Source organism: Muscardinus avellanarius, assembly GCF_963383645.1.
Source record: "Muscardinus avellanarius genome assembly, chromosome: 4".
Lineage (NCBI taxonomy): Eukaryota > Metazoa > Chordata > Mammalia > Rodentia > Gliridae > Muscardinus > Muscardinus avellanarius.
Window position 1 is genome coordinate 25,111,295 of NC_137789.1, and position 72,089 is coordinate 25,183,383.

The following is a 72,089-nucleotide window of genomic DNA, read 5'->3' on the forward strand; positions in this document are numbered from 1 at the left end:
TGGTACAACTAAGAGGTTGTGGAAGCATTAGAGTGTGAGGCTATATTTGAGAAATTAGGTCACTGAGGATAAATTGGAGGCTCCTCTGTGACTGTCCTGCTTCCTGGCCACCATGAGGTAAGCAGCTTCACTTCACTATATATTCCCAGCCATGAAGTTTGGCCTCACAACAGGCCCAGAAAAAATAGAGCCAATTGACCATGACCTGAAACTTCTAAAACTGTGAGCCAAAATAAATCTTTCTTCCTCCAAGTTGATTTTCTTGGGTACTTTGTCACAGCAACAGAAAGCTAGCAAATAAACTTTAAAGATGATGTTTTATAAATTAGACTGCATAGAACACATCTTCCATCGCTTGTTAGAGCAACTTACTCCACCATCCCCCCCACTCTCATTCCTGTTCCAAAGTGACTTTGGGGCTGCTCCAGTGGAAACTAGTAGAGAAAGAAAATCATGGCTACAGCCAGCCTTTGCTGATTGATTATTTCATACTTGTGAAACAATTTTCTGTACCAATTATGTCTTTGCAGATGACAGAAACCATTTAGTCTAATGACCATAATAATTAATTTTCATTATGAAGCAGATTGGTTAATGATGCTGAAGCCTAGATTTCATTATGAAACTAAAACACAAAACTTGCCCACACTCCCAGAACATAACTTTCAAGTTTGTTAAATAAGAGAGTAACTGAAATCATTACTTCTCTCATAGAGTCATCTGAGGCAAAGTCAGAGCAGAAGTATAAAGGACTATAGTAAAAATTTTTAAAAAATATTCTTATTGTGAAATCAGAGAAGATTCTCAAAATAAGACCCATTAACAGCAGCATCAGAATCATTTATAACTTGTTAGAAATGCAACTTTTGGGGCCTCATCGTAGGCCTACTACATTGGAAGAGGTGTGTGTGTGGGGCAACCGTCTTCATTTTCATGAGCCTGCCAGATGTTTCTGATACAGATTAAAATTTGAGAATCACTGATACAGGCAATAAAGGAGAGCTGATAGACAGCTTTCTTTTATTTTTATGTATTCTATACTTAAGGCTTTCAGGAGTTCTAGGTTTTTTGTATAAAAAAAAACTAAGAAAAATCAGGAGCAATATTCAATATGCTAATTAATTATCTAACATTTGGAATATTGAACACATTTGAATTTAGGCAGAGTTTTATAACTTGGGGTCAAGAGATTTCTCTACTAACACACTGTAGGGCAGAATTCAATAGATCTATGTTCCTAGAAAAGTGTAGGCAATTTAAAATGTATTATTCGCTTTTAAAATAAATATTTACAAAGCATCAGTTTGATTCTTTTGTTTGTTTGTTTTTGTGGTCTTGCAGATTTAACTCATTCATGCTGGCAAGCGCTCGACCACTGAGCTACATCCCTAGCCTCATAGAGCAGCGCTTTGGGTCAACACATAGTCTAGATGGTAAAATTTCTGCAGCAGAAGAAGAGAAAATCTTTGCTAAAATTCCAGAGTTCAGAGGCAAGCATTAAGAAATGGAAAACTCTGTGATGCCATGTGGAATTGAATGCTGTAAAGAAGAAGGGAAGGTGGTGAGTGAATACAGCACACTGCAATGTGAGGGTCTACAATTTAGTCTTGTTTTATTTTATTTTGTTTCATATTTTGGTACTGAGGATGGAACCCAGGAGCATTCTACCTCTGAGCTGCACAACCAATCATTTTTATTTTTTATTTTGAAGCAAAGTCTTGCTATGTTGCTGAGGCTGGACTTCAACCTGTGATCCTCTCGTCTCAGCCTCTCAAATACTGGGATTACAAGCATGTACCACCATACCCAGCTACACTACTATTTAATATGGTTGATAAGAAAGTTCTCTTAGGTAAGTAAATGTTTAGACAATATGAAAGAAAGACAAACAGATATCAGGGTGGGGGACATTTTATGTTGACAGAACAAAATGGAATGAAATTGAGACTGGTGGGTTCACAGATTCGAAAGTAAAAAACTTGGGTAAGGTCACAAAACTGATCATGAAGTCTACATATAATTGGTGGATTCCATGTGCTATACTCCCCCTTTTTCTACCTCTCCATACTATACCTGTCTGAAAATGCCTATATCTATATATGCTTAATAGCAAGACCTGCAGTTCTGTGCACTTAATGGCAAAGGGACTTAACCTTGTCAGGACTTTTGTTGGAACTGACCAGCTCTGGTTGTTATTTTGTGACTATAAATGAATAACTATAGGTATAAAACTTTTGATACATGCACACAATAAACTTCCACTTAACAACAAAAGGACAAAAGTTATGTCACTTGCAGGAAAATGGATGGACCTAGTGAACATTGTGTTAAGTGAAATTAGCCAGTAACAGAAAGTTAGTTATTTTTCAAACTACCATTCAAAAATTCAGAAATATTTTATTTCAAAATTTTTTATTTCAAAAATTATCATTTCAAAATTCAGAAATTACTGAATGAACACTTGCTCCTATCCAAGAAACATATTAGATAAATTATCCACATTTCATTCTTTTATTTTTATATTTGATGTATTTTTATTGGTTCATTGTAGTCTAACGTAGTTCACAGTGATAGAGACAGACAAGCACACGACACTTGATGAGTCTCTCCCTAGCTCCTTCCACAGTTCCTTCCATTCCCCATACAGGATATTGAGATTGGCATTGATAACTTCATATATGTATATAACATCAATGGAAATGTTTACTTCATTAATCTCCCAACCTCCACCAACTTCTCCTATACTCCCTTCATCACTCCACTGGGGTTTCTCTTTCTTTATCTAAGGTCCCTCTTGTATCACTATTACTCCCTAGTTTTCACATATGGGAGAAAATGTGACCCCTCACTTTCTGTTACTGGCTAGGCTCAGTTAACATAATGTTCTCTAGGTCCATTCATCTTCCTGCAAATGACATAACTTTTGTCCTTTATTGTTGAGTAGAAGTTCATTGTGTGTATATATACCATAAATTTGTAATCCATTCATCTGTTGATGGATACCTAGGTTGGTTCTATAATTTGGCTATTGTGAATTGTGCTGCTATAAATATGGATATGCACGTGTTACTATAATATTCAGATTTCGACACCTTTGGAAAGATAACCAGGAGTAGTATAGCTGGATCATATGGTAGATCCATTCCCAGTTTTCTGAGAAATCTCTGTATTGATCTCCATAGCAGCTGCTTTAATTTGCAATCCTACTAGCAGTGTAGAAGAGTTCCTATTTCCCCACATCCTTGCTGGCGTTTATTGATGTTTGTATTCTTGATGATTGCCATTCTAATTGGACCTAGATGGAATCTCAGTGTAATTTTGATTTGCATCTCCCTGATTGCCGATGATGTTGAACATTTTTTCATATATTTATTGGCCTTTTGTATTTCTGTTTTTGTGAAGTGTCTCTTTAGTTCAACTGTCCATTTCTTGATTGAGTCATTATTAGTATTCATTTTGTTTTTTTATGATAATCTGGAGCCTATGAGTATGTGATCTCCACAAGGGCAGCAATTTTATCATCAGTGCACTTTTGAATCCTCCTGGGGTAAATACTTGGATTGCAATAGATACAAGGGATAGATTTGTTCAATGGAGAATGCAGAAATGAAGGAATGGAGTAATTTCTGCAAGTCACACAGCTGTAGGTGACAAAACTAGGGTTTGAATTCAGTTTATGTAATTCCAGAATTTTAACTGCTGCATTGCACCGTGAGCTAAACCTGGTATGAAACCAGAGGAAAAGATGGAAATATTAAGGTTGAAGTTAAGCAAGTGTGTTGAGGAAGAAACCCATTGAATGCTATTAATTAAACAAAAACATAAAAAAAGGTTTTCTTCATCATAGCTGATCTGGTCTTAGACGTTATGGGGCTACCCAAAGACTACAACTATGTCAGTTCTCTGTTCCCTAAAAGAACACAGTAGGTTTGTCAACTTTACCTCAATAAAGCTAAAAACCTATAAACTAAAAAGAAGCAGGCTCACAACACTCTCATAGGATAATTAAGAAGGCAGTAACTTAAGTGGAATGGCCATTGAATTTTATACTGTCTAAGCCCACCATCTTTAGAGCAGCAAACAAAGGGATAGTTCCCTGTTAGAAACTGAATGTTCTATCAACATGAGAATGACCCTCATGCTAGTTTTAATTAATTTTACCTATCTCAAATTGCCAACATTTCCAGTTCGTTGAAATGTACTATCCAACCACAATGTAAAGCTTTGCATGTGTGAAGATACATTTTATTTCTTTCTCTCTTTTCTCCATTGACATCTCTCCCTCTCCCTTTCTCTATTATTCTTTGTCTTATGTTTTGTTCTTCCTTTTACCTTTCCAAGTACGTAATTATAACCATGTACATTCTCTGTGTCTTTTGTAAATGTAACCATACCCATTTTACATATGAGAAAACTAAGTCATCAGAGACATTATGCGATGTGAATTTGTGACGAAGATGAAAAGATGCTTACAGTTCCTAATTTCAAGTACTTTGTGCTTTATGAGATATCCACAGGTCTTAAAGCAAAATTTCAGGTTTACCCATGGGTACCAATTTGTAGTATACAGCGAACAATACTACACTCATTAAAGAAAATGTGAAAGAAAATAAAGGCTTGCTTAGAAGTTACTTAATATTCTAAATTAGGTAGTTCACTTTTTATCTTTATTATGGGACTAACCATGGATCCCCACATAGCAGAGCTTTAAATGCCTTTCATAAAGATAGAGTTGCATTTAGGAAATGTATGTTCATGAGATTGGCTGGGCTTGGATCCCACTGTTGCTATTCAAGATACCAAATATCAGAAGTATCTGTCTGTAGAAAGCATTTCCTGCCTGCCTAAGAGCAGGACCCATTAGGTTGGTGCTGTGTTTTTGCCAGTAGGTGGTACTAGCAATTTGTATAGTGTTTGTGAACCTATTCAGATAGGAGAAAAAAAAAGGCATGCTTGGGATATTTTGGGGGTGAAATAAGTTGTTCAGATTTTGTGGTCAACCGAGAGTTTTTAGCTGGAAGCATGTCTTTGGGTTCTCTGGTCTGCCTACCACAACACAACCTCTAGATGGTTAAATGTAATAATTTGAAGGATTTTGGTCTTAGAAAAGATGAAAAAGGAGGAGCTCATGTCATGTCCTATTTTTTTCCTCAGAGTAATTAAGCTACCAATGCCTTCTGATCATATGATAGCCGGCACTGACTCATTTTCTAAAGAATATGCTATTAGGTCATTCGATAAATTTTTCTTTCTTTCTTTTTTTTTTTTGGTGGTACTGGGGGTGGAACCCAGAGGCTTTCTACCTCTGGGCTATACTCCCAGAACCATTTATATTTTATTTTGGAAACAGGGTCTCACTAAGTTGCTGAGAGCCTCACTAAGTAGCTGAGGCTGGCTTTGAACCTGTGCAATCCTCCTGTCTCAGCCTCCCAAGTGCGGGGATTACAAGCGTGCGCCACCACGCCCAGCTGATAAATTTTTCTGAGAGATGTTCTAAGAGTGAGGCTGTTTTGGGAGAAGAACAGCAAATGAAGCCCCCTGCTTCTCATGTCACATGTGTTGCCCTGTCTGGTTTCTAACAAAGCTAAACTTTTACACAGCTAGTTCTTGTTGGAGACAATGTCCATGTGTATTTTAGGAAGAAAAAGAAACAACAAAAATGATTACATAGCTAGAAACCAAAAGGGAAGCACTTTTGGCACAGAAGAGTTGCTTTCCAAACATGAAGCCTCTGAGTTGTCAAAGAACCTCATTAATTTATAAGAAGTTGATCACAACCCTAACAGCAACGAAAATAAATGGTCCCATCAATGCAAAGAGGAGTCAGTGTCATCTCTAGTGCCGCTTTTATTGAACTGCCACCTTCCACAATACTGAACGGGAAGTGCGACAGGACCATAGGCAGCCTCACTGTTGCCAATCCTGGTTTGGAGGTAGGGTTAGCCAAAGCTGGGAATTCTGAGCTGAGGATCCTGCTGGCAGTCCCCAGATCTTGCACTTCAGGGGGTTGCGCTGGTAGCAAGCCTTTGGCCATGACGACTATCACTCAAAGTCTCCTCCAGTGATGGGGCATAAACCTCCAGGTGAGATAGAAATGCGGAGAGCTGCTGCAGTTTTCTTCAGGTACTCTTTATTTAAACTGTGGCATTAGTTCAGCTATATTATGTCTTTTTCTTCTTCATGCACTAAGAGAGTTAAAAAAGATTTTTTGCTCAGTGCTTGTAAAATTTTCAATTTTGGTCGGGATTAGGATAATACTTCTCTTCTGGTTTTCTCTTGTGGGTGGGTGAGAAAGCAGGGGCATCCTTATTTGCCTATCTGGCAGCACTATTGTGAGTTATATTTATTGACTGGAAACTTGGCAACCCTAATATTTTTTCTTGGTAACAGGACACTACCCTCAATTTTTACTTACAAGGCTTCACAGCAACCAGGTGGAACATACATCATTAACTTACTGAATAATGAATATATTTTAAACCAGGACTTAAAGCTGTTCATTTATAGCATATTAAATCAGAGAAAGGTTTAATGAAAACCCCGATTTTTGCAGTAGAAGTTAACGAAATAAGAATGAGGCTTGTTTTGGGTCAACTTTATTGAAACTCATTCAACTTTCCAAGAACTAAAAATTACCTTCCTGTCTTGACTGTTTGGAATTACTTACTGTCATCTGTTTCAAACGTTAAAAGATGTGATTTAATATCAGCAATAAGGCCCCTCTTCCCCATTTGGCAGGTGTTAATTATTTAAACACTACTCATTTTAATTTGTTTCCAATCACTCTTTTGAGTGATTTGCTTTACAGGTTGCTTTATGTGCATTTCTTCCAAAGGGGGGAAAAAAAAAATCAAGAGGGAGTTAGTCTGAAACCCTGGATCTGTACCAAGGAATCTATTGACAGGAGGGGCAAGTTAAGGCTGTATTTCATATACTATGATCTTCCTGATCTCTGCTGATGGGATATAATATACAATACATCATTTTTATCTTTTTTGTAATAAAAAGTTGCTCTAGGCACAAAGCCTCAGGTTCTTGCATGCTAATGATCCCGGGTAGCTGGAGAAAGCCTTTGCATTTTCTGATCTGTCAATTATGAATGAGCCACAGACATTCAGAGCAGTTGAAAAGAGAGAAGGGACATTCTTCCCAAGGAAACGACTTCTCCCTTATATTCTGGGCATCATCCTCTTTGTGGATTCTTGCTGCTTATTTCCCTCCAGCTAAACTGGCTCCTGCTCTATGATGACTCTTGCTATAAACAGCCCTGGGCTTTCATTTCCCCTCACTCAGATGGCTGTCAGAGTTTCTCTGTTGAGATGCTATGGCCCTGCATGTGCTCAGATGGAAAATCAGCTTCGCAAGCTGGACACTAGTCTAAGTGTCTGGTAGAAAACTTTTTTTTTTCCATAAGTATAACATCTAAATTTGAAAAGCAGAGAGGTAAGGAGAAGGAGAAAGAGCTTTTACAACCCCCCTGGGAAAAAAGGAACTGACAATAGCAGGGTTTTTTTTTTTTTTCAGTCGTACACAGCAAAGTAATTTCATCTCAGTGTGAAATGGAAAAGGAAGGTGTTTGTTTAGATTGAGGCCATTCGGTAATGATTTTAACACTCACTGGAATCTCTTAGCCAAAGTATTCCAGGGACAAAGTCTGTAATGAACACTTATCCTCCCAATTAAAGTTTTAGTCCCAATGAAAATGTTACCCGATATCCTCCTCCTGTTTGCAGTGTTTTGGTCTTCGCTCTGTTTTTACCTTCATGATTGGTGGCCTAGTTCATCATATTCCCAGTAAAATTATTTCTCCGTTGGCAGCCAACAACAAAGACAAGTGGCCTGGTCCTCTGGGTTAAGAATCTGGTTACTCAAACAGATTTGCACTTCATATTTGAAGTCCAGAAGAAATGATGTCTGAATTTCTCAATAGAATAACTTCATTTCCTTGACTGGAATAGTAAGGGAGTCATTCAGACTCGTTGTAAATAGCATGCTAATAAATAAAAGGCCCTAAATGCTTTAAACATGACTCAGTTAAGCTAACTGTTTCTTGGTTCTCTATTTGCCAACTCTCTGAGATCACTTTCATTTTAGTGGTTGAGTGATGCCTGGTGGTTGAGGTGGTGGCAAAGGTATGTAATGCGAAATATACTTTGTAATGAGAATCACAATAGCCTTGGGTTTCATTCTTCCCCTCATGTCTATGAGCCTGTGGATAGTACATGGATGGTTTCATGAGAAATTATCATAAGATTTGGCAGTGGTGGAGGACTTGTATAGATGAGGACAAAGATGAGAAATATTTAAAATTTGGAAATATTTCAAATTTTCTTCTTTTGCATATTCATTTATCCAGCAAGTATTGGCTGGAGGCACACTCTATATTACAGGGGGACAATACTTGTTGAAATAAGATAGCTCACTAGATGGTGGGTCTGAAAAACCTGCAAATAAAGAATTAGTTATGAATGTGCAATATAAGTCATAAATTCAGTTTTCCAGAAACTTCTTTTTCATGGGAAAAAGAACAAGTTACTTCTCTGCAGAGTGTAGGAACAAGTTAATTTTCTGAGGAGTCCCCAAGGTGGTACTATTTGAGTTAGGTATTGAAATAGTATGTTAACAGTATAGAAATGGTGATGGGTTAGGGTGAATGATGCTAAAGGGTACTGTAGGTATCAAGGCAGAAAGGAGCTTGGGACAGTTTTGGTAAACATGGTGAAATGGTAAGGAGTGGTCAGTATTTGGAGCAGCATCAAAATGTGCCCAGATGGTGGAAGGCCATGCAAAGTTCATTCTTTTTCTCAAAAGTATGTGATCTTTTAGAAGCCCTGATGCAGAGGAGAGTTAGCATTAGAGTTGAGTATTAGAAGGTGCCTTTGATAACAGAAGGGTGAATGTATTCATGAAGGTGGGAGAACATTGAAAAGACTTAAAAGAAACCAGGTGAAGAGATACTTGGACCTAATCTAAGGAACTGGCAGTGACTGTTAGGTCTAAAACTGTGCAGGGTCCAAGATTTTATCCTACTTGCAAACTAACAAGTCAGTCTGCCCCAGTTTTATATACACATACTGACAGAAGACATAAGAGCCCTGGGTTAGAGACACAGATGGTTTGTTACGCATAGCAAACATAGCAGCCAGACACATGACTTGCACCAGTTTCTGTGCCCAGTTCCCACAGATGGCTTGATGAAGATTGGGTGTGACCTACACAGGCAGTGAGGTGTACCACAGAAGAGAATCCCAAACAGGGGTGTCTCCTCCTCCAGAGAGAGAGAGAGAGAGAGAGAGAGAGAGAGAGAGAGCGAGAGAGAGAGAGAGAGAGAGAGAGAGAGAGAGAGAGAGAGAGAGAGAGAGAGAGAGAGAGAGAGAGAGAGAGAGAGAGAGAGAGAGAGAGAAGACATTACTCATTACCTGAGGATGTAAGCCAGCCTCCTCTAGGAGAGGGAAGTCATCTCTAGGTTTATTCTTGAGGAATAATAAAGCCAGCATCTCTGGGGAGATGCATCTCTGAATCTTTCTGGAGGAATATGCCATCTCTCTCTGCTTGCTACTTAAAAATGTCCTTTTCAGAAATGAAGTCAGAATATTATAATGATACTTGCATATCCATGTTCATAGTAGCACAATTTACAATAGCCAAATTATGGAGCCAGCCTAGGTCTTCGTCAGCAGATGAATAGAAGACAGAACGTTGGTATGTGCACAAAATAGAATTCTACTCAGCCATAAAGAACACCATTTGGAGGAAAATGGATGGAATTCGAAAATAATATACTAAGCAAGGATAGCTAGTCTAAAAAATGAGTGAATGTATGGAGAGATATTTGGAAATACGGGCAACATCAGACAGATGAGCAGAAGAGTAACTGAGGAAGAGTAGGGAAGGAGGAGGGAGGATGGAGTCATACAAAAGTAATAGTTGAAAAAATTCTATGAATGTATACAAAACTACCAATAACAATCTCAAAGGCATGCAGGGAAAACAAGGGAGGAGGGAGTGGCCCTGGGGAGAGGGCACCAAGTATTATGTGTATTTATTTTTGTGGCACTCTGTATCTCAATATGATGTAAAATTACAATGTGCCCAATAAAATAAAAAATAAAATAAATAAAAATGCCCTTTGCTCAGAAGGCCCACTGTGTAGGAATATAAAAAATTCACATAACATTGTTTTATTATATAAGAATACAGGAGAGGCTAAATAACAAAAATTAATAAAGGATATCTGTCAGACTGTGGGGAGAACCTGTGAGCTGATTAAATGGGGAAAAGGGTAGAGAAGAGAAATGCAGGAGTGAGTGAGGTTTCTAATCTAATAAACCTGGTGGTAGCAGGTGGTAAGTAGAGTCTTTATTATTGTTAATTATTATTTTATTATCTTGACACAGTGTTGATGGGAGGTGAGTATAGACCAATAAGCAGTTTAGAGATTGATTTATAGAAAACTGACCGTTCCTGAAGATACTGTGAGTTTCTTTAAGTGAACATTTTTTTTGGGGGGAGGGTCATCTGCTACTACACAAATGGTAGGAAAGTAGAGACAAAAGAAGTCAAAATTCCACATATTATGTGGATCTGGACTTTGGGATCCTAGTATTCACTTGACTCTTTTGTGGGAAGTAAAGTTGTAAGTTATGTTTAGAAATATAAGTTATATTTAGAAACATAAGTTATATTTAGAAAAAGAGGCTAAGAAATTCCTAGAGCACTCAATGAACCTCGCTAACTTGCTGAGGCTGGCTTCGAATATGGAATCCTCTTATCTTAGCCTCCCAAGTACTGGTATGACAAGCTTGTTCCACCATGCCTGGCTCAATACAGGTTTTAAAGAATAGCAGGCCCTGCCATTGACCCTTAAAGAAGAAAAGATGTCATTTTTGAGGGTTATAAATCCTGGAGTCATCTGTCTCTTCATTCTTTCATACCCTCACCTAAGTTCTGTGAGCTCCATCTTCAAAATATGTATAGCATCTGATATTTTCCCCACCTCCATCTTTGTCCAAATCTCTGTCATCTCCCACATCGCCCACCTAGATAACTGTAATTAATAGCAAATGTAATTAATAGCAGATGGTAAAGTGAAGTGCAATTTGTAAATGGTGAAGATCTTGAACTTGCCTACAGTAGAGTTCTGAAGACATCATCCATCTTCCAAATTACCCTCAGCTCTTACTCCTGCAGAGCAGACCCTTGATAGCTTCTGGATATGTGAGAAATACAATAGAGTAGAAATGGGCCAATTCTATAAGGGCTTCTTATGAGCTGCTATACTCTGTATAGTTGCAGGGGCTGGGAATCTCTGCTATACTCTCTGTAGTTGCAGAAGCTGGGAATCTGGAGATGTATTTTTTATTTCTACGGAGTGGATACAGCAAGGTGTGGTAAAGGGAGCCCTGCGCCAGAAGTCAGAAGGGTGGGGGGACAGTCTTCTGCATCATTTTCTAGTCATGGAGGCCTGAGACATTGAGAGGCCTCTAGAGCCTTGGTTTCTCTTTAGTGTAAGAAGATTAGTGGTTCTGAAGTGTCCGGATGGTCAAGTGAAGAGCGGTTTGTAAATGGTGAAGATCTTGAACTTGTAAATTATTGTAATGATGACTATCCTTGCTGTTGCACTTGAATCCAGATTCTACAAAAATTCAGTGAATGTGTTTAATATTCTTGGGGTGTTTGAAGTAAAAGGTGTCGATGCTAATATTTTTCCTCTTCTCTCCAGTTAAAGAAAACTATTGTCCTTCCCTTCTCTATGGCTTAAAAATGGGCAAATCCTGACTCCTTTGCATGAAGAAAATAGCTAACTGTGGTACTCTCCTCTGTCATGTAGAAATTTCTGAAATGCTTGCATTTATACAAATATAAGACAGATAGAAAACAATACTGTAAATAAATAAGAAAGTTTATCATTCCCCAATGGGGGTAAAATGAGAGTTTTTGCTGGAAAATTATTTCTCTTCTTTTTTGATTCTAATTTACTTTTAAGCGAAAGTTTTCTAGAAGAAATCTTTGGCATCTATGGTATTTAAAATAGAATTTTATTACCCATGATATCAAGTGACTGTATATTATCCAATATACAAAAGGTACTCAGTCTAGATTGCTATTAAAATGTCAATTATGATTGTGTTGCTTTAAGAGCTAGATATTTTATGTGAGAAAATAAACTAAGTGTGTAGCCTCCTCCTGTGTTACATGGGTTTGAGTTCTAACTTCCTTTCTGGTATATAACTACTAGCTGCTGGAAATATAAGACTCTACTTGATTTTAGTGTAATAAATCACATCCCTGTTAAAACTTGTCTTCAAAGTTCACGTGCTTTTCCTCTTTAGTCATTTTTAAGCATTACAAGCTATCCTTTATCTTTAATTATTGCTCTTTTATAGACTAATTGCATAGGCCAGCACTGGCTGAATTGCTAATTTTGGTATTGTTTGACCTCCTGAGTCTACACATTTTATTTCAGGCCTGAGACAAGTGGAGGTGGAAGAGTTGAAGAAAATACAGTTTGGCTTCCTAGGCACAAGAGATGACAGCCAAGACAGCTCCATTCTGCTATCCCAAGGGCCCGAGAAGAAAGAGGAAATGTGGCTAGGAGGAGAAAGCAAGCTTCTCAGAGAGGGATGGAAACACTTCATGATAGTTTTGCAAGGGACCCAAAGGGTCCTGTGTCCTAGAGTCATGAAGAAAGCCATCAACAGGATGCATGCAGTCAGATTGTATAGCAGGGTGAAATTGGACAAAAACCCTGTTCTGAGTTGAAGTTTGATTATCTTTCTTTCATAGGTTCTACTTGTACTACCCGAGGCTGAGAGAAGAACTCTAAAGAGTGAAGACCCAAGTGGCAGGAGAAATGTGGGCTTAGAGAGAAGGTGTTAATGGAATTTAGCTCAGATTTCATTTCATGGAAAAGAGATCAGTCAGTGTTATGAACTACTAAATGTGACTAGATTTCTTAAGAACTAGTGAAGATTTACAAACTCCTTGGGTTATTTCCTCTGAATTGCAGTAGATTTTTAAAATACAGTTCTTGCATTTCAAGGCGTGCTGGATTGAATAATAGACCCAATACGCAATGTTGAACTTTTCTGTTTCACACCTGTTAAAAGTTCATAAATTGCAGCTCTTTGAAAAACAAAGTATTTTCCAAATAATTTAGATATTATTGCCCTGCTTTGGATATTACAAACAAATTCTTTGTGCTTGGGACTTAAAATAGCAACTTGACTGGTTGCTGGAGTTGTGAGAATAATCACATGAGTTCAAAACATCTGGAATCCTCGTCAATTTTTTTTTGGAAACACTGCCACCATTGTCCACTGGTGGTGTGACCTAATTGGAGAGTTACTGTGTAATAACCTTTTATTTGGGTCCTAATGAAATCATAACTCCACTGGAAAGTATGGTGCCTACCCATTGGATTCTTGCATATGCTCAGTAATTTTTGCATTAAAAGGAAGAGAAATAGAAACTCTTTCCTATTGCTAACAGAAGAAAATGGATTCATTTATATTTAGGTGCTTGGGCTAGAATATTTCTTAAGTAAGATTACTCACTGTGTGTGTGTGTGTGTGTGTGTGTGTGTGTGTGTGTGTGTGTGTATACCTGTATGTATGTTGCTGGAGGTATTTGGACAGATAGTTCTTGAGAAAATAAAGCTTGGAGGGCCTAGAACCAATTGTGTGGTGTGAGTATGTACACAGGGAATATATTTGATTATTGTGTGAACAATCCATTGTCGCCATCTCAATTAAACATAATAGGTAGGAGACAGTATGGCTGAGTTTATCCAAATTTCTAATGACACAGTCTATCTTTTTCTTTTCTTTCCTTTCCTTACATGTGCATGTGTGTGTGTGTGTGTGTGTGTGTGTGCATGTGTGTGTGCGTGTGTGTGTGTGTGTGATACTAAGAAATTAACCTAGGGCCATTTTGCCTCTGAGCTATACTCACAGCCCTATTTTATTTTATTTTTTATTTTGAAATGGGATCTCACTAAGTTGTGGAAGGTCTAGCTAAGTTGTTGAGTCTGGCCACAAATCTGTGATCCTTCTGTCTCAGCCTCCCCAGTTCTGTGATTATAGATATGTGCCACCATGTCCAACTGTAGCCTATCTTCTTAATTTTTAAAAATTCTTATTGGTTTGCTGGGCTTGGTGGCGCAAGCTTGTAATCCCTACACTTGGGAGGCGGAGACAGGAGGATCACACAGGTTTGAAACCGGCCCTGCTGGCTTAAGAAACCAAAAAAAAAAAAAAAAAAAAAAAAAAAAAAATATATATATATATATATATATATATATATATATATATATATATATATATATAATAGGTCTGGGAGTGTATCCCGGATGGAGAAGGGTTTCCAGGAACCCCAGTATCACACACAAAAAATTCTTATTGGTGCATTGAAGTCATACCTCTTAATGGGGTACAAGATGTTGGAGGCATACATGCACACATCATCCAATGAGCCCTTACCTAATTCCAACCTCATTCCTTCCCCTTCCCTCCTTCTCATGTTTAGCCTATCTTTTTCATTGTCATGGATTGATTAGTATTTATATTATCTTCTTACATTTTTAAAAAGAGGTGGTCTACTCACAAGCAGAATTGGTACTTTAGAAAATCTTTACAGGGAAAGAAGACAGAGACTAAAATTGTTTACACTATATATATAAAATATATATAGTGTATATGTTTACACACACACACACACACACACACACACACACACACATTTCCACTTACTACTAGTCTTTTTTTTTGTGTGTATGGTACTGGGGGTGGAACCCAGGAGCATTCTACCTCCAAACTACACCCACAACCCTATTTTTTTTATTCCTTAGTTTGAATCAGGTTCTCACTGACTTGCAAAGGGCCTAAGTGGCTGACTCGAATGGCGGTCCTCCTGTCTCAGCCTCCCAAATGCTGGGATTACAAGTGAGTGCCACCACACTCGGCCTAATCTTTTAATTCTAGTAAGTGGCAATGATTTCAAAGATGGACAAATCCCACTTACATGACAAAGCGTCCCAGAGCCCTTGATGGGAGCCTTTCCACCCTGATGTTGGATGTGATGGGCTTTGATGGTGGCATCTGTTGTCTGTTACTTGACGATGAATCTCGGGTTGTTTCTCTCTGATTTTTGCTCATTATTTAAATCTTTTTGCTGCAATTTGTCTTTGTTGGTAAGAAGCTTACAGTCTCCTTGAGGGTAAGTTTCACTCTTCTTACTGTATGTGTCTTGTTTTTTCTTAGCATAGTAACTTACACATGTCTCAAAAATATGTCTGTTGATTTGATTTACTATAGGATAACTACGGTAGAGTTAAAGTAATTTTGCTCCTTTTTGCAGCAGTAAACAGCCATTAGTTTGTTATTGTAAGGTTGCCTAAGGCTAAGTTTTCAGACTAAAAGTGAGTGTGGGCCATCTATCAAGGAAACAGAATTATTTAGCACAATAAACATTTTAGTGTACATTTGGCCTGGAGGAAATTTTTTGCCTATCTGTATTGCCCAGATTCTTCAAATAACGACTTACTCCTTGTGTTTATAGTCCTGGTTATCAGAGGAATCTAAGTCTGATTTAAAAAGGCAGAAAATGCACTCTAAATGTGGCTGAATGGTAGATAAACTACAAGGATACTTTTGAAAGTGTCTCTTAGAAAAATATCAATAAACATTCCAACATGAGCCCCAGGCTCTGAGACTTAGATCTTGGGGGTGGAGTCTTGCATTCTGCTCTGCAAATGATTAAGATTACAGGTTGCTGGAAGCTTCCACCTCCTGTGCGCAGAAATGTTCCTGCTCAGAACAACTGTTGCTGGTGAAGGGAGGAGGTGCTGACATACAGCTTGCCTCCTGACCCTGGGAAGCTTCAAGAGTTCTTAATCAGTTGATTTCATGTTTTTAGGTTAATTCCATTTCCTATGCTGAAGACTGAAATAAAAACATCAGTGCTTAAAAAAACAGCTTAGGATTCTTACTTTTATCTTAGAGAATGTGATTATTAATGGCTGTTTTAGAAGCACTTTTAAATTCGAAGGCTTTTTTCTCCTCCTTTTTTTATTCATAAATCCTGAAGCTACAACCAGGCTGCCTTCTCCTCTTTCCCCCAGATTCTTCCCTCTTGTTGCTTCAGACCCTTAGGGAAGTCTTTCAGCATCCTTCTGCATGCCACAAAACAGAGAAACCAGTTTGAGCCCTGTAGGTTTTTGCCAGTGTGTCAGAGGAAGGGGTTCAGACTTCTTTTATGCAGCAGCACCCTTGGCCAATCCATCTCACTCATTTTTGTAACCATCTGCCATCCCTCCACCCTACAAAATCCCTTGGCACCCCTTTCCTTGAAACCAAGGCCCAAGGAGGTCCGGCAGCCTCTCTTGCTGTGCCAAACATCACTCAGGCTCAGCTGAAGTAATGTTTACATATATGATCTTTCCATGCCATTTAAAATATGTAATGGAGACTGTGAAAACAATAGGCATATTCAAGCTCCGACGCTGTGCACAAATGAGAGAAATATTCCAATAGTCATATCAGAGCCTAATAGGTATAATTTTGCTCATGATCAAGTAATGCACAGCAGCTTTCTCCAGACTGCTGGGTAAAACAAAGAAGCGGTTGTCAACCTTTGCAGAATCAGATGTTAATGATATTTCATGTCTTTGTTGAGTCTGTGGAAAGCAGCTACTGTACCTAGAAGGGAAATGACTTCCATACCAATTGCCCTCAGCCAGAGTTGCTGGGACTGGGAAGTCTGGATTGGGTCCATATTTACATTTCAGAAAGAGGTGTGAAGGAAGATTTCAAGACAGAATCCACTGAGCTTCCTCCCATTTGCCTTACCCCCTGCCCAAGCTTATCAATGCTGGGCAGGGTCTTATTATTTTCAACACATAGAAGGGGCAAATGTAATGCAAACAAAGGGATGATGTGTTTTGGCAAAAAAGGGTAGTGTGTTTCTGTGTATTTTTGGAACCCTCTGAAATCCCAAAGTCACACATCTTCCAAAGTTCTGAGGAAGACGGTTTATTCAAGCCCAGCTGCACTCCCAGCTCTGAGAGCCATTAACTTTGCCTCATCTTTTGCAGCAGGGAACTGGGCTGTATTTTTCTCTGAGCTATTTGTAAAGATTGGCTGCAGTCCTTAAACAGTTGGCTTTTGCTTCTTCTTAAACTTTCCTTTTGTATCACTACTGTTATGTTTTCATTTCAACAAAATTATTTTTCATTTGTTCTAAGGATAGGTCTTAATTCCAAATTTGAGTCCAACCAAAAAGTAGGGCCCCTCAGGACTGTATTCCAGCTGCTGGGATTTAAGCCACTCTTTTGGACTGGATATTATACAATATTAGCCTTAAATCTTCAGATTTTGTATAATTAACTGTTGTACAATAGAAATAGCCCTAAGGGTTGAAGCCATACCTTTCCTAAAAGAACACAGTCTCACCAAAAAATTTAAAACACAGAAAACACACCACAAATCACTTTTTAATACCATGCCTATATAGAATTTTACTTTTAACAATGATATTGAAGAATCTTTAGACACAGATCTTTCTACTGTTGTCCAATTCAAATCAAGGGACATTTCCCCCATCGTATAAACTATATCAGTTCATCTTTGTCACCATAAAGTTTTATAACATAAAGTAAGTCCCAAGCAATGGGACTACTGATGTGGATAAGGTATATATGATACATAAAAAATTTTGTGTTTGGTCTTGGGAACTATCCTCATAATATCTCATTATACATATGCAAATATTTAAAAATTTTAGTAATCCATAATACAAAACATTTTGGGTTCCAAGCATTGCAGATAATAGCATTTTCTGCTGTTTTCTGCATGCTATTCATGAAGAATTTAATTTATTCCATCAGGTACTTTGAATAAATGTTAGATGAACCAACTGGTCAAGGTTACAGAGAATAATTAAAATAGATAATTCAGATGGCAAAATAGAGGGAGGGAGCATGTTTCATTTGCTCTAAGACTCAGAACTCAACCGGTGGGAAGACTGCTTTTTGGCAAGAGAAGAAAAGCAGCCAGGACTCAACAAAGAAAGACAATAGAAACATGGTGAAACTGGATGTAGCACAAAGATCAGGGACCAAAAAAGGCTCCATGTATCTCCTCTGATGACCAGAGAGTGGAGGGAATGCTATCTTAGAAAGCTTGTGCCAGTGCTGGTGGCTGCGGGGACCCTGCAGCTCTCAGAGACCAATTCCAGCCAACACTCTTCTTTGTCTTCCAGCAAAGGCATTTCAACAAAAAATCATATTCTTTTCTCCATGCTTGAATACCTCAAGACTGTGACTCCCCAGGCTGCCCAGCCAAACCACTCAGCAAATTCTTGCAGCTGTAGCTAAACTCAGACCAAAAAACAACAGGACCTTTATGCAGAGACCCCAGCGGCTATATCTTACCTCTTTAAGGCCACTGTGAATCTACAAACGAGCAGAACCACCTAGAGAACTCCTGTGTGGCTGCAGCTGAATTTTCCCTTTCCTGTAGGAACCCAAGCAGCACACCTTAAGACCATGAGTTTACAAATTGTCCCAGTAGGAGGCTGCACAGCTACATGTCTTTGCTTGGCAGCAAATAGACCCAAAGGGTCTGTGAGTTGGCACATCATCCCTGAGGAGGTGGAGGCAGGGCTTACAGTCAGTCAAGGAAGAATGGTGAATTAGTAGACAATCCCTAGGAACACTCAGGCAGGAGGGACCTATTTTTAGCAGTTTGTTGCATCCCTGTAGGCTCTCCAGTAATCACCACAGGGCCACCAGCAGTAGTGTCTGTGGGGTGAAATAATTCAGCCAAACCTGCTGCAGGCTTAGAGGGCTATGAACTTGCCTTGGTCAGCATTTGAGCATCACAAGCACCAAGGCCAGAGGCCAACAAGGTCTTTCATAATCACAGTTGCCCAGAGTAGCAGCAGTGTCACAGGGGCTAAATACTAAGCCAACCAATTTCCAGGCTCAGAATGGTACAATCTTTCCATGTAAGAGTATGAGCCCTGAAAACAGAGGTCAGGGGTGAGCAAGGGTTCATTTGATCGCAGCTACAGTCTGAAAATGCAACACTCTCTGCAATCGGATCTGTGTCTGGTGTTTACATAGGCAAGTGCCTGACAATGCTCTATGTGATTATAACCAGCAGATGAGTATCCTTGAGCCATGAAAACTTAGCCAGTAAGGCCACAAGCTCAGAACATAGTAATCTCTGGCCTTGCTCAACTTATGTCTAGTGAACACAGAGACCAGAAGTGAGTTCCATGTGGGGTTTTAAAAGTTTGTAACCAATAGAGCATCATTAAATCCCAACCAGCAAGCCACAGGCTCTGAACAGAACATCATAGTCTCTGGCTATACTGAGTTTGGGTTTGGAGAGCATGGTGATCTGCATCCAATCAGAGACTTCTGTTTGCCTCTACTGACTAAGAACTATATATTTAAAAGAGATTCTGTGGGATAAAATCAACAATCTGATAAGAGACAAGTGCATTTAGGCAAATATATACCCCTACTTAGGCCTTATTATAAAGGGAAAACAAATAGACATAGGAACTTTCACACAAAGAGAAAGAAGACTCCAAAACAACAATAAATACAAACCTGAGAATTCTGAAAACATGAGAATGAAGACTAATAAAACAATAAACTACTGAAACTCAACTACAAGAAATATCACAAATACTGAGCTGCAAAAAATACCAGGAACATTCAGAATTTTGATTTTTTAATATGATCAAAGATATCAGAAATAAAGTCAGAGGAAGTGTACAAAAAATAAAAGAACACATGAATAGGGTAATTGAGGAGCTAAGTAAGAGCCTAAAGAGACTTTGAATGAAACAAAACAGACAATAAATGAATTAAATAGCATAATAAAAACACTTCTACAGGCTAGACTACATGGAAAATAGAGTACCACTCTTGAAAGACAGTTCATTCAAAACTGATCATAAAGCCAACAATATAGAGAAGACAATACAACAAAGTGACTAGAACTTTCAAGATATAAGGGAGAAATAACTATGTCAAAATGACAGGAAAGAGAAATAATCTCTTAATAACACTAAGTGTCAAAGGTCAAAGACTATATTATATTATACTTACATCATATATAAATAATTTTATATTAGAAGAGATAGACTGGCAATGTGGATTAAAGAGCATAATCCAACTATAAGATGCTTGTTAGAAACTCACTTTATAGGCAAAAATATCTATAGACTAAAGGTCAAATGATGAAAAAAGATATACCTTGCAAATGGAGACTGAAAGTAAGCAGGGGTAGAAATGTTCATATCTGACAAAGCATTCTTTAAGCTAAAACTTATCAGGAGAGACAAAGTGGGTCACTTCTTAATAATAGAAGAAAAAAATTCAACAAGAAGATATGATAGAAAACTTCAAATGTGGGTGTACCCACTTTCATAAAATGAACTCTTTAGGACATTAGGTCTCAAATAGACCCAAACAGAATAATATTGGGAGACTTCAACACACACCACTCACATCACTAGACCAATCTTTGAGGCAAAAGTTAAGTAAAGATTCTTCAGACCTAAAGAAAACTATAAACCAAATGGATCTAATAGCTATATGCAGATGATTACAACCAACAATACCTGAATACACATCCTTCAGTGGCTCATTGAGTGTTCTCCAACGTAGACCACATTCTGGGCCAGAAAGCAATTACCAGCAAATTAGAAAAATGTAATATTTCTTACATCTTTTCAGATCATAATGGAATGAGAGTAGAAATCAACAATAGGAAGACAAAAAATTGCATAAATACACAAAGACTGAATGATACATTTTTGTATGAGGACTAGATCACAGGGGGGGGGAGAAAAAAATTAAAAAATTATAAAATTAAATGAGAATAGAGACACAACATACCAAAAATCTATGGGACACTTTGAAGGCAGTTTTAAGAAGAAATTTTATAGCACTAAGTGCCCACATAAGAAAAACAGAAAGTCACCAAATAAGCAACCTAATAACGTACCTCAGCAACCTCAAAGGACAGGAGCATACTAATTCAAAAGCCAAATATAAAGCAAGACATAATTAAAATTAGAGCAGAAATCAATGAAATAGGCAACAACAACAATAAAACAAAAAGCTGGTTCTTTAAAAAATTAACAAGATTGATAAATCCATAACCCACCTAATCCAAAGACAGAATCAACACAAATTATGAAAATCAGAATTGAAAGAACACATCATCACAGGGGAGAAAACAGAGGATAATCAGAAACTAATTTGAAAATTTATACTCCAATAAACTGGAAACATAAAAGAAATGGACATATTTCTAGACACATACAATCTACTGAAATTGAACCAAGATGATATAGAACATCTAAATAACCAATAACAAGCAAAGAGATTAAAATAACAATAAATAGACTTTCAGCAGAGAAAAGCTCAGGTCAAGATGAATTCCCAGCTGAATTTTACAACACCTAGACAGAAGAACTAAACACAATTCTTCACAAGTTATTTTATAAAATTGAAAGGGATAGAACTCTTCCAAATTTCTTCTATGAGCCCAATATCACCTTAGTACTCCAAATGCATAAAGATCCTCCAAGAAAAGAAAATTATAGATCAATATCCTTGATGAACATAATTACAAAAATTCTAAAAAAACTACTAGGGATATGCATTCAAAATCATATTAAGAAAATTATAAACCATGATCAATTTGGTTTTATTTCAAGAATGCAAGATTATTTCAACATACTCAAGTCAAAACATGTCATTTACCACATAAATAGAACTAAGGACAAATTCCATATGATCATCTCAATAGATGCTAAAAAATGCATTTGACAAAATCTGATACCCATTCATGTTAAAATACTGCAGAAAATCAGAATAGAGGGCAGTTATCTCAATGTCATTAAGACAATATATAATGAGCCCAAGGCTAACATATTTAATGGGGAAAAACTGGAAATTCTTTTTAAAATCAGGAACAAGACAAGGATGCCTACCATTACAACTCCTTCTCACTATAGAACTCAAGACTTCTGCTAGAGTGTTAAGAGAAGAATATCAAAGAAATTCAAATAGGAAAAGAAGAACTGAAATTATCTTTATTTGCAAATCACATGATCCTATATGTAGAAGTTTCAAAAACTGAACCAAAAGACTTCTAGAGCTGATTAACAAATTCAACAAAGTAATGTGATATAAAATCAATTTTAGAAAATCAGTAGCTATTTTATATGCCAACCATGAATCCACAGAAAAAATTTAAAAGCATAATTCCATCCATAATGATCTAAAAAACAAAATACTTAGAAATAAACCTAATCAAGGAAGTAAAAGATGCTAAAAACATATTGGAGAAAAGATAGCCTTTCCAACAAATGGTTCTGGGAAAACTGGCTATCAATTTGTAGAGAAATAAAATTATATATTTACCTCTCACCCCTGCATAAGAGTCAACTCTAGGTAGATAAAAGACCTGGAAATGAGACCAGAGACTTTGAAGTTACTAGAAGAGGTCATAGGACCAACACTTCAACATATAGGCTCAGGTAGATGTTTACTCAATAAGACCTCCAAAGCTCAGTGAATTAAAACAAGAATTAATAAATGGTATGGTATTAAACTAAAATGTTTCTGCTCATTAAAGGGAACCATTGAGAGTCTAAAGAGAGAGCCCACAGAATCAGAGAAGATCTTTGCTAGCTATTCCTCTCATAGAGGATTAACATCTAGAATATACAAAGTTCTTGAAAGACTTAAAGTCACTAAAAATGACTCAATAAAGAAATGGGCATTTGAACTTAATAGACACTTCACAAAAGAAAAGACAAAAATGGCCAATAAGTACATAAAATTTTTCAATATTATTAGCAATTAGTGATTTGCAAATCAAAAGAATACTGAAGTTCCATCTAGCCCCAATCAGAATGACAATATTTAGAAGTCAAAAAACAGTAAATGGAGTATGTGAGGAAATAGGAACTCTGCTATACTGCTGGTGGGATTGCAAATTAGTGCGACCACTATAGAGATCAGTGTGGAGATTCCTTAGAAAACTGGGAAGGGACCCACCATATGATCCAGTTATACCACTTCTAAAGTATTTTGATTTTAGTTCCATTCGAAAGTCCCATTTCTTTCAAATGGGACTAAAATCAAAATACTTTAGTAATCTGTGCATATCCATGTTTATAGCAGCATAATTCACAATAGTTAAATTATATAACAACCTAGGCTTCCATCAACAGATAAATGGATTACAAAATTAGGAGATTTACACACAACGCAATTATATTCAGCAATAAAGAAGACAAAATTATGTCAGGAATATAAATGGACCTATAAAACATTATGTTAAATGAGATTAGCCAGTCACAGAAAGTGTAGGGTCATATGTTTTCTCTCATATGTGGGAGTTAGAGAGTAATCAGGGTACCAGAGGGACATGAGCTAATGGATGAGAAACTCTAGTGAAGCCAGAGAGGTTGTCTAAGGTGAGGGAGAGGGGAGATGAAGAATCAATGAAGTAATAACTTTCATTGGTATTATGTACATGTGTGAAAATATGAATGCCAATCTCAATACCCTGTATGGGGAAAGGGAGTGGGGAGGGAGCCATGAGAAGGCCCACCAAGAGCTGTATACATGTATGTCACTACAGCTGTGAACTATATTATGATGTCAGACTATAATGCTCCAATAAAAGTATAAAAATATAAAAAATAGTTAATTCAGTTCTTGCTGGTTCTTGGTTCTAAACCAAAACACAATTACTTTTAACAATCAAGTGAGCACTTCCCAGTACAAATAGGAAGCCTAGTGTGGTGGTGTATGCTTGTAATCCCAGTTTGGGGGGCTGAGATAGGAGGATCACAGGTTTTGCAACTAGACCCAGCTACTTAGTGAGGTCCTCTGCGACTTAGTGAGACCCTATTTCAAAATAAAATAAAAAAATAGGGCATGGGATATAGGGCTATAGCTCAGAAACTTGGGTTCTCAGAACCCATTGTTTCAATCCCCAGTATTAAAAAAAAACAGAAAAAAAAACCAAACAAACAAACAAACAAAAAACAAACCCAAACAGGGCAAGGTTAGAAATTTTTCTAGTTATTTTGGAGAGTTTCTAAAGAGTTGATTCATATAGTCCTATACACTATCAGTGAACTGCAGTTGTCCCTTGGCTCTGCCTTTTCTTTTCCTCCTCCATGCTGGGAGAGCTGCCTCTGGACTCTCCCACTGATAACTTCTTGGCTATCAGTATCCTTGGCTGGCAAGAAAAGTCATGGGTTATTGAGCAACATCAATAAAAAATAATGAAAGAGTCTTCCCCTATTAGATTTATTTTTAGAAATTAAGCCCATTTGAGATGATTGGAGATTCACATGTAAGTAATATAAGTAATAATAAATCATTTCACCATACAACTCCACTGATACCAAGGAGGGGACAGCAGCCTCCTTACCACAGACTTTTCAGTAGTTCTCTTTTTGTCTGTTCTAGTGGGTTCTCTGCTCTCATCTGGAGCTGGAAATCTAGACTCTCCTCTAGGCCATTGCATTTAAGGGTGGCATAGGTAGGACCACAAGTTTTTGTTTGTTTTGTGTTTTTTTTAAAATGATGTTTGGCCAAAGTAGAGAGAATATTATGTAAAAGTTTCCTGTTTCCTAGGCTGTCCTTTCCTGGTGCTTTGGATAAAGAGACCGCTTCATTGAGGCTTTTTTTTTTTTTTTTGCCATCTATCTATACTTTCTGCTATATCAATTTTCGGTTTCTTTGGCTTCAAGTCTAGAAGGTGTGAGGCACAAACCAAGCCTAGGAAGCTCAGTACCATGACATACTAAAGACCTACCACTCTGCCCCTCATATTTACCTTTCACTGTCTTCCTGTGTTACTCACACACACATACACACATACATGCATGCACACACATTTGTGTGCACACACACATAGATATAGCTACTAGGAAAGACTGGATGGAAGTATTTGTGAGCAGAAAGCTGCTATATTCTGATACCCTTTGGGCAATTATTGCACATCCATGGAAAGCAGGAAAAAAGTAGTACGATTACTTGATACTTAGAAACTATTTACAGTTATGAAATACTGTCTTAAATATTTGATATGCTATAGACCAGAAATCTCTTTGTGAACAGTTCCTATAGCATATTAGTTTGGCAGTTTTAGGAATAATTAAGACAAACCATAGATCACAGAATTAATTAGTACCCAGTTACCAAGCAAACTGAATTATTGCAATTTCCTTCTGGGAACAACCAAACAATTTGCAGTTGTTGACCTTTTAATTTCAAAGGCCACTGCTGCTCCATGTACCATCTTTGGTAATGATTTATAATTTTGAATTTTCACTGCAAAACCAGGCAATGCATCATTCCTTGAAAAATGTCACACTAGTGGTGGCACGCAGTGACCCACTGAGAAGTCAGTGCACTCAATTGGGTATTTCATACCATGCAGTATTTAAAAAATTAAGAAAACATGAAACTCAGTAAAATTTACATAAGAAGAAAATTTTCTGTCTTATCCTAAAAAACAAATGGATTAAGTAGTCATTACTATCCTTCATTTCCTTGACCAAATGTAGATTTTAGCCAAGGTCTGGCCAATTCTAACTATTCTCACTTATTTACCTGTCAGTTCTTTAATGAATAATTCTGATAATATTTTCTAGAATGCCTTTGAGGTAGGAGCAGTCTATTATAGGTAGAGTAAAATAAGAAAATAATAAACTATGAGATGTTTAGAATTGTATCCAAATCTGCTTTTTCATTAAAAATAAAAATATTAAAGATCTTCTCCCGGACTTCCGGGAAGATGGCGACCGAGAAAAGCGGGGCTTAAGAGCCCCGCTAACAACCAATCTCCATTACCACAAGATCAGCGCCTTTCATAGCCAGAAAACACCATCACCAGAGAAACAAAAAAATCACCAGGCTCCAGAGAGAAAGCGGACTGAGAACAGAGCTCAGAGCCACAGAGGAGATAACCGGCCTCACGCGCGAGGATGCAGCAGCAGCACCATACTGCCAGCGGCAGCGGCAAATTCACCGGACGTCTACAGCAAGCCGAGGTGAGCCGCTGCGGAACAGCCAAGCGGGATTTCTCGCCGCAGGTAAAATCTAAAGCTCCCAGTGGCTGAGCTCAGCACACGCCACAGGGATTCAGAATGGAAATCAAAACCAAGAAGAAATACGCCAGCCTCACGGCCGAGGGCGTAGCAGTGGCACCATATTGCCACTGGCGGCAGCAGCAGAGAATTCACCGAATCCAGTACAGCTACATCTGTGTACTCAAGAACAGTGAGTCAAATTGCGGGCCACAGAGGAGAAATCCCAGTACTGTACTCCCTGGGACTTGACCCAGTGGGGTAGGGGCGGTGGCAGAGATATCACACCATAGGAGAACGTGCAACCTGGCACCCCCCACAGTCTAAAGCAGCCTCTATCGACTCTCTGGGTCGGAGACTCTGTGATACAACCCAGTAAAGGAGTAGTGGGATCTGAGATACTACTGACTCGAGATCCAGAACACCTTAAGTGAAGTCATAGTGACCCAAGGGAAGAACCCAGAGAAGGCACAAACTTCCGAAATCATGGGAAAGAGGAATAATACTGAGCAATGAATGCCCACAACCCCACAACATCAGAACCCAATAAAACAGAAAATCAGAGATTTCTAGAATATCAAATCAGGAAAATAACTGTAGAAATAATAGAGGTGCTTCGAAAAGAACTCAGAGAGAGCCAAAAAGAGATAAAGGATGCAATTAATGAAGTAAAGGCCTCAATTCAAAGCACAAATAACCGATTAGACCACATGGAGAACAGAATCTCGCTCTTAGAAGATGATCATTCCAAAAATGAACACATAGTTTCTAATCTAGGAAAAAATATCCGGCAGCAGGAATCTGATATTGAAGAAATATGGGCCCATTTTAAGAGAGCTAACCTAAGAATAATTGGAATAGAGGAGGGAAAAGAAAGTGAAACCAAAGGGATCAACAATCTCTTCAAGGAAGTAATAGCAGAAAATTTTCCAAACATAGAGCAAGAGGTTGATACACAGGTCCAGGAAACTTATAGAACTCCCTTTAGACAGGATCGGAGAAGAGGATCCTCACGCCACATAATTGTCAAAATGATCAATGTGGAAGCCAAGCAGAGAATCTTAAAGGCAACAAAAACAAAGGGCCAAGTGACATTCAGAGGCAAACCAATTAGAATCACTCCAGACTTCCCAAACCAGGTCATGAGAGCCAGAAGGGCTTGGAGTAACATATTCCAAACTCTGAGAGAAAACAACTTCCAGCCAAAAATTTCCTACCCAGCAAAACTTTCTATCAAATTATATGGAGAAATAAGAAGCTTCCATGACAAACAGAAACTGAAGGAATTTTTGTCTTCAAAACCAGCACTAGAGAAAATACTCAAAGAGATTAACTACAAAGAAGAAATAGGTAACACACACCAGAACCAGAGAAACAAGATTTTCCATCCAACAGTCAACTAAGATTGGTTATCTGTGGAGATTCATTACTTATGTTAGTCTTTTACCTATCTCTAAGTTGTATTGTTTGCCTTTATTGTTGTTAATTTTTAGGATTTCTAGTTGGAATATTAATATACCTTCAGATATAGCATTTGGAAATATTTTATCTCATTCTATCAGTAACTTTTAACTCTGTTTACATTGTCTTTGGATATACAATTTTTTTTATTTTTTAGTGAGTTTGTATACTCTTCTGTTGCCTGTGCCATTGAAATCATATCCAAGAAATCACTGCCAATTTCAATGTTGTGAGGTTTTATGACCCAGATTTTCTCCTAAAAGTTTATAGTCTTAAGATTTATATTTAGGTCTTTTATCTATTTTGAGTTAATATTTGTATATGGGATTAGGTAAGGATCCAAATTTATTCTTTTCCATGTAATTATTATGTTTCAACAATATTTAGTTAAAATATTATTATTTCTACCAGCAAATGTTCGTGGAAACCTTGTCAAAAATAACTTGACAATAATGGGAAGAATTTAGCTCTAGGCTTTTATTTAACTCCAATGGTTTATATATCTGCCTTTAGAATAGTACTACACTGTTTCAATTATTGTAGCTTTATATGGTTTGAAATCAGAAAATATATATCTTCTAGCTTTGTTCTATTTCAAGATCGTTTTGGAATTCTAGAGTCCATATTCCATATTAGGATAGAGTTTTTTTCTGAAAAATAAATATATAAATATATGATCATTTCACCTAAAAAAATAGAAAAAAATATTCTCTGGTAAGAAAGAAAGTAAAAAGAAATATTGAAATGTTATCTTTAAGTCATCAAAAGCTTGGTATCAGACAAATTAAACTGTTATGTGAGATTATCATTTTTAATTTTGGATAAATTGCTATAATACTAGATGTCAACCACTAAGCCAAGCATGGGAGAGAGGGATGGGGAGAGAATGGGGTGGGGATCGGGTTGGCGCTGACTGGGCGATGTTTGCATGTATGTCTACAAAAGTTTGTATCCCACTATGATGTATGAATACAGTGCACCAATAAAAAAATAAATAAAAAAAAGATCTTCTCCCATTCTGTAGGTTTTCTCTTTAGACTCTTGAGATTTTCTTTGATGAGAAGAAACTTTTTAGTTTGATGTCATCCCACTTAATAATTCTTGTTTTAATTTCTTGAACTTTGGGGGTCTAGTTGAGGAAATGTCTACCTGTGCCTATATGTTGGGGTGATGAAGCTGCCTTCCTCTAAAAGCATCAGTCTCTGGTCTAACTTTCAGGTCTTTGGCCTGGCTTGAATTGATTCCTATGAAGGGTGAGAGATAAGGATTTAGTTCCATTTTTCTACAATGGATAGCCAGTTTTATCATCACCATTTGTTGAAAAGGTTGTCTTTTCTCCAGGGTATGTGTTTGGCCCCATAAGACTTTACACTAGAAAAACAACCCAATAAAGAAATGAGCAATTGATTGAATAGAAACTTTACAAAAGAAGAAATACAAATGCCCAAAAGATACATGAAAAAATGTTCAACATCATTAGCAGTCAAGGATTTTCAAATCAAAACTACACTGAGATTTCATCTAACCCCAATCAGAATGGCAATCATTAAGAAGTCAAATAACAATGAATGTTGGCAAAGATATGGGGAAACAGGAACTCTTCTACACTGTTGGTGGGATTGCAAACTAGTTCAGTCCTTATGGAGATCAGTTTGGAGATTTCTTAGAAAACTGGAAATAGATTCAGCATATGATCTGGCTATACACTCCTGGGTATCTTTCCAAAGAAGTTGAAACTAGAGAACTACAGGGATATATGCATAGCCATGTTCATAGTAGTACAGTTCACAATAGCTAGATTAGGGAACCAACCCAGGTGTCTATCAACAGACGAATGGATTACAAAATTATGGGAAATGCACACAATGTAATTTCTACTTAGCAATAAATAAGAACAACATTATGTCATTTGCAAGAACATGGAAGGACCTGGAGAATATTATGTTAAGTAAGATTAGACAACACAGAAAGTGAAAGGTCATGTTTTCTCTAATATGTGTAGGACCTGAAGTAATTGGGATACCAGAGGGACTCCAGATAATGAGAGAAACCTTTGTGGAGCCAGGGAGGAGATGTAAGGATAGGGGAAAAGGAAGAATGAGATTCATTAATGGAATCATTGACTATGGTGTATAGATGTGAATATACCATTGTCAATCTGGGTATTCAGTATTGGGAGGGAGAGAAATGGGGATGTGGGGACCCACCAAGTGCTGTATGCATGTATGCCATTGTCAACATAATTTACATTACGATGTGAGATTATAATGCACCAATAAAATGACATAAAAATTACAGGCACAGTGGTGCACTTCTTTAATCCCACTACTTGGGAGGCCAAGAAACAATAGTATCACTGAGATAAGCTCAGTAACTGAGCAAGACCCTCATAAACTTAGCAAGATCCTTTTCAAAGCTAAAATATAAAGATAGGAATGGAGACGTAGCTTAGAGGTAGAATGTTCTTGGGTTCAATCCCCAGTAACAAAAATTTTAATTTATTAAATATTCATGTTTAATATAATTATTAAATATCACAAAATGTATAAATAATAATTTTATTTATTTATTTATTTATTTATTGGCAGTACTGGGTGTGGAATCCAGGGCTTTTCTCCCTCTAGACTACACTCCCAGACCTATTTTATACTTTATTTGGAAACAGGGTCTCACTAAGCTTCTGAGAGCCTCACTAAGTAGCCAAGGCTGCTTTGAACCTGTGTGATCTTCCTGTCTCAGCCTCTCAGGCGCAGGGATTACAAGTGTGTGCCACCATTCCCAGCTCTAATTTCATTTTATAAGGTAAAATTTATAAAATATTAAAAGATCATTAAATATTATATTTTAATATATATGTTTCAGAGTGTATAAGGACCAGACCATGGAATCAATTTATTATCTTGTTAGTAGAGCTTATAATTTATTATTATTATTATTATTATTATTTTATTTTATTTATTTTTTTTTTTGGTGGTACTGGGGTTCCTGGAAGCCCTTCTACCTCCGGGCTACAGTCCCAGACCTATTTTTTACATTTTTATTTGGAAAGAAGGTCTCCTAAGCCAGCACGCGCGGCTGGCTTCGAACCTGCGCGATCCTCCTGTCTCTGCCTCCCAAGCGCGGGGATTACAAGCGTGTGCCACCACGCCTGGCTCATAATTATTTTAATGTTGTCTTCTTCTTAGTAAATTTTAACTTTCAGATACATGCTTCAATAGACAATGCATTTACTACAAACTATGTTTTTTAAAAGGAGGTTATAGATTGGTCCTATATTATAGAAAAACTAATATTTGTTGGCTAGTGTATGGTAAGCACTTTGTTAAATTATTGTCAAAACCTACCTCACACTTTTCCCCTAGATAACTTTTCACATTGAGAAAAAGAAAACTAATGCAGATTAAGAAATTTGTACATAGTCCACGCACAGAAATCCAAGCAAGCTCATGCACACAGATCTATCTACTAATCCATGAACTTTCTTTTTAAAACTTAAAAAAAATTCTCCTAAATTCCCCCCTTCATTTTAGTCTAACTTGTTTACACTTTTCCCTTTTCTGGTGCTAGCAACTAATTACTCCTTCCCATGAGCCATCATTTGGGGAGGCAAGACTGCTTTTCGTAGAAAGCAAATTGTATAGGAGTTGAGGATATCTTTTGACAGATCTTACATTCCTTTCTCCCCCTATCCTTTTTCTCCCCAAAGCTCCCTATACATTTCATTCCTCAGGATCCTGTGATTCTGAATACTCCTGTTCTCTCTGTCATCACTGAAGTGATTCAGAAAAGAACTTCATTCCATATGCTTTTAGGCACTCAAGGAACCAAGACATGAAAACCTGGAATTTGTCATTACTCATTTGGCCTTGGCTCCATCAAATCCAGTAGCTTGCCTCCAGGAGAGATCAGTCCTTGGTTCCTCAAAAGAATTGCATCTATTGTAAATTTGGCTAATTGGAAAATGCTGGCTTTTTAAGGTAAAAGACCCTGCTTCTCTTGAATAGCAACCAAATCAGCCATATGAGAAGAAAATAGTACAGAACCTGGCAAACTAAGAAATCATGGTCCTTTGGATATCTTCAACTTATTGCTTTTATAATGAGAATATCCTTTTCTCTATTATAAAAGTGAGAATATTATGAATATGCACATGATAATCAAATCTTTTTTCCCAGGAGAAGGAGTCCCTTGGGTATATTTCCCTTTCCTTACCACTAAGGAATGTCATTGAGTGATCTGGCACTCTTTCACAAAATTAATAATTTTGTCTCTTCTCTCTTCTTGTGGTAGTCCATTTGAGAAAATGTGCCGAGTCCTTTAAAGTCTTGGGTAATGGCCTTGCTGTTGAAACAAATTGGCCAACCAAAGCCAATGGTATTATTTCTTGTGTTTATCCATCTATTCCCATGAAATTATTTTAGACACACCATTTTAGAACACAATACTACCAAGAAATATGAAGAGCTAATGACAGGGTGAAATGGAGATGTGAACAAATGTGGTGGAAGAATTTTATTTATCTATACATGTTTTAGTCACCTCTTTCTATAGAGAATAAAATATCAGAGATGAGGTGTATGTATTTTCTGTCAAACACTAGGACAGTGGAAGAAGAGAGGGTTTGGGAGAATCTTTAATGTCAGGCCAGATGACGAATTGAACTATTTAACAGGCATTATGTGTTGTCAAGAAGTCTTCTTCTCTCCAATTAAAAAAAAAAAAAATCACCTAACCGGGCGTGGTGGTGCACACTTGTAATCCCAGCATTCGGGAGGCTGAGACCAGAGGATCGCGGTTCGCGGACAGCCTCGGCTACTTAGTGAGGCCCTCTGCAACTCAGTGAGACCCGCTTTCAAAATAAAGAATAAAAAAATAGGGCAGAGGGTGTAGCTCAGAGGTGGAATGCCCCTGCATTCCATCCCCAGACCGGTAAAAAAAAAAAAAAAAAAAAAAAAAAAATCACCTCAGTCTTTCATGAGAAGTGGAGCAATGCCTGGCTAAGTTTGTTAAACAGCATATTGACTAAATCGAGGGCTGTTACATGTGTAAATAAAGCAAGATTAATGAGTTGAAAAAAAATTTTTTTTCTGGAAACTACAGGAATCCCATACAATTGTTATTGTCGTTTAAATGCTGAGATTATGTAGGTGTTTCAAAGTGGTCATGTAAATTAATGAATTTGTTTGAATTGTCTTTCTACAATTATTTTACAATTATTCCACTTTTATAAGTGTCAAAGATGTCATACTCTCTAAAGTGGTCCTTGTAAATTCATTTTGTTACTTATATTAAGGTCATATTCTTTTTATAATATAAAATTCACTCCTCTGGAGTATTGTGGGAACATCTTTCTAGAATGCTTTAAGTAGAGATCATGCCTACAAAAAGGGAATTAATAGATTATCTTCTCTTTGGTCCTTTGTGTTTCTGTGCAACTCAGAGGAAAATGTCATAGGCAATGAGTGGTCATGGAACACTATGGTTTTGTAATGATATTTTCCTTATCTGCAGACATATTTAGATATTCTCTACCATTAAAGATAATAATGCAATCAGAAATAGATAAAAATAGCATTTTTAAAAAATATGCTATGGAGTAATTGCTCACAAAAAGTATAACACAACCTGCGGTTCTAAAGTATTTCACTGTCAAAGGACCCCTTAGGTCTCATTTTATAAGATTTTGTAGCAGTCCTGAAGCCAGTTATTACTTAGTAGTATAGCCTTGACTCTAAATCAGCCACATGACACTTTATTATTCATAGATTTGCTATTTTGATGGAGGTCGAATTTGATGATATTAAGATAGCTGGTAAAATATGGTCATGAAATAGGAGAAAGAAGTATGATGTTAACTACAAAAAGAAATATATCTATGAAAATCTAAACACAAATGATCTTTAGTCTTTTGCATAGGCTAGGGGTGGTACTTAGTCTGTCTGAGAGTCCTAAGCAAACATACTCTTAGCTGAGCTAGTAAATGATATCAACACATTCTTAAATAACCATCAACACTGTGGGCAAAGTAGAGCTTCAACTTTTCTCCGGAAATATCTGAGACATAATCAACAGACTGTTTAATGAGCATGCTAAAATTGCATAGCTTCTCAGACACCTTTAAAGTAACCTCCTGGACCCACTTCCATTGTCACTGAGCCACAGTTTCACCTTTTACGGTGTGATTATGGGGAGATACAGGAAATGAATTTTTGTACCTTGATTTAGATACTGTCATGAGATTACAAATACAGCATGGATGGCCACTGAAGATTGGTTGTTCCTGATACTGGCCATATTGCTAACTTGAAAATGACCACTTGAAGGGTTAACGGATGGCCACAGTTCTAAAAATCACATTTATGTGATTTAATCACCTTTAAATGCCTGCAGAACAATTAAGAGTTTCATCTAGTCTCTTGAGAAGCTTCATGTAATAAAACATTATGACAGTCTTAGGGGTATTGGGTTTTATAGTGCCTTTATACTAAACATACCACATCGGTCATCTCTAACTGATAAAGCTTTAATTAGTCAGGTTATTTAAATGTGAAATGGTGACCTAATGGGCTTTGCACTTGATAATAGCCAGGTAGAAGAGAACATATGATAACAAGATCCTTGCTCTATAGACAGGTGATAAGCAAGTCCATATCTGTAATTAAAAAAATTAATAAAGTAGCAATACTTTATTTGACCTTATCTCTTTTCTTTGGAATTATTACTTTATTTGTTTAGGGTAAAAATTCTGAAGAAGGGTTTGTAAAAAAATTAGCATGGTTGAAGTTTGAAACTGCATTAGGTTGATAATTTTAGATTAAATGTCTGGAATATAATATTAATATATTAAACTAGCATTAGAAATTAATTTATTTTATGCTTATGAGGTTATAACAAAACCACTACCTTCACATAATGAAAGCAAGATCATACAACTTTTGAAAGGCAATTTGAAAATATGTGTTTCCAACCAACTAATTTTATTATTGGAATATTATCTTAAGAAAATAAATTATCCAGCCGGTAGTAATCCCATGCTTGTAATTTCAGCATTTGGGAGGCTGAGACAGGAGTATTATGGTTTTTGGACAGCCTTGGCTACTCAGTGAGACCCTGTTTCAAAATAAAAAATAAAAAATAGGGATGGGGGTGCAGCTCAGAGGTAGATACCCCTGGGTTCCATCCCCATTACCATAAAATAAAAGAAAAGAAATTATCCAAAAATGGGGGGAGAGAGCTGTATCTACTAACTATGCATAGCCACATTTTTTGTACTAGTAACAATTAAAATTAAGTTAAATGTCCAACATAGATAGTTTATATTATGACATGCCACATAGCTTATAAAGTTATATTAAACTGTTTAGCTACCAGCCAGCTGTTTATTTACTAGCATGAAAATATTTTTTGTGTAATGTTAAGTGAAAAATTATAAAAAATTATATATATATACTATTTTTAATGTTTATTCATCATCATTATTATTAATATATATTGTTTACTACTACCACATATGTTTACGAAAGATTGAAGCAAATTTTATAACTAAGCGAAAATTCATACACCAGAAAACAAACTTGAAGGAAGCACACATAACTCTGGGTGTCTGATTGTTCAATTTTTAACTCTTTTGTAGTATAATTATTTTTATCATAAAGTTATAATTAAAAAATAAATCCTGCTGCATACAGTAACCTCATCCTCCAGTCCACAGGGAGAAACTTAAGATGGAGGAAATTATAGAAAGATGAGAAAAGAGTAGGAGGTCAAATTAAAAAATAGGATGACTAAATGGTAGATGAGGAAATTTATAAACATGGTGAGAACATTCCAGTGGGATGCCAAGCATATATGTGCAGACACCTAGATGGCCTTGAAATTCACTTCAGACAGCTCACATGTGGTGACCAGTTATGTAGGGGAGATTATAATAGAAACAAAACCAGAACACACCAGCTATAAGATATGATGGCGGTATGATGCAAAAAAATAAAAATAAAGAAATAGCAGCATGGCAAATGGAGAGATGAGAGACAGTATATCCCCTGAATCACATCCGGTGTCTTGACTGATTCTCATAGCATCACCTAGGAATTTTGGGGAACACTGGGCAGCTCTAAGGATTTGGGTCAGAGATAGATGTCATCCCATGGAAACTTGACTGAGCCAAAGCCTAGTCAAAGAATTGAAGGTAGAAAGTTATTTGACCAAGTTATAAAATATTGTGCCAAAGACCTGGCCACTTGTGTTGTGAGCGAAACATTCACCTTCCACCATTATAACTTTGAAAGAGGAGTAGTATCTAAAAAAATAGCAAGCTACCTTAGAGTTGACCTTGGAAGAGTGTACAAAATAAATGGCTGCCATAAGATATTGCTTTTGAGACTTCATATAATGGCTTACTTGATATAGTTTCGTGGTTACATCTATCTTATATGTTAATAATGCTTTATGTGTCTATGGAAAAGGAAATGGTTTTTGAGGTAGAAAAGTTAGTTGATTTAAGAAAGAATGTTGTATGTTAGAGGGTAATTATTTGATCACCCAATAGACCCTGATGATTTAATATTTTATCATAATATTATTCTTTTACATCTTTGCACTACCAAACTGTAGAGTAGCCCACACATGCCTCTATTTTCTTACTCCACATCTATTATTTTTTACTTGTTTAGAATTTGGGCTCCATTTTAGCCCCTTCACCAATGACTTTATGATCACATAATCCTCACTGAGTCAATGGTATTGTCTTTGTTCCTCTCTTTTTATGTCCTATATACACACACTGTAGGTCTTGTTTAGTACTGATTGACCTTTGCTCTCGATTGGATAAAGACAGCTAACATTTAGTGACCATTTAGAGTGTACTGTTTACTGTACTAAGAGCATCATTAGGTGTTACTTTGAGTGCTTTGTCAGCCAATGTTAGAGCAAGGGGCTCTCTGAGGTTGGCCTGGAGGAGTCACTCTGATTCCCTTCTTTTTTTTTTCTTTTGGTGGTACTGGAGTTCCTGGAAGCCCTTCTACCTCCGGGCTACACTTCCACGGGCTATACTCCCAGACCTATTTTATACATTTTTATGTGGAAACAGGGTCTCTTAAGCCAGCGCGGCTGGCTTCAAACCTGCGCGATCCTCCTGTCTCCGCCTCCCAAGCGCGGGGATTACAAGCGTGCGCCACCATGCCTGGCTTTCTGATTCCCTTCTTGAAGCCAGTTGCAGATGTCGTGTTTTCTTTCACAAAGAAAAAAATTCTATCAGGTAATTTGTTTGTTTGTTTATTTATTTACTTATTTTTGTGGCACTGAGGACTGAACCCAGGGGCATTCTACATCTGAGCTACACCCCCAGCCCTATTTTATTTATTCATTTTATTTTGAAAGAGGTTCTCACTGAGTTGATGAGAGTCTCACTATTTGCTCAGATTGAACTCAAACCTGTCATCCTCCTGTCTCCGTCTCCTAAATATTGACATTAAAAGCATGTGCCACTATGCCCAACTTAGGTATTTTAGATATGTTATTTACTATAGAAGCATATTTAGAAATTATGTGAGGAAACAGTATCTTTGGTAAACAAAGGCTGTGCATTTGACCCTTATTAATATTTTAGTCGTCTAGAAAAGAAATATGTCCTGACTTACCCACTTATCTGCCCACCTGGTAATATCAGCCAAGCAATTATCTCTGTGTTGTATAGCCTGGGTTAAAAATACTTTAAAAAATGCCACAAAGAATCCTTGTTATTCCACTGATATGGGAAAATTTATTACAGGAATTCAAAGATCATAAATATGGAATGTCTTAAAATTATTTTTAAAAGAGCCTTTTTTTTTTTTTGCATCCTTCTCAGTGAGTCCAGGTTTGAAATGGAAAGGAGTGGAAGAACATGCAGTGACATTTTCCTAGACATGGAGGCCACATGTCACATTCCGGCTTAGCATGACCTTTCTACCCTCTCTGCCTCCTAGTTTATGCATTCTCTATCTTTTCTTGCGTTTCTCTTTCTCATCTCCAGTTTCTTTTTCTTCAGAGACCTCTGTTGAAGTCAGAGCCCAGCAAGGGTGCTATGACAGTGAGCTGAAAAGAGAGAAGGGAGGCACGCCATTCCTATTCCAACCCTCTGTGTCTCTTCTCACTTTCCCTTCCAGCCATTAATGCTCTTAACTATGGAGAACACACACATGCACACACACACACACACACACACACACACACACACACACACACACACACACAGCCTTATTCAGAGCTTCTGAAAACTGCTGCCAAGTGGCTGTCGCCCAAAAGACTGAGGAATTCCTGGCAGCAGGCAGAACCGAGGGCTGCAGCCAAGTGATTGTTGCTGAACTTACCTGTGTCGAAAGGTCAGCCTTGCGGTGCTAAGGCTGGGCACAGTACTAAAGGCAAATTGGACTGTGAATAGAGGCCCCGAGGCATGTTCTGCACTTTGCAACTGGTCTGGCAGGCTTGGCTCCTCCACCTCCCAAGTCTGCCACAGACATGGGAAACACCTGGTAAAGTGACAAAGGTGGGTAATGTAGCTTCCAATGTACAGTATCAGCTGCCTCTGCTCTGCACACAAACCACAGTTTTAGTGGCTGCATCATAGCAGGTGATTTTCAAACGTAGCATTGTGGGGGAAATGCCCGTTTTTTTTGGTTTTTTTTTTTTTTTTGGTGGTACTGGAGGTGGAACCCAGAGGCTTTCTACCTCTGGGCTATACTCCCAGACCTATTTTATATTTTATTTGGAAACAGGGTCTCACTAAGTTGTGAGAGCCTCACTAAGTAGCTGAGGCTGGCTTCGAACTTGTGCGATCCTCCTGTCTCGGCCTCCCAAGGGCGGGGATAACAAGTGTGTGCCACTATACCCGGCTGAAAGCCCTGTTTTTTTTTTTTTTTTTTACATGATGCATTAATTCAAAACCTCAACACTAAAGTGATGCATTATTTGAATGGATCCAGTACCAATTTTAACCTTGAATATAAATGTTTCCAATTTGAGAAAATGCTAACAAATCAGAGCACAACCTAGAAACTGTTTTGTGTGCATATCCCCCCCCCCGTCTGTGTGTGTGTGTGTGTGTGTGTGTGTGTGTGTGTTCATGCATTGTAAGTTTGTTCCTAAATTGAAAATAACTAAACATTACCAAAAGAATACACAGAACCAAAGTTATTTAACATTTTTGTCCTTGTATTTTTCCAAATAAAAAGAAAGGATCAAAGAAAAAGGCTACTTTTTAAGAGAGGTATAAATGCTCATTTATAATTCATGAGCTATTAACTTCTTCATGAATTTAGATGGATGCCATCAGATGGGAATACCTTCAATGTCTTGGGACTGACTTTATACTCGGGTACCCAGCCCCTCCTTCCCCCTTGCTGCTGTGAATGATGAGTGCATCTTCATCATTCTCCAGTTTCTTCACTGCTTCAGGAACTGAGTACGAATGTGTTTCTCTTGTTCTTGTGAATCTGACAAGATTCTTCTCTTCAGTACTTAAATGTGATGGTGTCTATCTCAACTTCCAGGCAAACCAACTTTGGTTCACAGCACGTTTTATCTTTCACTGCCCAACTTACCTGAGTGCTGTATCCACCTGCCGTCTCTCCTGGCTTCCCACTATCTTCTCAGAACACTGAAGCATGAGTTAGTTTTTGCTGTTGTCTAAAATTCTTCCTGGCAACCAGTATTTGTACTTTCTCTCACCAATGACTTTCACGACTCTCACTCCAGCCAAGATCGATCTCTCTCTCTCTCTCTCTCTCTCTCTCTCTCTCTCTCTCTCTCTCTCGGCCATTCAACCCCACTTGTCCTACTATTTGTCTCTATTTGAGGTCTTTCTATTGATTTCCATGACACCACACTCCCTGAAGTGTCTCTGGCCTTTCCTTCTGTTGCATATACAAACGTAATTCATGTAGATTCTTAAAGATCTAGTGTAATTATTTTAATCTCTTTTTCATAAAAAGAAGACTAATATAATATCAATTAATAATCATGGAATGCTAGTAAATTTTAATGATCAATTTAAAAGCCATTTTACTAAGATCGTTAACTTGTAATTGTGTTTGGACCTTGGAGGTCCTATTGTTTGACTCCAAAGCATATTCTTATCCATATTCCTTTCTTAGTAAATGTTGAATAACTTCTCAACATTATTATTTTTGTCTTAATGTTGACATTGAATTTTTACAGTTCACCCCCAATTTCATCCTAAAGCTGTCCTAACTGTGTCAGTATGAAACATTCATGTACTCTTAGTTTACATTTATTAAGTGCCAGCTACATGCCAAGCATTTCACATTTAGAATGATCTCGGTTTCATTCTGATAAAAGGTGGGATAGAATTACTACCATTGGCTATGTGTACATATGTGAAAATACTAACGTCAGTCTCAGTACTCTGAGGAAGTGGGGAGATGGAGAGGTGAGGGGGGCACCAAGTGCTTTGTGCGTGTGTATCACTGTCAACATGATTTACATTATGATGTGACACTGTAATGCACCAAAGCACATATTAAAAAAAAAAGAAATAGCCATTCTAGGCCTAAGAACAAGTCTGCAGTATTAGATATTCTTATCTTTCTACATCACATTATCAAAGGTGTAATTTGCCTTAGATCAATGTAATATCCTAATTCCATGTTTTTTTCCATGACTTATACTTACTTTTTTTTTTGCTATTACCAATATTCTTATTTGGAGCACCATTGTTCAAGATAACTTACGTAGTTAAATATTGGCATCTAATCTGGTCTCTTCTATTTCAACTTGAAACTTTGAGTTTCTAGAAATGAAACCAATATTAAAACTCTTAAAGAACCTATTTTTTATCTTTTAAAAATAGTTTTTAAAATTGAGACTTTAGAGTCACCAGATATATTTCTGATTTCTTCATTGAATTTCCTTTTCCTCTGTATGGGATGTTGGTTGTTGAGTTTGACTTGCCTCAGTAGACTCTCCATTATACATCAAAGATGGGTTCCAAAAAGTCAACACACACTCTGATTGCCCCTATTGGAGGCTGGTTGGCACAGTAATGAAACAGAAAGGACAGATGTGAGGAAGCTGAAAAGAACAGGTAGAATCCAGTTGGCTTGGAGGCCATTTTTTATTTCTGGGGACAGAGGGTTGTTTTTGCACCCCAGAAATTCAACAATGTTGAGGGACATTTTCAGTTGGTAACAACTTGGGGAATAGAGACCACTACTGCCATCTAGTAAGTAGAGACCAGAAAGGCTGAGACATTAAAGTGTTCAGAAGGACTCTAGCTCCCTACCTCAGGGAGGGCTAAGACTCATCTATCCCAAAACGTCATTAAAGCCAAAGTTGAGAGCTTACGCCTCTGTAGAGAAAGAGGGAAAAGAAAGGAAGAGAAAAGGTGACTTGGTAACTCTGCGTCTCCATGACTCCAGACATGGAGATTACATTGCAAACAATTCAAAGCTAAAAGTCTTGCTGAAGCCTTGGATAAGGGCATGAATCATCGGACCCAACTTGAGCTGGAGGTGAAGTGAGCCACAGCTGCAACAGTTGGCAGGGGCGCTGCTGAGTTGCAGTGAGTGGGAGAGGAAATGTGAAGAGAGAAGTAATTTATCTCGGGGTGATAGCTGAGGCCACAACAGTGGTTGAAATGTTCAAGAACATGTGGGAAAAGAGGAGGGAGGCATTTTAGTGATACTTTAGAGACATAAATTCTTTGCATAAGTAGTGAATTTGGAAGTAATATACTGTAAGGATTATTCCTGTTAGGCCCATCTGTTTCAACATGAGGAATCAAATTTTGAATACCAACCTTTCTAAAATAAAGGTTCCTGGACAGATTTAATTTTCCTTGTGTAAAAGTTTACTTCTTTTACCTTAAAACCACTTTTTTAAAGCAACTTGAAGCGGAGGATATCACATTTAGCATTAGTTTTGCTTAGGGTTTTCATGAAGAGATTATAACATGTCAATGGCAAGAGGAATTAAAGATATTTTTGCTGCCATCAAAATCAGAAAATAAATGGGATATCCATAAAGAGGGGTGTAGCCTGTCTTATTTTAGGTTTCTCTGCTTTCTGGCTTGGTTTCAAAGCACTTAGTAGTTTCAGCTTTTAATTGCTAAACATGGAAACATTGAAACACCACACCCTTGTGCTGCTTATAATGAATAGTGTCTGTAGCAGGAACATTTTTCTATCAAAGCACCTAGAGACAGCTGGCCGCACCCACCACTTTATTAATCAGCCTCATTCTTTGCTGCCTGAACTTACTGTGGCGAAGTTATGGGGCGGGGGTTCCTCAGATAACTAACTTGTAGCTGAATTATCTTAATGACGCAGGCTGAGGATCACTTCAATGGATCCTTTCTTCCCTGCAAGGCAAGACCCGTAACCATAACAAGAAGCTCTTATCTATGGGACCCGAAAGCTTTATTTATCTGATGCTAGGAAAGTTTGGAAGAATTTGATTTAGGTCCAGAAGATACCTGCTGGTTTTATTGAAGAATGAGTGGGCAACAATAGGGGCCCCCAAAGTGGCAGGGAGACTTGGAGTTTCTCTTCTTGAAGAACCAGTTTGGTTTCTCTCTGCTCCCTTCTAGAAATTTCTTGATCTTATTGCTTATGTCTTGTGAGTATGCATGGAGTATTCTGCCATTTCCTTTGGATAATATTTGCAGCTCTGTTAGCTATGGCCTTAAATATAGTCTTAACCTTATTAGTCAAATAGATGTCTCATAATACTGAATAACACATGACCCACACATGCCAAGAATAAACTGAATGGTGCTGTGAAATCTTCTACCCACGCTGCTGGAAATGCATGGAATGCAAAACCAGGTCTGAGCTGCGATGCTGTCTGCAGGGATGGGCTCTTCATGCTGGTGGGAGCCACCTACACATAATTCATGAGAGGGGTCTGAAATTGTGCCCGTGCAAATCCCTCAGGCCTGCCATTCTATTTAAAATTCTCACCACAGTGTTAAATTCCTTACCTGAGCCATCAGTTCCGTGAAAGCATCTTTAGAATGCAGAGAAATCTCTGCAAAAGCAGGGACAAAGTTCTACTGAAGCCCATTTTTGTTTTGTGATTTTAGCATATATAGGTTTTCTTTTCTTTCTTTTTTTTTTCTCATTTTACACATCTTCCTTAGAAAGTGGAGTTAGGAGGAAATAAGAGTTAGGAGAATATTTTGTTGAGGTACAAAGTCAGCAATACTCGGGCAAAATGAGCATCACTAGTGGTTCCCAATGGGATGTGGAAGGTGGACAAGGGTGTGTGTTGGCATCAGGGTGGTGCTGAGTGAGAGAGCTCTCGGGGACACTGCTCTCAATCCTTGGAGACACCAATATGGCCGTTCCTAGTAAGAAGAACATGGATAGTAATACCAGTCCAACAAATTCAAGTGCTGTTTATTTGCTGTCAGAACTTAAGTTCTGTGTCCTCTCTCTCTCTCTCTCTCTCTCTCTCTCTCTCTCTCTCTCTCTCTCTCTCTCTCTCTCTCTCTCTCTCCCTCCCTCTCTCTCCCTCTTCCTTTCCTTTCATATACTAGGGATTAATCCCAGAGCTTCACAAAAGCTAGACAAGCTCTCAGCACTCTTCAGCCCTTATCCCTCACATTTGCTAATTTTATTTTGAAAGAGGGTCTCACTAAATTGCCCACATTGACCTCAAACTTGTGATTCTTAGCCTTCCCAGAAGCTGAAATTGCAGGCATGCACCACCGTACCTGGCTGGCATTATTTATCTTATTTAGTCTTCACAGCTACAGATAGGATAAAACCTACCTAGATGCAGTGTTACTAAGTGGCAAGATTGGGATTTAAAATCAGTTGGTCCAATTCCAAATTCATGATACCTGACCATTGTACATACTTCCTCTTTCCTCTTGATTTTTTTTTCCTTCTTGTTGCCTCTTCAGACTTACTCTTTAGCCATATGAATTCTTCCTTACCTAGATGACAATAAGCCTCTTTTATGCCTACTAGATATATTTTTTATTTTTAGAGGACCAGGTTTAATGCTGAAATATCTCTTTGAAATTTTTCTTTAATGCATGCGCTATTGCATTCATTATTATAACTAAATGGGGATATGTTGCTCTATTCCCTGCCAGATTGTGAAACATCTGAGAAAAAAATATAATCCTTTCTTTATAATGCTTGACAGATCTAGTCTAGATTTGTCGTTTGAACAACAGTTAATAACCAATAGATATTTGTTGAATGAATAAATTTGGTCATAAGCATCCCATGAAATTGGGGAATAAGAACACTTCATTCATTTTAATACTTTATTGGTGCAGTATAGTCCTATCTGTTAGGAAGTGTTCTATATGCAAATCTAGTGCATTTTTTATTCTTGGAATCTAGACGAATGGTCTAACTTGAAACATTTGCCCAACAAAAGCCACCTAATATTGATCAGTGTATACCTCATGGTTCTTTGATGATTGTGTGAAAATCCTTTAAGTGTTGAAAGCAGGCAGAACAAGTCACTGACCTCAGTTTGATGGCAACTATCTAGAGTCACACCATGGGCCCTTCCTGACCTACGTGACATCCAAGCCATTTGAAGAGCCTGTAGTTTTTGATCCAGATGTCAGAATAACAGAGCCTCAGATAGTATAAGAAGCATTTAGGTTCCATTTCTTGTGGTAGCTAAAACAAAGCATTTGAGATCCTGGCTTTGTGCCCTTGTAAATACAGAAGAGATTCCACTTTGTCTCTTTTCATTCTGCTTATTGATTGTACAGACATCCTTGAAGCTAGACTTTTCATATTCTGCACCTTGATCTATCTTTTAATGGCTGTGTGACTTTAGACAAGTTGATTAACTGTTGTCCATTTATTTAATGTAAATAGAAACTAACAACACCTAAGAATAAGATCATTTTGTGGATTTAATTAATTAATACATGCAAAGCAATTAGAACCTTGCCTGGCACATAGGAATGCTATTAATACATTACCAGGCTTTAATGGCACATGATTCTGCTGGGCCCAAAGAGGGCATTAGACTTCTTCCTAAGATAACACTCTGGGCAGCCACTGTCACTAAATTGGAATTGGCACCTGAAGTGAAATTAATTTGTCATAATGATTCCACATAGATATAAAAGATCCTTCTTTTTACTATTCTGAACCTGGAGAGAAGTGCCCCAAAGAGTTGACTTGAAGCTGTCTTGTAGGACATGACTCTTATTAATCTCCTTAACTGATTCTTTTTTGGAAGGCACCTCAGAACTCAAGGGCAGTTCATTCCTAAAGGTATTTGCATTTTAAAGAGATCCACTGAAAATACATGTGGTTTCACCATCCTCAGGTACAGTTCTTCTGATGGCATATTTCCAGGTGTCATAAGTAGTAAAAGAGCTTAAATCACCCAGAATGAGCTGAGACATTCAGAGGACTTCAGAGGACTGAAGCAGATCCGGGTCAGTTGCATCCCTGGCTATCTGCAGGAGAAAATATTTTCTGCAGAAAACTTTCCCTAATCCTAAATGAAGTAGTACAGGACTCCTACAATTAAGATTAAAAAAATGAAGCCAGATGCATTGGTATACATTTGTAATTCTAGTAATTGGGAGACTGAGACAGAAGGATTGAAGGCTAAAGGCCAGCCTCAGCAACTTAAGAAGACCCTGTTTCAATGTAAAAAATGAAAAGTACTGGGAGTATAGCTCAGAGGTAGAATGTTCCTAGGTTTAATACCCAGAATAAAATAATAATAATAATAATTGTAATAATAATAATATAAAGAAAAGAGCTCATAAGATCTTTAAATGCATGAAAATGCAGCATCTCTGATGAATAACAGATTTGACCCTCAAGATATTTAGTTTTAAAAGCTTATAATTTACATATAGAATATTTCCTAGGATACTACATGTTACAGCTCTGTATGTAATAATTAAAGATGTAAAGGATGCTAAAACGTTACCAATCAACAAACTAGTGTTAAGAAAAAAACAAGTAAAAATGAAAAAAATAAAAATTCCAAATATGAAAAACATTATTGAGATAAAAATAAAATAGAACTCAAAAGATTGTGAGGCATCATATTAGGACCAAGGATAGAACAAAGAGTTCTGACATACAGAATGGAAGAGTGGTTACAATAAGATGGGAGTTTTCCAGAATTGATAAAAAAATGTATTGTCAGATCTGTGAAGCATTATATCCTCTAAGCAAGATAAAGAAGAAGAAATTCATACCTAGATACATTTTTGTGAAATTATAGAATATGAAAGACAAAAAGTTTAAAAGCAACCAGAAAGGAAGAAACCATGGAACTGAAACAGTGGTGGAATGGCGGCGTCCTTTTCTATAGATGCAGTTGGACAACAGAGAACTGTGGAACACCTTCCAAGAACTGAGAGGAACAATGTAAGGATTTTCAACTTCTTTGAACATTTGCAAAACTATCATGCAAGAATGAGGGGAAATAAAGACACTTTCATAAAAATAATTGTTAAAAGTTAAGTTTACTACTCAAATCCAACAAAACCACTTTTTTAAGAAAACTTTAGGTGTTTTCTAAACTTTTTAGACTTTATCTCTTGCAAATTATTGAGGGGACATAAGAACCTTATTATGGATTATAGCTATCAATATTTACCATGTGAAGGTTAGTAACTAGAAAATTTTATTTTATTTTATGTTGGTATTAGGGCATTGAACTCAGGGGCATTCTACCTTCAAGCTACAACTTCAGCCTTTTAACAAATTTTTAAAAAATTGAAACAGAGTCTGGCTTTTACCCTGTGATCCCTCTGTCTTGGCCTTCCAAGTACTAGGATTACAGGCATGTGTTCTCATACCTTGCCCCAAACTAGGAAATTAAATAGAATATTTATCAATTAATGTTGAATAACAGTAACAACTCTCTTATATGGTAAACTAAAGTAGGAGGTTTTAATGAAAATAGTAATATTTAGCAAAAATTAGTGATGAATCTTGTCATTTGGGGGTAACATAGGTGAACCTGGAAGATACTTTTGTTAAGCAAAATAATTTATAATTATAATTTATGCTAAGTAACATGATAATTTATGTTAAGTAAAATAATACCACAGATAGATAATACCAGATGTTCTCTCTCAAATATGGAAGTTTAAAAAGTTGATCGCATAGAAGCAGAGAGCAGAATGGCGGTTACCCAAGGCTGGGAAGATAGTGGGGAGAGGGAGATAGAAGTTGGTGAATGCATACAAAATTATAATTAGATAGGAATAAGTTCTAGTGTTCTGCAGCACATTGGGTAAATATAATTATCAATAATGTATTCTATATTTCAAAATATCTAGAAGAGATGATTTTGAGTGTTTTCATCACAAAGAAATGATAAATATTTGAGGTATGCTAGTTACCCTGATTTGATCATTACACAACATCTACATGTGTTGAAATACACTGTACTCCATAATTAAATATAATTATTATCTATCAACTAAAAATAAAATAAAAGCACATTGAGAAGAATGACATGGTTTTACAGTTTTGAAAATGTCTTAAATTTCTGCCAGTTAGATTTGCATGTCTTCTTCTCATTCAATCTCTTCTAATATCTGATGTCATGTGGCTTCTAGAAGATTCCACGGAGTGAGAATAAAAATTACAAATAATTTAATTGTTCTTATGAAAACAATTTTGACATAACAGAATTCTAGGTAGGGTCTTGGGCATGCACAGGGTCTCTATATCACACTTTATGAACTGTCATGTTTACGAAAACATGTCCTTCGAAAGAAAGAACATGATACTAGAGGTGAGAAGTAATGCTAGCAAGCCTAAGTGTAAATGTGTAAAATTTCAAATATGCAATATATATAATATAAAATTTCAAAATGTAGGCTGGGCGTGGTGGCGCACGCCTGTAATCCCCGCGCTTGGGAGGCAGAGACAGGAGGATCGTGCAGGTTCGAAGCCAGCCACATGCGCTGGCTTAGGAGACCCTGTTTCCAAATAAAAAATGTAAAAATAGGTCTGGTAGTGTAGCCCGGAGGTAGAAGGGCTTCCAGGAACCCCAGTACCACCAAAAAAAAAAAAATTTCAAAATGTAATATATATGTATTACATGAATACAATCATAAGAATGGCATTTACTTGGTAGAGTGTGTTATCAGTGTGTAAAATGTTATGTTTAGAATGAGGAGGTTCCATCTTTAGTATCGCCAAAAAAAAAGAATGAGGAACAAATACAGATATTAATAATGGCAATACTAATAATAACAGATGAACAGATGTTATTGATTGAAAACTACAATGTTCCTAGTATTATACTAAAACAATTGTTTAATCCCTACATTAATCTTGTAACAGAGCTACTTTTATTATCGTCTTTTTTTAATTGGGAAAATTGAGGCCCAGAAAAATAACTTGTCTAAGGTAATATATTCAGTATGTGATGGGATGGAGCTTCAGCAAGGAAATAAAATAGTGTCTAAGGCTAGGAAATAGAAATGTAAGGCGTGAAGTTAACTCTGCTAAGATAAATAAATTCATATCCAATGTGTGTCTATTAGATCCTCAGTTTCAAGACTTGATATTATAAAGAAATTTGTATGTCCTTATTAGGAGGTTTATGATCTTGTGGGGATAAGAAGTCTTAGGCAGATGGAAATGTATACATTGCAGAAAAAAATCAGAGATATGAGCATTTCTGATATTGTGGAGTAGTTTGGGGATACATCATAGAGGAAAGAATTAGTGATTATCTTAGAAGATAAATGGACTTAGACAGGTAGTAGAAGGGGGTTTCTGTTGGACACTGGAACAATGGAAAAAAAGACAAAATCTAATCATAACCTTGACCTATAAAAGGGACCATGATAAAATTTATTTTACCTGCAAGTAAAATTTGTTTATGAGAGGTTTGAGTAAGTTCGCACCTAAATTTGGCCCAATCTGTGAAAATCATTAAATACAGGAATAAGATGAGCCTTGAAATACACAGAGAGAAACCAGAATGTACGCAAAATGCAGAGTTATAAGAACACTGGCTTGAGGATCGCAGTTCGCGGACAGCCTCAGCTACTTAATGAGGCTCTTTGCAACTCAGTGAGACCCTGTTTCAAAATAAAGAATAAAAAATAGGGCTGGGGGTGTAGCTCGGAGGTAGAATGTTCCTGGGTTCCATCCCAGTAACACACACACACACACACACACACACACACACACACACACACACACAAAACCCAAAGGAATAATTATTGGATAATGCCCAGTGATTATTAAAAAATTATTAGATAATTGTTGTAGGGATTATATTGAAAGATGATCAGCCTTTCTTATGTTTTGTGTGCCATATATGAAATGAGAGTTATTAGAGACATTTCTAAGTTTTATGTTGATGGTGTCCTGTGATCCCCTGGCCTTCATCTTTCAGCAGATAACAGAACAGTTACAACGACCTCCTGCCTGTGGATCTTCTGTGGGTTTTTTCTCTTCTTTTTTATCAATTCTCTATATTCATCTGGTCATCAAATTTTCCTGTGTGTCTTTGAGTTGTGTTTTATGTGGCTGCAAAATGCTTGATGTCACTGTCTCTAGGAAATAAATCCAGTATGGTGGGAAGCAAACACTCATAAGACCTGGAGTGACAAGGCCACGTTTGGCTGTTCTATTGATTACACATGACCTGGATCGGTTCTTTATTCTTCAATCTTTTCATCTCTGAACTGGGGCGAGCAGGCACAGTACTGTTTGATGATGTTAAAAAAAAAAAACACTGACTTTTTTGATTAAGGGGAGGACTGTTAGAAATCCTTGACTAAAATCTTAAAGACTTTGTTGCTATTTTAACTTAAGCAACACTGTGCCATACGTTGTGTTTTAATTACTAGCTAGGTTTCTAAATGTAGACTGTAATTTGATAAAATATCTGTAATGTAGGCAAGCTACTATAGCTAAATACCCCTGCCATTTGCTTATACATATTGTATGTATACATCGGTACCATATGCACACATATGGTGACTTGCTATAGGGCTGTAAGACTTGGACTAGTTTTGAGTACTTCCATTTGCGGAGGCTCAAAACAGTGTTTATCGTAGAAAGAAAAGAGAAGTACAGGGATGGCTTTGGCAAGAGTCATAATCCTCAACTCCTCTTCATCAACCATCTTAATTGCTTGTGTTCTCCTGCTGACTCTGATAAAATAATAGTTTCCACGGCGCAGGGTTTTGCAGTTTATAAAACAATGTTGCGTAATTTTTACTGGGATCCTAGATCGTTGAATTTTGGGAAGAAGGTCAGTGTGACACAGTATGAATCCTGGGGAGGGAGTGGTGGTGAAAGATGTGGGAGGAGCTAGGTAGCATCAAGATTGATTGCAGGATGGGCATCTGGTTGGTGATAAGGGGTTTGGCCTTTGATATATATATATATCCTGTTGCAGATTTAGGTATATATATATATATATATATATATATATATATATATATATATATATCCGCAACAGGAAGCCACTGGGAGGTTTTGAGCAGGAGAGTGACACACATTAATTTATGTGTGTAAAAGTCTCCCAGGCTGCTGCATGGAAATGGATTGTAGCAGGATGTAGGTGAAAGCCCAGAGAACAGTCAGGAAACTGCTGGAGTAGCCCAGCTAGAAGGTGCTGGCGGCTTGGGTGAATTTCTCTTGAAGTTAATAAAGCATCATCATCAGTGATTCTGGATTATATAGGTCTCTTCTCAGGCTGGGAGAATAGCCTCAATGATTAATTATTGGTTTATATGTTTTTATGATATTTGAAAAATTAAAGCATTTTAGCTACTGTTTAGATGGCCCTTTCTTTCTACCCTGACTGTCCCTCTGCTGCCATGCTTCCCCCTGGGTAGGGTGGCTATTGATCATTTCTTTTAGGATCCTGTTAAAAAGGAAGTTGAGTTTGGCTTTAATCATTTTAACAACAATTTGGAAAGGTATTCTGAAACATTTCCATTAAACAAAGAAGGCTACTTCCTTGATAATCTTTATGCTTACTGAAGAACAAAAGGCATACAGATTAAAAACATGTAAGGTATAAAACAAAGTGATAAATATTAACAATACAATAATTAGACATTATTCTGAAAACCAGAAATGAATTGTTTGATCCCCCCCAAAATTTCAAATTTTATTCATTTATTATGAGTAAGAAACAAAATTGAAATAAAAGTTGAATTGATTCTCATTCATTGGTCTTTCTTTCTTTCTTTCTTTCTTTCTTTCTTTCTTTCTTTCTTTCTTTCCTATTTTTTTTTTTATGATGCTGGGGATTGAACTCAAGGGCATTTTACCTCTGAGATACATTCCCAATCCTATCTTATTACTTTTTTTGCAGTAGTAGGGATGTAACCCAGGGGAATTCTACCTCTGAGCTACACCCCCAGCCCTATTTTTTATTCTTTATTTTGAAACAAGGTCTCACTGAGTCGCAAAGGGCCTCACTAAGTAGTAGCTAGGGCTGTCCTTGGACCATGATCCTCCTGTCTCAGCTTCTCAAGTGCTAGGATTACAAGTGTGTGACACCATGCCTGGCTTTGTATTTTGAAATAGGATCTAAGTTTCAGACGGCCTCAGTAAGTTACAGAGGCTGGCCATGGACCTATGATCCTGCTGTCTCAGCTTCCCAGGTACTGGGATGTGATACCATGCCAAGCCTCATTTATATTTTAATTACTTAATTAATAGAAGAGGAATCAATAGTACCAACATATTTGGAAAATATAAAAAATGTCTTACTTTTTGATGAGATGAAAATAACAAAAAACTCATAGCACACTATTCTCATTGAGAATATTAAAGTAAATTGTTCAATAAGTTTTGCTTATTCAAAGAATAATTAAGATTAGTCACTGCAGAGAACACACAAAATGCTCCAAAATCTTATTACGGTTCATCTACAAAAGAAACTAGAAAGTCATCTTTTCAACTTTGAAAGAAAAAGTCAAACACTTACATAATTCCACAATAAAGTATTATAAACCTGAAGTAAACATTTTAAGCTACCAGTAACTATCCTCAACTTGCTGGAGGAAGGTTGAATTTATCTACTGTCTTTACTCAAAACTATTTTACAAAATTGTTGTCAGGTGAAGAGGCGACCAAAGAGTATACAGCCAGAGAGGATGTGTGACCATGTCAATAAACAAAAATAGCATACATTTATTTTTGTAAAGTTTGTAGTAATTTTAAGCTTTAAATTTCTTCAAGTGTGTGATTTCTATTCTCACTCTAAATACATAAGATTTTAAAAAATCCTAATTTTGTATTGATGGCTTAATATGCCCTTTCTTTAAGGGTGGCCTTTCAAACTTTGCAAGCCTCAGACCCCACAGTCTGGATCTGTTCCTTAGTCTTGGTTTGTAGCTGTGCAGATGGAGAAAATGACATATTTATGTTGGATTCTGGAGGAAGAATTAATGGTTATGTCTCATTGAAGGGCTAGAACCCATTTACAAGGGGAACATGAGTTCAAACTAAGAAATAAAGTAAGTCCTCTGAAGTTGTTGGACTTGGAAGCGTGGAAGTGGGATCTGAATCTGGATGTGTTAGGTTCGGAGGTCTCCCTTTGCTGGTTGCAAGTGAAGCTTCAGTTTTCTTGGGGTGGTTTTGAGGATTGAGTAAGATGAGCCCTCCAGGGTGCTTCATGAGATGTTTGTTGAATTATCTTGCAGATGCTGCTGTTAATAAGATGATAGGAAGTTTATTGTTTACACACATTGGGATTTATAAAATTGGGGAAATTTTTCTCTGTCCCTTTGCCAATCTCTCTGCTGGAGTCCAACCACTTTGCTGTAGGTTTCCAGGTTTTCAGGAATAAAGGAATCTCTTCATAGTTCCCTGCTGTTGCTTGTCAGCTGGCCAGCGCCCAGTGCAAGGAGTGGCTGTTTGCAAACAGCAGAGCGATTTGGCTGACCGGCCGATGGAACTCGGCAGGCACGGAACCACTGGGTGGAACCTGTGTCTGGGACAGAAACCATACATGCTGCAGAGGGATGTTGGTGGTACCCTGTTTTAAGAGTGGTGGGAGAAGAGAGTCATACATTTCCCAGTGATGCAAGAACAGAGTAAATGACCTTTTGGATTCCAGAGCAATTCTCCAATTATCTGATCTAGCTTGTTTAGATTATTTTGGCAGAATTAAGGGAGAAAGGGGGTGGATAATACTAACTTTCAAAGATTTTACACAGCACGAACACTGTCTGAGCAATTTATTATTGAAGCTTGTTTCAACATCTCACAACTCTTCTAAGGTCTTTCTGGGTTTCTTGACTGCTTCTTTGTGTGTGTGTGTGTGTGTGTGTGTGTGTGTGTGTGTGTGTGTGTGGTACTAGGAATTCTACCTCCGAGCTATACCCCTTTTCCTATTTTATTCTTTTATTTTAAAACAAGGTCTCATTGAGTTGTGGAGTGCCTCACTATGTTGCTGAGGCTGGCTGCAAATCTGTGATCCTCCTGTCTCAGCCTTCCAAATACTGGGATTATAAACATGCACCACCACACCTGGCTTTGACTGTTTCTTGAAAGCTTATTTTATTTATCTAGGCAAGAATTGTCACATTTATCTCTTTGGGAACTAAATATTTACTAATGGGTTGTTTTCTAAGTGTTATTGTAAGTCATTTCCTGCTTTATCATCTCATAAACCCTTAGTCCTCTCTTTTTACTTCTTGTATTTAATTCTGAGAGAAAGAATGGAAGGTTTTAGATAAAAGGACACATGGGCAGGCAAGCTGTTTTAGCTGGGAAAAACAGAAGCCCTAGAAATGGCATAGTTTTGCAATGTCCCATTCAATCTCCATTGTAAGGACATAGGCTTCTATTCTCCCAGGCCACCATGCCCTTAGTTGGATGTAATGAACCTTGTGGGTTCACAGCATCAGTGGTTTGCCAGAAGATAAGAGTTTCTCTTGTTTGTCCTTTCGTTTGTTGAGATTCTACTTGTGGGGATTCTAGATTAGGAGGGTACCTGGTACCCACCTCTGTCATAATCCTATTTCTGCCCTTTACTCCTTCTCTGTCTTCTCTGTAACCATGTGGCACCTTCAGAAAGGGCGGATATAACGTCCTTTCCTTTTCTTCAGCAGATTCATATCCCACCACCACAGCTTCATCTAGTCCCTGGAAAGCAATGCAAACCACCCTAAATGACTCTTTTACTGGGTGTCTCAGGTGTGATGGGTCAATGAAAGTGAGAGGAAGACAAAAAAAAGTGACTCAGAATGGAAGGAGGATTTTATTGGAATGCAGGTTGTTATGTTTTGAAAAAAAAATTCTTAAAAATTTTTTTGTTATCATTTTGCTTAAACAACATGATGAGATTAAAGAATCCAGGCTTTAAAAATGACATTTGAGTCATTTTTAAATGCATGGGCCTGGTGGTGCATGCATATAATCCCAGCATTCAGGAGGCGGAGACCAGAGGATTGTGGTTCACGGACAACCTCAGCTACTTAGGGAGGCCCTTCACAACTCCGTGAGGTCCTGTTTCAAAAATAATATAAAAAACTAAAAAATAGGGCTGGGAATATAGCTTGGAGGTAGACTGCCCCGGGTTCCATTCATAGTACCGCAAAAAAAAAAAAATGACATTTGAAATTAAACATTTCTTACGTAAATCTTATGGTAGGCAAACAAGTTGTCTTAGGAGTTGAGAGGTAAACTGCTGTCAGGCTCAGGGTATAAACCAATTTTTATGTTGATTCAGTAAAATTATTCAAAATAATTTGACACAAAGTAATTTTATACAAAAATGAAACATTTTTTTGTATTGGAGTCTTTACTTCTTATATCTGAAAGGATTGATTCTCCCTGATGAGGTTAGGTTTCTTTCTTCATTTCATGTTCCTCCTTAAACATGCACACACACAAACAAGCACACACATTACACATGTCTTGTTAAACATCATCCCTGAATATCCTTACAAGTGTGCTTGTATTTATATTAAAAAAAATGTGTATTTTTCTCCCTTTGGCCTGATGTCAGTATTTTTTTTTTACAAGAGAGTGTTGCCTTTATTTTTCACATTTTTATTGGTGTATTATGTTAAAACATAATAGTGTTCTAATAAATATCACTCTTACATATGTACACATGCACATACATAATTCAATGGTATCAGGATTTCTAAACTACAGTAGAGTGGAAATCCCAATATGGACAACCCAAAATGTCAATTTTCTGTTTTCATACAAAATGTGCAGACTCCCCAGGAGTGCTGCCTGAAGTCTCCATTCTGGTCTGTGAAGTAATTAAGAAAGCCAGAGGCCTAGATCCCAGTGACAGATGTCTTGCCTTTCCATGTAACAGCCTGGGTCCACGTGTGACCACCGTAGATAAAGCGACTTCAGGGGATCCTGGAGCCAGTGTCTCAAGCCTTACCACATATCCTCCATAGAAAACAGCGGAAGCTTCCTTTTTATTGCTTTTCATCTGAAAAAATGCCTAGTGCTAGATTAATATTGTAATCCCTTAACCTCAATAGGGAAAAAAGAAATGGCCTGATTGTTGAATAATTAATCACTTTTTATGCCTTTGGTGGCTCTGTCTCCCTCCTCCCCATCCTAGCAACCTCCTCAGGACCAGCTCCTCCTTCTTAATTACAAGATCCAAACATTTTAAGTTTGACCTACTTATTGAAGAACATGCCTGTGCCCGGAAATTTGATGCTGTGATTACTCCCAGAATTAACACGACAGAAAGAAAAACACACAAGTTCACCCTCCATCCTCTTATCGTAGCTGTTCCGTGTGAAAACGGCAAGTGGCCTTTGATTAAGTGTTAAGCTTTTTGTTGTCCTTTAAATAAATAGATAAGTCCTTGCCACATCACCAGTAGCTGGATTTGGTTTCAGAGTGAGGGCAGCTCCATGCTTAGAGTGACTGCTTTTAAATAATTAAGTCCCGACTCCACCTCAACATTTTATTTATTAGTCACCGTTGAACCTTTGTCCCTACTTGTCAGCATCTGAGAAAACATACACACGTTGGCTCACAGTGTCGGTGCCTTCTCTCCAGCACTGTGATAAGATTTTCCTCACTCAGGGCCAACCTGTCAGAATGGAAACTCCATATCACAGGGAGAATTCCATATTTTCACTCAAGCTCCCTCCAGGTGATTCCGCCATTCAGATGCAAAAGAAAGGTGAAATCTGGATAATGACAAATAATGGAATTTTTTTCAAATATCTGGATACTTCTTTTATATTATATTATTTATATTATATATCTCTTATATTAGCGCTTCTGAGTTCTACAAAGAAGCGAGTTAGAAATTTTCACAGGTCTGTATAGGACTGTCTACTTTTTATTTAGTTAGATCAAGCAATGAAGGAACAAATGCTTTCTTCTTTTGCCACCATTTCATAAAAGAAGGCATAAGAAAAATGGGCATGTGCACAGAACAGAATTTTACTCACCCATAAAGAAGAACAAAGTTATGTCACTTACAGGAAAATGGATAAAACTAGAAAATATTATTCTAAGGGAGATCAGCCAGTCTCAGAGAGTCAAGGGCCATGTTTTTCTCTCCTATGTGGAAGCAACAGAGAAAATAAGAGACAAAAGGGACTTTAGGTCCCTTTTTGCTGAGAGAGACCAGTAGAATAGTGGAAGAAGATTGGGGGAAGGAAAAAGGGGGGGGGGAAGAGGCTTGAGGAAGAAAACAGTTAAAATAATGCCGTGTTCATATATAATAGTTATCACGACCAACCTCACTGACCTTTATGGGCGGGAGGAGAGGAGAGCAAGATGAGGGGTGTACAACTATCTATGTTTGTATCAGTTTGAGTTTCGCTGTGATATTTAATTACAATGCACCAATTAAAGCATATAAAAGAAGGACATCTCTATGCCAAACAATCTCAGATTTTAAAAAAAAAGGATGCTCTGGATATTTTTTTAATTTCACCCTAGACTTGTGAGAGCTTTGTGTTGGAAGTGAACAGGTCTGAGAGGTGCTCTGAGGACACAGCTCCCTTGCCTCCTTCGGATGCCAGACATCTTAGTAACACACATCACCTGTGTTAGGGTAGGAGCTCTACTTCTGTGCAGAGGCGGAAGGTGTGGGGCAAGTTTGGGTTGGAGTCTCTCCAGCTTTTGTGGGAAGGGATGAACAGGACTGTGTAGACAATCTCAGTACCTTTAACACTGGTTATTGTGTACAATATGGTAGACTCCGGGCTACATAAGGGTGTCTGTGTCTGCTACCTGACCCTGCCTACTGACTTGGCCGTAAAAGCTTAAAAAAGGAGGTGGTTTGGGATCCCGGGCCCTAGGTTGACAGGTTTGCATGTGAAAGATGTGCTGAAAGGAGTCATTTTGTATTTCTAGAAATTAGCCTGCCCTGGAGTGGTTGGAGCTGGGAGGGCTCTTCCTGGTCAGCAGAGCCCCAGAATTCATCAAAAATATAGAAAAAGAGATGCTGGGTATGATGGCACACACCTGTAGTCCTAGTACTTGTTAGGCTGAGAATCACAGATTCAAGGACAGTTTCACCAACTTAAGGAAATGTGACCAACTTAGTGAGGCTGTGCTTTAAGATAAAAAACAGAAGGAGCTGAGGATGAAGCCCAGAGGCAAAATGGCCCTGGGTTCAATACAGTACAGGTACAATTAATAAACAGCCCTCCCATCCCTGGCACTAGTATCTGCTGTTCTCACCTCCCCTTCATACGGCTTCATCTCCGCAGCTGTCCATTGGGCATGGCCGGCCACTTAGATATATGCTTTAGTGTGTCTCAGCATTATCCTGCCTTTTGAGTTCTACCTGCAGAACATTTCTTGCTCCTCAGAGCAACTGCTACCATGCTGGTCCAAAGCAACATTTCTTGTCTGATCTTCAGATTTCCAGCCCCTCATTGTGGAGAGGACACAATAAACAACCCAAGAACAATCGCTGAGCAATCACCATGATCAAAATGGACAGAAATGCTACCCAAGTATAATTATTCTCCTGTTCCTCCATGCTTCTCAGTCCTGTGCTATCACTGTCCTGTGGATCAGGACATACTTTATTTTCTAGTCACCTGCTTGAGTGAATTTTTAATAGTACTAAACAGAGCATGTCACCACCTGACTTAAGTATCTTCAGAGCTGTGAGATTTTCAGCATGCTCAGAACTGAGTCTTTCTACCATGGACTAGATAGAATCCTGCTGTCTAGTTCTTGACCTGTGTCTAGTTCATGCCTGTGGCCACCCATTCATTATGCTTCACAGTCTTTTTGTGTTTCTGGAACATTCTAAACTCCTGCCTGAAGAACTGGGCAGTTATGGCTCACTTCATGTACATATTCTTCTCCTAGACTTTGTACATTTGTACTCTCCTTTCAGTCCCTTGGGTGTCCATTTAACAGTTATCCCTCCCTTCAAAGAGAACAGCTCCGAGGAGCTCTGTTCTTCTCTAACCACGACCAACACCATCATGTGAAGCAGTAGCTTTTCTTTCATAATAATTACATTGCTCTTTGGTTATTTATCCATCGTTGGCATGTTCTTTATCGTGCCTTTTCTGCATGAACAGAAGCCCAGGAGGGTTGAGCTTGGGCTGCCTTTTTATTGTTATGGTCTCATTGCCTAGTATAGTTCCTGACATCCTTGCAGATAGGGGATCCCTATGGTACTGAGGAGTGAACCCAGGGACATTCTACCTCTGAGCTATGGCCCTAGCACTTTTTTACTTTTTATTTTGAAATAGGATATTGCTAAGTTTCTATGTCCTGGCCTCAAACCTGTCAAAAAAATTTTCCTGTTTCAGCCACCCAAGTACTTGGGATTATAGGCATGTGCCATCTCACCAGACTGGTTATTTCTTATCTAAAACCCTGGGACAAGCAGGGCGTGGTGACGCACGCTTGTAATCCCCGTGCTTGGGAGGCGGAGACAGGAGGATCACGCAGGTTCGAAGCCAGCCGCGCTGGCATAAGAGACCCTGTTTCAAAAATATAAAATAGGTCTGGGAGTGTAGCCCGGAGGTAGAACGGCTTCCAGGAACCCCAGTACCACCAAATAAATAAATTAAAATAAATAAATAAATAAATAAAACCCTGGGACCAGAAATATTTCAAATTTTTTTTGGTAGTATTTGAATATACATAGTTAGATATCTTCTGGATGAGACCCAAGTATAAACATGAAATTCATGCAATATTAATTTTGTGCATTAAAGTTTCATGGTGTAGAATTTCCATATGTGGCATCATGTTGGCACTAAAAACTAAAAAGATTTCAGAATATGGAGCATTTCAATTTTTGGACTTTCAAATTAGGGATGCTCAACTTGTATTCAGGATTAAATATTTTCTGAAAGAATTAATTATTTAGGTAGGCACTGTCTTCTGTTACCATTCTTCTTTTAAAGTCCGACTCTTTTTTTTTTCTTTCTTTCTTTCTTTTTTTTTTTTTTTTTTTTTGGTGGTACTGGAATTCCTGGAAGCCCTTCTACCTCCGGGCTACACTCCCAGACCTATTTTTACATCTTTATTTGGAAACAGGGTCTCCTAAGCCAGCGCGCGCGGCTGGCTTCGAACCTGCATGATCCTCCTGTCTCTGCCTCCCAAGCGCGGGGATTACAAGCGTGCGCCACCACGCCCGTCGTAAAGTCCGACTCTTAAGACATGAAAGCTTCGTATTATGAATTTATCTATTTGTTTTCCTGTTGGCTCAAACAATACAAGCTCAGAAAGTAGGAGATAGAGAAAAGGATGGCTGGCATACTTATGTAAAGAAATTCCTGAGTACATGGCTGATTGATGGGGTTTAGGTTCTAATATGTTTTATTTCTCTTAAACATCATTCCTTCAGAGATTACTGCATGCCAGGTGGTGCTAAGTGTTTTCCAAAATTATCTTATTTTTTATAACATTAACTTTATAAAATTGGTATTCTTCTGATATTATAAGGTTTATGAGAGAGATTTTCAAGATGATAATTTTTATTTGTTTTCGAGTTTTGTGCAGTTCATAAAAGTACAAAAGAAAGGGTGAGCTCTGGAGCTGTTTACGTTTGGGTTTTCATTCCTCGCTGCACTATTCCTAGCTGTGGGACTTTGAATATGTTACTGATCCCCTTTAAAGATTGCTTCCTTTGGGAATAATGAGGAAAACATCAATGCCTCTTTGTACGGTTGTGGTGATCACCAATGTGGATTAGATAATGGATGGAAATTATTGAAATTCAGTGTCTGGCACATAGAAAATGCTCCCCCAATACTAGCTATTATTATTATTATTATTATTATTATTATTATTACCATCATCATCATCATAATCCCTAATTATTTAGTGTTTGAGAGCACCACATAGAAAAAGAGACTGTTTTGTTCTTAACTTCGAGGAACAAGATGTCCCTACTTAACAATGTTATAAAATTATAATAGAGATTTCTATGGTTAAGTATCTATGTGGATGCCTTTCATGCATACAATAACTATATTGGTGTCAAAATAAATAAAGAAGTATAAAATAGCACGTAGAATATATGCAAAATATGGCCCCCAAATGTATTTCCGGGTATATAATGAATACTTGATAACAGTAATGGATTAATTAGGATTAACATGATCTACAATCATATTTAAAGAGAAAGGTTCATTTCAACATGTTTCCTTTGAACTTTTTATAGTATTACCTAGTGGTAGGGTTGAAAAAGCTTTGAGTTATTCTCTCCCTCCTCTCTCCAATTGCCCCTACCTCCTGCCATTGTCCAGGTCCTGTGGAATTGCCCATAATAATCTATTTCCTAAGGGTCTGCCCATACTTGTTTCATGGGAGCTCAAGAGATGCGCGGCTCCTCGCCTCTGGAACCGGCACACTGCAGCTCACCAGCTCACTGGATCATGGGGGACTACCTGACATAGGGCCTTCATTTTTTCTTTCATAATACAGTCCTATTACTCTTATTTAGCACCCGTTCATTGTGTTTTCCAGAGTAATTCGTTGCTTCCCTTGATGTCTGACCCTTCAGGTATTAATGGACAGCAACCGTGACTCCTCCCCATAGTAACGTGTAAACCCACAGTTTACACGTTTCATTCTTTTCATCTCTCTGCTACCTCCATTCCCCCAGGCCTGTAATAATTGTGTTTCACTTCTTTGAGCCCTTTCCAGTTTGTCTGCCTCTTTCTGGAAATAGTCCTCCCAGAAATGACTGCATCACTACAAATACATTCTCCACGGAACTCCCTGGAGTCAGAAAGCCGCTCGCTCGAAGAGACTTCTGCGCGGAGCCAACCTTGAAATGAGATGGTGCGTTTAAAGTGTGTTTTGCATTCGACTTTATATTTGCTTATGTACACAACTAATCGCCTCAACCAGATTTTAAGCTCTTTAAAAGAAGAGACCATGCACAATTTCCTCTTGTTGTTTCGGATGGATAAATGCCTTAAACCTCGCCTGTCCCTTGGAACCACCTGGTGATTTTTAACAATGCTGACGCCTGGCTTCCATCCCCAGGCATCCTGAATAATTTGAAATGGGCTATGACCTGGACATTAGAATTAAAAAAAAAAAAAACCTTCCTACCTGATTTTAATGTGCAGTAAGATTTAAGAACACCTTCTGAAACATTAGAACTTCGGAAGCATTTGGCAGAGGAGTAAGAAAATGAATACTGTTTTACTTCTTTCTCTTAACTAGTATCTCAAAGTATCTCCAGAAGTAATTATCTCTCAACTTCTTCATATATATATGCTTTTTGTTGATATTTAAACTTTTCCAGATCACCAGCCATTCAATGATTTTTGTCAGAATTTTATCATATGTTTGGCCTCTGTGTGTTTTGATTGCCTTCTCAGTCTCAATAAATATCTCATTCTACAGCCTTCCTCATGCCTGTGAATTAAATATCAGAATTGTCTTATTCCTCTCCCCTCTTTTGACCCCTGTTCTTGCCACAGTACTTGTCAGTGAAGACCTCTTTTACTTAAGTGGCGAGGAACCTTTGCCATGACTTTCCCTGCAAATTTTAATCCAAGTGCAGCATGCCTATCCAGGTAAAATTAAATATTTCATATTAGACAAAATTTCAGGGTGCAGTTTGGCATATTCATAAATATTATGTTAATTAGGTAGTAGATTTTATAAAAGCCAATAGGCTATTTTTTATAGCAGTGTTAAGTCTACAAAAAAAATTGAACATAAAGTACAGAAAGCCCCACAGATTTCTTTTTGTATGTGCTGTCTGGGATTGAGGCTCAAGCTTCGTATTCAGGGAAATGCTCTTTAGATCTTTGGCTGATGCTTTAAATAGTGGAAGGACTTAAGGACGTGCCATCTCAAAATATGTCAAATTGGTATATTGATTATTTCAAGATGAAATCACTTAAGGAACTGGAGCTTCAGAAAGGGCCATTTGGCCTGACATTTCCTGCAGCAAGCCATAAAGATTCTTTTTGTAGGGCTGTCCTTCACATCCCCACGGTGCATAATAGCCTTGATCATGGAGAATGGTGAGCAGTGCTGTCGTGAACCTGCGTAAATAGCTCTTTGAAGTCACCTTTATCTTCCACTGACTTCTACACCACGCCCCCACTTTTCTCTTACTGACCCCCATAGAATTTATTGCCCCACTTTGGATAGTCCTGGGTCCTGTCATTCCTTTACAATTTTTTGATTCTTTGTCTAAAAAAATGTAAGACCTCATGCTTTGGTCATTTCTTTGGATCTCATCTTGTGAAGATCCCCATGGACATGGAAAATTAATTAAGCTTTTATGCTTGCCCCTGTTGTTTGTTCATCTCTCATGTTAATTGGGTCTTAGGTTCAGCCAAATAGCCCACTTAAGAACTAAAGGTTATCAAAGGGATCTCTGCTCTTTCCTATACAGTGACTGTTACATAGGGAATTAATGTTACATAGAGAATAGGAAACTGCAGGGTGCTGGGATTTTAATATTGATGATAAAAAGAATGGGATCCATCTTTCATGGTTTGGAGTTCCTTCTCCTTGACATAGATCCTGCAAATATTTATACTCTAACACAAGCAAAAGGGAGACAGCCCAAATGCTACCCCTTCAAGCAGGATCACACCAAGCCAGCATTCTTATCCTGAGAGAGGCCTTCCTTTCAGCTTCCAAGATGCTGAAAGCAAAGTCTCTAGAAAGTGGTGGGAGAGAGGGCAGAACCAAAGGGCAGCCTGTTGGAACAGGTCATTAACTTTCAGTAACTACACATTCTTGTCTTTCACACCGTAGAAATTCTTTACTTGAGGCTTTCCCAAGACTGAAAGGCCCACAGGTAGCTCTGATTCATTATTTCTTTATATTCAACATCCTGTTTTCAACAAAACCTGACTGTCCAGGAAAATCAAAGAAAACAGTACACTTATCAATTTTCTCAGCCAGTCATGGTAATATGCTTGAGGTCAAAGGAAGCTCTGGGTTTTCATTAACCCCAGTAATGAGCAAAAAAGAGAGAAGCAAGTCCAAAGAGATTCTCACTCAGCATTTATCACTAGATAAATGCTTTTCAGAGTTAGACTCCAAGTAGCCCATTGGTCAATTATCTTCACTTAAAAAAATTTTTTTTATTGGTGCACTGTATTCATACATCATAATGGGATTAAAAAAAAAACTTTTGTTAGACATACATGCACACATTGCCCAGTTAGCCCCTACCCAATCCCCACCCCATTCCCTCCCCATCCCTCCTTCCCATGCTTGGATAAGTGATTGACATCTAGCATTATAGCAATTTAACCAAAATAAACAATGATAATCTCACATAACAGTTTCATTTGTTTGATACCAAGCTTTTGATGAATTAAAGATAGCATTTCAATATTTCTTTTTGCTTTCTTTCTTACCAGAGAATATTTTTTCTTTTTCTTTTTTAGGTGAAACTATCATACATGTATTTATTTATTTTTCAGAAAAAAATCTATCCTAATATGGAATCTGGACTCTAGATACCCAAAATGATCTAGAAAAAGAACAAAGCTAGAAGATGTATATTTTCTGATTTCAAACCTTATAAAGCTACAATAATTGAAACAGTATAGTACTGTTCTAAAGGCAGATATATAAACCACTGGAGTTAAATAAAAGCCTAGAGATAAATTCTTCCATATATTGTCAAGTTATTTTTGACAAGGTTTCCATGAACATTTGGTGGAGGAAATAATAATCTTTTAACTAAATATTGTCGAATATTTAGTTAAAAGATATTGTTAAAGATATTGTTAAAAGATATTGTTAAAAACTTTATTAAAGATATTTATTAAAGATATTTTTAAAAGATATTGTTAAATCTTTATTAAAAGATATTGTTTGCCTATTTTGTTTTGTTTTGTATTTTTGGTGGTACTGGGGTTCCTGGAAGCCCTTCTACCTCCAGGCTACACTCCCAAGCCTATTTTATATTTTTGAAACAGGGTCTCTTACGCCAGCGCGGCTGGCTTCGAACCTGCGCGATCCTCCTGTCTCCGCCTCCCAAGCGCGGGGATTACAAGCGTGCGCCACCACGCCCGACCAAAAGATATTGTTAAAAAGATTTAGTTAAAAGAATATTGTTAAATATTGTTGAAATATTTAACTAAATATTGTTGAAAAATAATAATTACATGAAAAAGAATAATATTGGACCCTTACCTAACACCATATACAAATATTAACTCAAAAATAGATAAAAGACCTAAATATAAATCTTAAGACTATAAACTTTTAGGAGAAAGTCTGGGTCATAAAACCTCACAACATTGAAATTGGCAGTGATTTCTTGGATATGATTTCAATGGCACAGGCAACAGAAGGGTAAACAAACTTCCTAAAAAATAAAAAAGATTGTATATACAAAGAATGTAAACAGAGTTAAAAATTACTGATAGAATGGGATAAAATATTTCCAAATGCTATATCTGAAGGTATATTAATATTCCAAATAGAAATCCTAAAAATTAGCAACAATAAAAGTAAACAATACAATTTAGAAATAGGTAAAAGACTAACATAAATAATGAACCTCCAAAGATAACCAATCTTAGTTGTCTGTTGGATGGAAAATCTTGTTTCTCTGGTTCTGGTGTGTGTTACCTATTTCTTCTTTGTAGTTAATCTCTTTGAGTAATTTCTCTAGCACTGGTTTTGAAGACATAAATTCCTTCAGTTTCTGTTTGTCATGGAAGCTTCTTATTTCCCCCTCTAATTTGATAGAAAGTTTCACTGGGTAGGAAATTTTGGGCTGGAAGTTGTTTTCTTTCAGAATTTGGAATATGTTACTCCAAGCCCTTCTGGCTCTCATGACTTGGTTTGGGAAGTCTGGAGTGATTCTAATTGGTTTGCCTCTGAATGTCACTTGGCCCTTTGTTTTTGTTGCTTTTAAGATTCTCTGCTTGGCTTCCACATTGGTCATTTTGACAATTATGTAGTGTGGGGATCCTCTTCTCCGATCCTGTCTAAAGGGAGTTCTATAAGTTTCTTGGACCTGTGTATCGACCTCTTGCTCTATGTTTGGAAAATTTTCTGCTATTACTTCCTTGAAGAGATTGTTGATCCCTTTGGTTTCACCTTCTTTTACCTCCTCTATTCCAATTATTCTTAGGTTAGCTCTCTTAAAATGGGCCCATATTTCTTCAATGTCAGATTCCTGCTGTCTGACTTTTTTTCTAAATTAGAAACTGTGCGTTCATTTTTGGAGTGATCCCTTCTAGGAAAGAGATTCTATTCTCCACGTGGTCTAATTGGTTGTTTATACTTTGAATTGAGGCCTTTACTTCATTGATTGCATCCTTTATCTCTTTTTGGCTCTCTCTGAATTCTTTTTGAAACACCTCTATTATTTCTACAGTTATTGTCCTGATTTGATCTTCTAGAAATCTCTGAATTTCTGTTTTATCAGGTTCTAATGTTGTGGGGTTGTGGACATTCATTGCTCCATTGTTATTCCTCTTTCCCACGATTTCAGAAGTTTGTGCCTTCTCTGGGTTCTTCTGGGTCACTACGACTTCACTTAAGGTGCTCTGGATCTTGAGTCTGTGGTATCTCCTTCACAACTACTCCTTTACTGGGTTGTATTGCAAAGTATCAGACCCACTGAGTCAATTGAGGTTGCTTTAGACCATGGGGGATGCCAGGTTGGGTGTTCTCCTGCGGGGAATAATGATTATGGTGTGATATCTCTGCCACCGCCACTCCCCGACTGGGTCAAGTTCCTGAGAGTGCAGTACTGGGATTTCTCCTCTAGGGGCCGCAATTTGACTCACTGTTGTTGAGTGTGCTGATGGAGCTATAGTGGACTAGGTGAATTTGCTGCTGCTGCCGCCAGTGGCAATATGGCACCACTACCACGCCCTTGGCCGTGAGGCTGGCATATTTATTCTCTGTTTTTGAGCTCTGCCCTGAGTCCCTGCAGGGTGTGCTAAGCCCAGCCCCTGGGAGCTTTAGATGCTCCCTGCCCTGAAAAATCTGATCCGCAGCCACTCACCTTGGCTTGCTGTTCGCCCCTCCTCTCTGGAGCCTGGTGGGCTGTTGAGTGCGTTGGTCTGGTGCTGTCCGGTGAACTTGTTGCTACCGTTGGCAGTATGGCACTGCTGTCACGTCCTCGGCCATGAGGCCGGCATACCTCCTCTCTGGCTCTGAGCTCCGTTTTGAGTTCCCTTCCTCTCTGGGCCCTGGTGCTGCTAGGGAAGATGGCACCCGCGCTTCTCCGTCCCGCGGCTCCGGCCTCAGCACTGCGGTCTGGTTTCTTTCTGGTGACTCATTTTTCCAGCCCTCTTTTTCTCTGTCCCTTGTATTTACATTTTTTGTTTCTCTGCTGATGGTGTTTTCTGGCTATGAAAGGCGCTGATTTTGTGGTACTAGAGATTAGTTGTTAGTGGGGCTCATAAGCGCTGCTTTTCTCTGTCACCATCTTCCCAGAAGTCCATCTTCACTTTTAAAAATCAAATAATATAGTATGTGAAAATTATCTCTTTATGAAAACATATGAAGCCAAATTTAGTAAGCTTCCTGTGGCTAAAATTTCTGTTTTCTTAACATATCCATTTTTCTGCCAGGTATGTATCTACATGCTTTTATCAGACCACAAGAGATGGCAAGAGTTTTATATTTCTAGACTTAGAATAATTATTAAATTTTGTCTTCATAATGGTAAAGAGTAGAGGATGATAAATGTTTCCACGGTGCTTGCACAGGAAAATACGATAGTAACCTCTCAGAGAAGGCAATGGCATGAAGATTTTATGGCATTAAAATCTCAGGTACTAATTGGAATATGGTGGCTAGCTGTGATATTGAGAATTATTGGTAAAGAACTTTTGGATTGTGTTTGTCTCAAAAGTTTTCTTCTACATGAAAGCAAGGGGAGCACATTAAACTTTGTGTATTAACCAAGTGTAAACAGAAGTTTAAATTCTGCATCAGTTAAAGAGTTGCCTGGAGAATCTGCTTGGATGAGGAAGTATTTAATCTAAACCCACTAGACTAGGACCCCAGTCTAGTGGGAGTAGATATACAATGAAATTCACCTCCTTGTCAAATACAGAATGAGATGGGTCAGAAGGTATGGAATATTCTCTGCTCTGCTCCTCTAATTGCAAATTGAAACAAAACATGAGTTAGAACTATAGAAATTCAGCTGGTGTAATTTCCTATGCTTACAGCTCTACTTGAACTAACGTCAGTCAAAAACACTCCAAATTCTTTGCCTTGGCATTTTAGCCCTTAAACTAATATGGATTCTAGGCCATAAAAAAGGAATACAAATAAAAGGAAAAGAATCTAAGTGTCATTAATTCCCCAATGAGGAAATGGAGTAGGATTAGGATGACATCAACCTTGTAGTTGAAGCTAATTGTTAATTGTGGCTTTTATACATATACATTAACAACTTGGTTCTGTTGCTTGAGTTTCATTTTTCTCAGTTAATCAATCTCTCTCTCTCTCTCTCTCTCTCTCTCTCTCTCTCTCTCTCTCATACTGGGGATGGAATCCAGGAGCAATCTACCTCCGAATTATACCCCCGCCCTATTTTTTATGCTTTAGTTTGAAACAGGGTCTCATTGAGTTGCAAAGGGTCTCACTAAGTAGCTGAGGCTATCCACAAACCATGACCCTCGTCTCGGCCTCCTGAATGCTGGGATTACAAGCATGCATCACCATGGCCAACACTTACTCTCTCTTTTTAAAGATCTGGCTTTTAATAGTTTCAGGTAATGTTAAGAAGAAGTAACTTGACCAGCCAAATCAATAACTTGATGCAGTCAGATTCCCCACCTCAAAGTTCCAGTTCCTAAAGAGGTCAGAACAAGAAAGTGATGCCACTGTAGAATTTGCCTGAACAGTATTCATTTCTGTCTGTTTGTGTCATATACTACACACAAAATCTACAAATACAAAAAATTACAAGTGGTTATTTTTTCTCATTTTTGAGATAAAAGGCTTTAATAAATTCTTATGAAACTATCAAAAGAGGGTTCACATTAATTTCAACTCTGCTAGCATTGATTAAAACAACACTTGAATTTCCATTTTCAGTGTTTTTTTTTTTTTTTTACTAAGACCAAGTTACATGTATTTGAATATCCTCTCAGGTGGCAAATCTTCATAACTGGAAAGTGGCTTTGGTATTGGAAAATAACCTATGTGCTCACTCACTTGGATCCTTCTTTTTTAGTTGCTCAAAAACCAAATTGTAACTTTAAAATAATGGAAGTGATTTTCCTCTGTGATTCATGGAAAGGCTTTGGAGCATATTCTACTAATATTTTGAGCATAAACAGTATTACTACAATGGATGAGGGATTTACTGCCAAAGAGGAAAAATAACCCTGGTTTTAGAGTGTAAGAGCTTCTTTAAGCAGTAGCTTTGAATAATTGCCTGTGAGACCATAACCAACTTGCTCAACATTTCTTTATATTCATCTTTAACATGAAATACACACACACACACACACACACACACACACACACACACACTATGAAATTATAGTAAAAACAGTATTTAAGAAAGTGCTTTATAAAATGCAAATAAAAATATGTTGTTATTGATAAGCACATCTACTTCTAAGTTTTTTTTTAATAACAACTCCATTTGCATGAACAAGTTGTTACTTATTTTCTTAAATGGGTTATTTATTTTTAGAGCAGATTTCAAAACTTAGCTATTTATCAGCATGTTAGTGTTTCCTAAAAGAGTCTGAAAAGTAAGGAAATTATATTTTAAAATATAGAATATTCCCTTTCCCATCTTTGTTCAACTAACTTAGGTTACAAGTAAATAATGAATTTTATTACCCAAGGATATGGGAAGCTAGCATTTGTAATATAAGAATGCATCAGTTCAATAATAAAATACAAATATTTTTGATGAAATGACTGGTTATATTTATCCCATTGTTCCAAATTTCAAGACTATTTTTTAAGGAAGGCAAATTTAACCCGGGCGTGGTGGCGCATGCTTGTAATCCCCGCACTTGGGAGGCGGAGACAGGAGGATTGCGCAGGTTCAAAGCCAGCCTCGCTGGCTTAGGAGACCCTATTTCCAAATTAAAAAAATATAAAAAATAGGTCTGGGAATGTATCCTGGAGGTAGAAGGGCATCCAGGAACATCAGTACCACCCTAAAAAGGGGGAAATTTATTAATCGTCATTTAAAAAAAAATCGTCCAGCTGTCATAATGGGAAAGTGGCATAGTTAACATATAATCCACAGAGAATCTTAAAACCATTTCAGACAACCCTTTTCCCCAATAGTCTTCTTTTACAGGTGGGAAGAAGGCAAAGTAGATTTAATGTGGATCTTCATTTCCTGTTCTTTTCTTCATCACATCAAAGTTGCCAAGTTCAGTGAATAGGAAAAGAGATTTGTTATCTCCCCAAGTAAAAGGCTAAGCTCTGAATAATTTTAGAGGCCCCCTCATGATCTTGAAAAAAATTAATAATTAAAAAAATAATGCTTTTTTTAAATTCTCCTCTGGCTTCATTTTGACATAAGTATTTGGTTGGGCCCAAGCTTTGGAGTGAGGGATCAGAGTTGTGGTTACTCTCTTACCCAATCAATGATGGCTTCCTTGCAAAGATACTTTGGCACCCTGACAATAAGCCCTGTACATCTGGTCAAGGTAATGATGAAAGTCACAGGATGCAGTGGGGGAAGAGATGCAGGCTATAGAAGGGATAATGTCATAGGTACAAAAATTTACCCTCTTTGCTAAATCTGTTTTTCTGCCTTGGCCACAAACCATCTTTTCTCCAGAATTCATTCATTTTCCCTGTCTTACAGTCCGCCAATGCCTATTTTACAAGAAAGAAAGTAAGAGACTGCTTCTATCCCAAGTCAACATAAAGTGCATCCAAAATATTACTACTTATCTGTAAGGGAAGGAAATAATCATTTTTACCAACATTTAAAGAGATGCAATTTTTTTCCTATCTAATCTAAAACCAGGAACAAGACAATGGAATGAACTGAGTTAGTTTAAGGAAGTATTTCAAAAATAAGTAAGTGGGTCAGAAAAGATTCTTATATTAATCTTTGAGACTTAATTTTCCAAAATACATGTTTTAGTTCCTTTCCAGATAGAAATTGGCTCTATATTTTATACTTCCACTATATTTTATGCTCTATATTTTATACTAATATTTTCTTTTGGGGACTTCTTTAAAGAGGTCAGACAGCCCTCCTTATCCATGGGCTCAGCATACATGGCTTTTTACCAACTGCAGATTGAAAATTTTGAACGAACAATGCATCTCTACTGAACAGGGCACCTCCTCCCCTTGTCATTATTTCCTAGACACTAAAATGTAGCAAGCATTTACATAGTATTAGGTACTAAAAGTAATTTAGAAATGATTTAAAGCATACAGGCAGATATGTGTAGGTCATACACAAACAATGTTTTATTTTATAGACTTGAGCAACTGCAGATTTGGGTATCTCTAGGATTGAGGAACCAACCCTCCCATGGATATCAAGAGACCGCTGCATTTTATTATTATTATTATTATTATTATTATTATTATTATTTATTTATTTTGCATGTGGCCAGCGCAGCCTTGCCCAAACAGGCGCACAACAATGGTTCTTTTCTTGCACTCATCCACATGTTAACTTTTGAATGGGCACCGGTAAAACTTCCCAGTCTCTGAATTGAAATCTAAACACTTTTTTTGAACAGGATTTTCTATTAACTCCGGGTAGAATTTTTTCTTTAGACCTTTGTCAGTCCACATTTTAGGAATCAGTTAAGAATTGTCTTGAAAATAGTAGCAAAGGAATATTTCTTGAGTATGTTGTGCCAGATGTTGTGCTAAGTTCTCCACTCATACTATTTTATTAATCCTCATTGATGCAACACTCCACTACTGCTCCTTTATTGAGAAGAGAAAGAGAACATTTGTACAGCGTGAGCAAGGTTGTTCAGGAATTTCCTGAGCCTGGCTGAGACTGTCTCCAACCCCCCCCTCCCCCCATTTTAAGCATTGGCAGGTGTAAGATACAAGTGAAAGCCCAGCATGGTAATGAGTGATTTAAATTAAAAAAAGTAACCATGATGTAAGTCTTAGCTTTGCACCCCTGGGTCTCCATCCACCCCACGCCCCTGGTACCAGCTACAGGTTGAAACTCACAGATTCCTCCTTCCTTGGCATTTTCCTCTCCATCCTGGAAGCTTCATTCCAGGACTCCTGTGCTCCAGTACTTTTGGCTTCTTTCCCTGCATCTTTGCTCAGCCTCTAGAGGAAGGACGCACCACACAGCTGTGGCACCCGAGACTCCTCATGGGTTGTGCTAGTCCATGTAGCCAGTGAGCTCTGGAAAACGCCCACGTATCCCATCATGAACTCATAGCTTCTCTTCCTCCTCTCTTACTGATGGACAGTTTAGCCTTCTAGCAACTCCCAAGCCTGAAATTGTTTCCTTGGGACCTTAAGAGGGGGAGGTGCTCAGGAAACAGCTCAGCGGGCTCACCTGTGGCTGTGGAGGGGTAGGGACCTTGTTGATGGGCGGCAGGTATTTGCTTAGCTTTCCTCGCATGTGCTCACACTGGCTGTTTGCCAGCGCTTCTCTAGGACCTCAGAGGTACCAGCTCCTCCCAGACTGAACCGCTACAAGAGACCCAGGTTTACACACGTGATCTTTAATCGATTCGGTTTAATTGCATCCACTATACTAGTTTTAGACACAGGACCTCCAGGAAAATAAACTTCACCCATAGCTTCCCTTCAGCAGAGTCAGTACTCCTGCGAACTTGCTCTTGGAGAAAACAAAGGATGCTTGGTTGATGCGCTTGGTCAGGTTAGACAAGTCCCTTTAATATTTTCCCCCCTAACTTCTTGTCCTTCACCGTCTCTAGCGCTCTTTAGGCCTGTTCTCTCTGGCATTCTGCCTGGAATCAGAGGCGGTTTTGAAGGGAATCTAAATTTAGCTCCTCACACTCAGCAAAGCCAGATACTGTATTCTGCATGGATGCAGAAGAACAAAGGTCTCAGAAAGTCACCTGTGGAGCAGCACTGTCCTGTGGAAGGCCCTAGAGCCAGAGAGAGCACACCAGCAGCTTCTCACACTGTCCTTGGGGTTTC